Raw genomic sequence first — 72,089 nt, 5'->3', positions numbered from 1 at the left:
AGTTGACAATGTGTTATGCATGTAAAATAAAAAATTTTGTTGTTAAATATGTAAATACATATGAATTTATTTTGATTCTGATCCGAGTCGAGTACAAATCAAAATAAATTTGACTCGTAGCTTGGCTCAAATGGTTCCATCTTAGCTAAAATTCAATCCGTTTTTTTAGTGATTTATGACCTTTGAGTCAATTTCACAATCCTGGCGATATATGATTATTGGTCATCTCCAGCAACTTGACCAGTTTCTTCGGCCGTTGTAAACACAAAGTGTTCTAGAAAGGTCATTCTTTCAGTCCATGGGCATTGGGCAAAGGGTGGCATGAGCCACTGTAGGCTCCATATCCCATGCATCCAACATCTTCTTCTTGAAGAGGGCGATGAATGAGTGAAGACTTTTATTCTGCACTTGCATGATATGTTGGAGAGCATGTCAATGCATTTGCGGTTCCTGGGGGCCAACAAACTGTGTCACAAATATTCACTTAAAGTAAATGAATGATGTAATCACTATTAGTGATAATGCGTTGAAGCAACTGAGGGCCGACTCCTTCAGCGTTGTGAAGAAGATATGATATTTCATCGTGCTAGTAATCCTCAACGAACAAACCATCAACTCAAACGAGACTATGCTGTCAGCCGAATTGGTCATATTCTTTTAGGACTTCAATGTCGGGATCTTGAAACATTATGAAGGCTTGGTGTTTTCATTTTTTTTTTCTCTCTTTTATTTTTGAATGAGTCGCTATCTTATTGATCGTCGTATGTTGTCTTTTTCCCGAATAAGTATTTCTTTCGAGTTATATGAATGGACCAAAGAATAGTGGAACCGAAAAATACGGACATACGACAAAATGACAAACAAAAGAAAAAGAAAAAACGTAGAGAGCCTGCGTGTGGTAAACCTCACAATGATAGGTCAAGTATGTCGGCTCAAGCAAAATCAGACGGATACAACTTAGACTAATATCTGCGAAAGAATATCTATGTAGACTACTCATAGCTAGAGTTTCAGGTATAGGTGTTTATTCTGAGATTATGAATGCTCCGAAGGGACATATCCCACCTGATTAATTACATCGTGGGGGTTGCCCAATAATATTCTTGATCCAAAGGGGTTTTACTTGCCTGAGAGTGACAACTGGCGCGGGGTTATTCAAAGGAGGGGAGTAATCCCTATAACGTGAAGGCAATTATGTCAAGGTACCACGTACCTGTTATTCTTAGCCACTAAGACCCTACGTCTATCTAGTGTGAAATTAGTCGACCCAATACATCATAAGATCCCTGTCAGCAATCCGTGAAAGTCGTTGTCCACGGGGGACCTCGATAGCCCTAAAGTCAAAAGAAATATATTTTATCATACGACTATCGACTGGAGCTCCAAAACGTGGGACTTATATCTGTCTAAGTGGCAATGATGTCTCTATAAAAGAATGAGGATGGAGGTTTAGAGCTGGAAACACTCCGAACAAGAGATCTTAGACCCCGTTTGGGTCGGGGAGTTGGGCTATTAAAAAAACTCGTCGTTCGAGAACGGTTCGTGCTCAATTCGTTCGATAAGCAAATGAGCGAATATAAACAGTTCTTTTCTTTCGGGTTGTTAAACGAACCGAACACAAACTGTGTTGTATTTGTTCGTGTTTGAATCGCTATTGTTTATAATATAAAATAATTTAAAATAATAATATATAAAAAAATTATGATATTTTTAAAAATATATATATACTATAAAAATTTATCATTTTAAAAAAATAAATTATATAAATTATAATACATCATAAATTATTAATAACAATACATTATTTTTTGCACCACAAAAATATTTTAATATCATAATAACACTATTTCAATGCCACAATAACATCGCACATCAAACGATAGCAAATTCCAACAATAACACAAAATACCACTGCAATACTTCGCAAAAACTCCACAATAAAAAAAAAAAACTATCGCAATAACACTGTCGTCCCGTCGCCGCAATAACACCACAATTTCACGATAAAACCCTCACCAATAATACCACAATACACCAGCAATAACACCGCCTTCAAGACCGCACGCGATAACACCCGCTATAGCGCAAATCGCGCGTAATAACACCAATTTTTTTAATTTTGCACACCAATAATGCCGATTGTTTTACCCAATAAAGCCAATAACAACACAATACCATCATAATAACACCGTCATTAACATAAGTTATTGTGAAACCGCGGTAACACCGCAATAAAACTCGAATAACACTGTTAATAACACAGTTAAAAACACCATTTGTCGTGGAACCGTTGTAACACTGCAATACAACCCAATGAACACTGCCAATAACACCACTTGTCGCGGAACTGCGGTAACCCTTCAATACAACCTAAATAATGGATGAACGAATTATATGAAATCATTTCGAACAAATCAAACCAAACACAAACAACAACTTTATTTCAAACACAAACTTATTTCAAACACACTTAATTTCAAACAAACCAAACACGAACACGAGTTCTGCTCGTTCGTGTTAGATTCGTTTACACCCTCATCAGAGAGCCTCCTGACACTATAAGCACATTAGACAACCATCTATATAGAAATCTATGCTGGGTCAATCGGGTTGGAGAAGCATGGTGGCTTCTCCTTCGGAACATGCAATATGAATCCAATTATCTATAGTGATTTTTAAATATTGTGAATGCCCTATTTAGCATGACTTGGGTTATGCTTATGCAATGCAACCCATTTTAAAACCAGCTCGAATGCCATGCAGGAAAGTAAAATACTGATTTTAAAGTCCTGAACATTTTAATCATAAATTTTAATTATGTTGAATGTTTTATTTATGATTTTTTAGTATAAATTTTATAATTACAGGGGTATTTCATGAACATAGATTATAGTTTTTGTGGAATCCCAAATGCACATAAATAAACATTGAAAAGCAATCCAGGCATACAATACACACAAAAAGTAAAACACGCCAAAATAATAAAATAGGTCAAATGTCGCTGGCCGCTAGGTGGGTAACATATCCCAGTAAAGCAGAAAAAACAACAAGACTCTGCATATACATGTCTGATCCCAAGTCTATACAAAAATATATAATTTAGACTTACAATACGGGACACGATTTATCGCTCATGGTCTCCGTCACGTGATTTGATCGTCATTCTCTTAGAAACTCGTGCTTGTACCTTATTTTTGATATAGACTCTGTCTAATGACTCTATCAAATACATATGAAAGAATAAATAAATTACGCAACTCACTAAAAACAGGAGTTAGCAGGCAAAGCCATGCAACCAGAAATAGATCGTTCCTTATAATTGGGGGAGTTAATGACATATGCAAGCAAATAGTTAGAAATCATTACAGACTCTCCCTTTTATTGTACTTATATTTGTGCATATATATAAGCACGATGCCCAACAGAAGAACGTCCTATTATACCTCTCGTGCACTCCATATTACCAATGTTTTTGTTATGAGTTTATTCTCTATGTGCTCCTCTTTTTATTATTTTTTGTATGATCCACACTCGTCGCGTCTTTTAGAATGTTGAACCATGATTTGTTTGTAAATCAAACCCCAAGAAATAGAGTGCAAGAAGAGAGAGAGACGATTGAATAACAATAAACAATAATATGTCATATCTTATTAATAAAATGATATCTCAATTTATAATGGAGATAGTGCAATTGGGTGATGTTACATGGTGTTATGGATATTTTTAATGTATGAGTCAATCTCTTGGCCGCTCTCTGACTCAATCGAGAAGCTAGTATGAGTTCAATTTTGTAAGGTCAGTTTGGTTGGCTAGGCTAAATCACTGTTACTGTTCGACTTAGCTTCATTGGCTTAGGGTCGATAAAACTGATTCACTCTGCTAGAATTTGCTGATTGATTGATCTGGTTTGGTTGTCAACCATCGAACCCGATGAAGAGGTCCTATCAGTAGAGCGACGCTAGACTGACATGCAAAAGGTGAATCACCATGATGCTATAAGTAGCTCACTCCTTAATGAAGAGAGCCTAAGGGATTTCTATAAGACTCTTTGATGCATGGAATTCCTCAACCCTGTCGAGGAGCCTCGAGGGCATCCTTAGGATTGTTGGTGACATTGTAGAACTGATACTTTCCTCGAGTTGGATCTACAAAAAGGAAAGTTGCTGCTTTTCATTGGCTTCATGTAGTGGTCGGCTTAAATACCTCTTTGTCTCATTTATGAGAGAATGACTCAAATTCAGTCGTCTTCATAACTCAACCAGCTTTGGCCTTACTTGCTCTGGCTTTGGATGATTGCGTTTGATACGATAAGGGAGCATATTGGTATTCTGTCAATATGAGTCTCTCATCTTCTGCCTTATTTCTTTATGTTAGATTTTTTTAGGATCAACACTTGCATATTTTCAATGTACACTCATATATTTTGATTTTCCCATAAATCTATTAAAAAGTCATTTAAAAACATATTTATTTTAATAAATGAGACCGACTTAGCCTGAAAAATAACTAATAAATTAAAATTTTAACATATACGTATTAAAAACGTTAGAAATAAGCGAAATAAACCCCAACCAATATTCAAAAAGCAAATTCTGTGCGGACATGACCATTTTGATAACTTCTCTATATATATCTTTTAATTTAACAAGCAACTTAATATTCCTCACCAAGATAATAAAAGTCCAATAAAAAAATTGATCGCATTATGCTTAATAAGACTATCCAGTGATTTAATTATATTATTTAATAATTTAATAATACAAAAATAATAAATAACATAGAAAAAATTTTTAATAGCATTACAATTATTTATAAAATATATAAAAAATATTGAAATTATTTTCTTACACTCCTCTGCTTCAGTTCACCCTTTGACTAATCGCCCAGGCAAGGAATATTATCACTTCAGATTAAAAAATATATTTCGTCGCATTTATTCATCAAGGGAAGGCGACAGTCCGGGTCCCATCAGCCTCGACGTCCGGGATAATTAAATTTTATTTACTAAAATTAAATTTTATGTTCGGCTAATGCCACGCCAGCCCTAGCAATCTCCGCATCCACAGCACGAGCGCCACCCGTGCTAACGCAGACCTCCCACGTGCGAATCTTCCTCTGCCCCGCTCGCACGCGGGCGCTATTGCCGACGTGGACGCAGATCCGGTTGACCAGGACACCGCCCGAGAAAGGGGGTCCCTAATGTCAATATATTTACCGTTTTACCCTCAGATTTGCATCAGAAAAGATTGAACGGCCGTGATTTATAGTCGGAAAAAAGGCGGGCGGGAAAAAGAGAAATACAATGGAAAAGTAATATTATGCTTTTAAAATTCATTTAATGCGAGAAATAAAAAATAAAAATGGCGGACGTGAGAAGGGATTGTAATCGGTTTATTTCGATGGGGAAGGGTTCTGAAGTCCAGGCTGGAATCTCATCTTTATCGGCTCAGTTTTTCCTCCGGCTCTCTCGCTTCGGTTCTTCTTCTCTTTTAGATTAGGTCGTCGGAGCGCGGTGGCGGCAGGCGGTGCAGCGCTTTTTCTTTTTGTCGTTTTGAAGGAGGTTTGATATAGATTTGTTTGGTTTGGATAAAGATTTACTTCCGTGTCGTGTTCTAGTCACCTTTGATATGGGAGTTGCCGGGTGGGCTGGTTAAAGGGATTGAGATGGTGGAGCTTGGTGCATGAGGTTTTGATGCTTCTGTTTGTTGGGAAGTAGGGCGGCGGTGTTGGCGGTTTGAATTGGGTTTGGGGACTTGTAGTTATAGCGGGGTTTTTGGGATTACGGTGGCGGCTTTTGGTTTTTTCTTTGGATTGAAGGGGCGTTCGATGCAACCCGGTGGTTGCCATATCTTATGCCTTCGCCACATACCTGGGATCGGAAAGAGCCCTTTGTCAAGGACAGGAAGCAGGAACGGGGTGCGGGGTGTGATGCCGTAGGTGGAGGTGGAGGGGGCGGTGTCGGTGGGGGCTCCTGCTCTACTTCACGATGGCGGGAGCCCTACCATGGGCAGCGGGAGTTCCCCCGTGCATCCCCAAGGCGGCCGTCCTCAGGTATGTTACGATATCATCTTGAGATCTTGGAGATATTTGAAGTGTTTTGTTGGAGTTGAAGTTTTTGATTTTGAATATTTATTGTCTGCAAATTTCTTCAAGGTCACTATAGGCACGACGGCGGGTACCAGCAGTTATATTCTGAAGAATCAAGCGGGCATGGTTGCACGCCTTCCCGGTCTGGGGACAGATTTTGGCAGGAGGAAGACATCTTCAGGCTGTCTTCGGGAAGATGCGGGGGTAAAGAAAGTCGGGGGTCTTCTCGGCGATCGCCTTCTCTTGACTCTGGTGGCGACAGTGCTCGGCCGCACCTCGCTCCTCCTTTAGCTGCTCAGAGGTCTGTTGCCGTTCCGATAACAAACGCATCGTCCTCTTCCTTGTCTCCGATCCCTTGGAAAAATGTTCTTGACAAGAGTGATGGCGTGGAAACAGGCCAAAAATATGATCGGGACCATTCTCTTGGTCCGATCGCCTGGAAGCCTCTTAAGTGGAGTAGGCCGTCGAGTGTGCAGACGCCAAAGACTGGCCGATGTGAGGCTGAAGATGCCAATCTTGAGATTTCGGCGCCCCACGTGAAGGATTCTCCAGCGAGATCTCCTTTTACATCTCTCTTGCAGTCAGATGATAGAGCTCCGAATAAGAAGCCCCGTCTTGGCTGGGGCCAGGGTTTAGCGAAGTATGAGAAGCAGAAGATTGAAGGATCTGTGGATGTTTCTGCACATAATGGATCGGCTCAGTCAACCAGCAGTGCTAAGATTGTCGTCGGTGATTCAAGTCCAAAGTTTTCTGTTCTTCCTGGATCCATGTCTCCCGCCACCCCTACGTCGGTCGCATGCAGTTCATCTCCAGGTGAATTAATCTTTACCTCTCTTCTTTTTTCCTATTCCGGAAGTATTTACTTCTTCTGATGCGGGTTGATCGAAATAACACTTTGCTCTTATTATTATTATTTTAAATCTTCTTCCTCATCTTTCTTCTAGTTTTATTTGGACTTCCATAGATTAGTTTGGAGAATTGGTTTTGGGAAGAAATCTCTAATGAGTTTTTTTTATCTTGTCATGGCATCAACAACTGCTCAGTTTAGTCATTGTGGCAGACTTTATTCTCCCTTGCTCGTTTTAATACCGGTATAAATCAATTGGTTATTGTGTGGAAGAGAATATTGTGAAGTGTTTAAGTTATTCCAAATAAATTTTTTTTTCCTTTTATCCTTTTTGATGTTGAGTGCTAAAGCACAATTATTACTGTACACAGCTGGAAATGCTGTATTTGTTCCAGAATTTTTTGTGTTTGAATTTGTAATTTGGATTATGGAACATGTAGATTTTTGCCATTCTGGTTGTTTTGAATGTTAAAGGTCTTTAGCTGTTAAATGATTTTGGGCTGAGGTTCATCATGATAAATGCTATCTTTTCGATGCATTGCTTAATGTGTGCTTCTAACACTGAAATTTCACATCAAATCTTATTTCACAAATGCTATGATTGTAATTTTATAACCTGAAAAAGAAAAAAAATGGTTTATGTTTATTATTTTGAAGATCAGGCTGGTACTATTATTATTTGTGTCTAATTTCTTGTTTCTCTCGTTAAGCAGAATGGGTGATAGATGCTGATTTGCTTCTTTTTGTTGTTTTTTAATTTTATTGAAAATAGTCTTAAAGAAATTATTGGCTTTTTCTCTTTAAAGTATCCAATATTTATACATAAAAAAAGTATATTTCAGCATCCATTCCAGCACATTTTTGGTGATTTGAATGATGACTGAGTTTTTGTTTTCTTTGTCTTTTACCATATTGGAATGTTTCAGCTGCTACAGATGAAAAGCTCCCTATAAAAGGATTAAATTCTGAAACCGATCGAGCTCAGTGCAGTGATTCATCAGGCCTTGGGATTCATAATTCACCAAAGGATATTTCTATTAAATTTGATCAATTGGATGCCAATTCCATAAGTTCCCTGGCTTTACTTCTCAGTGATTTGTTGCAGCCCGAAGATGCTTGCTCAGGAGATTCGTCGTTCACTAGAAATTCCACTATAAACAAGCTGTTACTATTGAAGAAAAACATATCCAAAGAACTGGAAAAAACTGAATGTGAAATTGACTTATTTGAAAACAGGCTCAAGTCTATTGATGGTGATGGGCAGATAAATAGTTTTCAGGAATGCTCTGAGTCATTGGCAGAATTATCTTCTTCTGATAACTGTATCGCGGCTTCTTCTGTGTCTTTAGAGGGACAAATGGCCGTGCCCAGAAATTTTTCAGAAGAGCAGGCAACTACTGTGAAGGGCACATTTCATCCTTCCTCTGATGGTATTATATGTGTTAGCTCTCAATTTCCGTCTTTGGAGACAGAGAATCCTAATTCTAGTTTAGATTACAGAACTGAAAAAGAAGATAATAGTTTGCTAGATTTTATAATGACTTCGAACAGGGATGCTGCCAAAAAAGCTTTAGAAGAGTTTGATGGGGCCATACCTCCTTGGTTGGCACAGTATAATTTCTCGGAATTAGATTTCTCACAGTGCAAGAAAAATTACATAAGCATTAGAGAGAGATTAGTGATTAAAAAGCGTGTTTTGAAATTCAAAGAGCATATTCTCGCTTTAAAGTATAAAGCTTTGCACCATTTGTGGAGAGAGGATCTTAAAGTACTCACTATGAGAAAGCATCAGCCAAAATCAAGCAAGCGTTATGAAGTGAATAGCCGTTCATCACATAATGCTATACAAAAGCATCGATCTTCTATTCGTTCTCGATTTGCATTGCCTGGTTGGTATCATGTTTTGATCCAAAATTTTATCTACTTTGATGCTTTTCTTTATAAAGTTCATAGACCAGTTGCTCTTGTTTTATGATAACTTCTTCTAAAGTTTTGTCTCTACTGGTTTAAATTGGGCACCAGCAGTTTTAGAAATGATATTCTGTTATCTGTTAAAGATTCCGTATAAACCCTTCTAGTATTTGTTTTTTCTTAATCAAGGTTGTGCATTTGTGTTTTCCATATTAGTGTTTTTGATTAATAGGTTTGATTGTTTTTACTAAAGTGTCCCATAATTCTATTTTGGTGTGCACTAGTTACCAAAAATTGCGTGGATAATGTCAGGGGCTAGTTTTTATTTTATTATATTTTTGTGGCACTCTTCCACAAGAAATTATATCTGAATCAGTGCTATGACTTTTTTTTGTGATTCTCTCTCTCTCTCTCTATATATATATATATATATATATATATATATATATGTGTGTGTATGTGTAATATATATATATATATATATATGTATGTATGTATGTATGTATGTATGTATATATGTATGTATGTATGTATATGTTTAGTTGCATGTTACTTTTAATTTATTTTTGTTTTCAATATTCATATGAAGACAGACATAATGGAGAATGCCACATCTTAATTTGATTTATGATGCAACGTAGGCAAAGTTTAGCTACTTCTCTTGCTAGTCACAATTCACAATTGTAACTTGATTGAGGTTAAAAATTAGCAGAAGGTGTATATATATGTATATATTGATTTGGTTTGAAATGTAAGAAATTTGAATGATGACATGAGTAGAAGAATATAGTTGAAGATTAAATTATGAAGGTTAATAGGATTATTGATATGGTGATAGTTATTAAGGTAATTTTCAATAAAAATATTATTGAAAAAAAAACTTAATTGTCTCAAGTTTGATGTAGTTTGCGGAAGTAGTTTTCAAAGGAGATGTATGAAATGTTACAATACATATGTGAGGAAAGTGATGGTTATTGGGGTTATTGAATGGAAATAGAGGTTTTTGTGGAATGGATTTAAGAGGATTCTTGGTCCTTGGTATAGAAGGTAGAAATGTGATATGGAATCTATGCTTGACATTATATAAGCCTATGATCTTTTGCAATAAAGAAAATGTACTTTAAGAAATTATATTTCACTTGATTGCTTTGAAAAGAGGAACCACCAAATCGCAACTAAATTTCCCTTTTTTTACTTTGAAGGAACACAATATTTCTGCAAAAAGTTTGCCGGGTGTGATTTTGTGATAGTTTGACCATGCTACATGTACTAATGGCTAAGAATATATATTTAAAGCGTAGAAAGAAAACAAACAAATGAAAAACTAGCTAGATGATAAAGTAGTAAAATTTTAAAAACAAGAAATTATTAATTTTTCAAGAGAGCAATATGTTATGTTAAAAATTCTGCTTTTAGTTATCTTTATAATAGATTAGATATTAAATTTGATGAAATATATATGTATAAACTAGCCAAACAAATAAAAAAGAAAATCAAAGATTTAATTTAAGCAAAATGTATTAGAGATGAAAAAAAAGCTTTTCTTAGAAAAAAAATATTCAACATAAGTGGATGAGTTATTTTGATAAATTTTTCAATGAAGTTTATGAAAATACGATCGACATTATTGATTTTAATGTCATTAACAATATAAAATATTTATTTTTTTTACAGTTGCATTAGTAATGAAGAAGTTGGAGGCAGCTTTAAAAAAAACTTATGGTGGAAATTTTGTAAGACTTGATGATATCCCAATTGAAATCTGGAAATATTTATTAGATTTTGGAGTTTTTTGGCTTACTAAACTCTTAAATGTTATTTTAAAAACTAAAAAGATGTCTGAGGAGTGGAGGAAGAGTATTTTGGTCTCTATTTTTAAGAATAATGGGGATGCACAAGAGTGTTGGGGATGCACAAGAGTGTGAAGAGTGTGCAAATTAGAGAATGTGCAAATCTTTGTAATACATTTTAAACAATATCCTCATGCATACAAATCCAATCTCATATTTTGTCCTTTTGTTGATTCCCGTTGGCACTCTTCTTGGAAAATTTTCATATCAGTACATAATGAAATATAATGCAAATAGATTAAGAAATGAGGAAAAGCAATGAAAAGAAATCTTATTATCCAAAAAAGCTCCCAACAATGAAAATTCAATGTATATGAGAAGTTTCTAATTTTATTTGATCTAGACATAAAAAATAATCTTAATTTGATGAGACCTGCAATGCTCTATTGTGAAGAATGTTGGTCTTTAAGTGAAAAGCATATAACTAAGTTAAGTGTTGCAAATATGAGTGCTTAGGTGGATTAGTGACTTTGCACTTATAGACAAATTGCGAAATGAATATATACACGATAGGGCTGGTGTGGATCCAGTGGCGGACAAAATTAGAGAGAGTCATCTTAGATGTTTGGTCAATTTAAACATCGACCATTAGATGATCCGGTTAGGAGGTAGATGTTTTAGATTCAACTTATGTTAAAAAAGACTGAGGTAGTCCTAGAAAAACTTGGGCATATATTATTTAAAATAATCTTAATTTATTGGAATTAAATGAAAATATGACACTCAATAGGATGAAATGGAGAAAAAGGGTTTATGTAGCCGATCCCACTTATTGAAATAAAGGATTGTTGCTGTTTTTGCTCTATATTTCAAAGAGAGGCAAATTGGAACTTTTGAAACAACCCCAATTTGATATGTGATTGATGGAAATTTTCGTCAAAAAAATTTTCATAAAGTTCTGAGGAGAGTCTTTTAACAACTTGTATATATTAGTAAGGTGATTTGGTCCTGGGAGCTTGGTGATGGTTCTTTTGTTGTGTCTGGCTTGAACTTAATGGATGTTCTTTTTATTCAGTTCATTCTCTTATGTCTGAGCGCCGTTATTGTGCCTTTTTTATTTTTCTCTCGTATGTGTGGTTTGTTCTTTTGCTTTTTGTGTGTTGTCTCTATCGGTGGTGGATCCATATGTTTTTATTTGTGTGCGTTGTATTTTAGGTGTAGTTGGTACTTCTAGTCAAACGTTATATTCTTGTTTTGATATTAATAAAATTTCCTTTGGGGTAAGAAAGAGCATTTTGTTTAGTAAGGTTTTAGGGTACCTTTTTTTTTAAAAGGTGTGTTTTTTAATGAATATAAAAATTAAATAATAATTTGTTGATAACGAATATCGGAGCTAGAATCCTTGTAAATACGTTATCAATCAAAATAAAAATTAGTCCAATTTTGATTTATATAATAGGTTTGATAATAAGGATAAAGGAATTAAAATAAAGATGATGAAAACAGATACTATATCTAGAAACTCTAATCCGTTACAGTCAAAATTTATAGAATCTTAAAATTTAAGGCATCAAGTAAAAGTTGGAAAAAGCTGCTTTATGAAATCATTAATTATGTGAAGGAAGAAGTATTTTGGAAGAGCATGTTGGAAAAAAACTAATTGGGCATATCATCTACAATAAAACAATGTAGAATTGAATTAGCATTGAAGGTCATGCATACAGGTAAAGTTTTGGGCTAAAAAGAGACGCTATATATAGTGGAGGGCAAAGGGGTTACTGCAATGATTTGGTTAACAAATATTTTGAATTAAAATTTGAAGATTAAGCAGATGCCAAATGATTGGAGAAGTGTATTAATGACAATTTTAGGACTTAAAAATATATAGAATTAATATTAACCAGATAAGGGCTTCATGCATTCATGCATTTTTCTTTTGGTCTTTAAAAAAATGGTAAAAAATGCATGATGCGAACGTTATGATGCATTTATGTATAATTCCTTTGATCTTAAGAAAGGGTAAAAAATGTATTGGAAATAATTTAGGAACAGATTCATGGTTGTTTGTTATGGATTATTTTACAAAAAAATATGTGTATATACTTGCACCATATTGCGAGCTAGCTAAATTTATACCCTGAAAAGTATAAATTCAATTTGGAATCTACCACATTAGTTCTTTTCCTTCAGTTTATCATGTTATATCTTATTTTTTAGATTTAAATGACAATTATGATTGAATTATTGCCATTGTTTCGTAATATTTACTTTAGACTACATTAATGATGCATAACTAACCCAAGGTTTTGCAACTTTAGGAAAGAAAAATCAAAAACTTTAAGGGTCTAACAATGTTATAATTGATTTAATTAACATGATTGTGTTTGAACTCACCATGAAGTTCAACTCTCAATGGCCCTTAGGTAGTTTAAACTATTTATGTTAAGTTGCCATACATGCAAACATGCATAAGCAATAGCCCTAATGCATCAACCATCAAACTATTCTTTTGTCTACTGAGAGGTTTATGAAGATCGTGCAATTTGAAAATTGGTAAAAAGCTTATAGATAATTGGAAGAGAAGGAATATCACCATACCACTATAATTGAAACAAAAAGTCCTTTTAAACATATTATTCACTAATCACTACAAATCATAGTTCTCCAACCATTGGTATCCATGAGCAACATAGCCAAGTTATCTAACCATTACGGTGTAGAATAAATATGAAGAGGAATGATGATATGTTGTTTTAAATAAGTTTATTGTAGATAAAATAAATAGCGTGTGCGGCTTTGTGCTTTATGTATGCCTATATTTTACTTCATTCTTACCACTTCTCTGCATGATAGCTTTTTTACATCTCTTCTTTGCATCATGCAACTATCATGTAGCCAAACTTGGAACCCACACTAATGGTTTAAAAATTATTGAATGGTTGAAGTTGGAGGCAAACCTATAAGTGAGTGGAAAGATGTTTTATTTTTGTATGTTTGTTGCTTCTACATTTAGGTAATAATGATGGTATGGCAGCACCTATAAGCTTTGATTGATTTTGCTTCATCAATGAGTTTCTACCACCCATTCTATCTCAACATGTCTTTAAAGTAATTGAATGCCACGGGCAGCATAACTAATATTATACATCCAAGTATATTTGTCTTCTGACGACTTAAAATTTGAAATATAGTACAGCATAAATTGAAAAACTTGCTGAGGGGCTATATCCTCGAAAACAAATTAGCTTTCATTAAGTAACAAGCCAATATGTATTTATTTTAAAGTTGATGGGGCTTCAAGTCACGTAGAAGTTTTAGACATCAATGTTTAAAATGTACTCATCACACTTTTATTTTCAATTCGGAGCAAGTTTTAGTCTAGTGTAGATCAACTTGCTGGACAATTTGATCCAAATTCAGCATTAAACTTGATGTAATTCAAGATAGCAGTGTGTCTGAATAATTTCAAATGCCAAATTGTTCGTGGCAAATTTAGCTAACAGTTTACCTTTCTATTGTCTATTTTTTTTAGCATGTTCGGCATATCATTTTGGGCAGGGTTGTAGGGTGGATAAACCAATACCACACAATGAGGTTGCAGTGTCATTGACAGCACTACATTCCAAATTCACTTGACTTGGGCAAATTTTGAATTTGTCAAAAAAAATACATTGTGCGGGGTTTAGAACTCTACATTTCTTCACACTTTATACCCCAAATACATGAAAACAAGCTACCTCTAAGAAGACCACCCTAGTTACCAACATATCCCAGAGAACATCCTTCTTTTATATAACTTTTTTGAGATAAAATAAGACTCTAAAATACTTGTTGCAAGTTGTAGTTAATTAAAGAATTATATAAAGAAAGCCTTCTAAAAGCACTCTAAATTTTAAAGTCAAATCGATGGTGTGATTATGCCCCTTATTTCTAAATCGAAAATCCCTTGTTATAAAAAATAAGCAACCTTTAAACAATGCCAAAGGTTTATTCAATAGTTGAACAGTGAAAAGTTACATAAAATCCATGGAAATTGTGCATTTGATAGACCATGACTTGGAAATGAGATGAATTATGCTACATGTCTAGAACAGGTAGATGAAGGCTGAAAAGATAATACTTTGTATGTTTGAATTATAAAAAATGATGCTATAATATGTCTTATAGCGCAGCTGATTCACTTATTCAGCAACAACTGTATATGGAATTTTTTGGTTTACGTATTATGCGCCATTATGCAGATAGAAAATTAATTTAGTTTACACGAATAAGTTTGGTTTTATGTTTGGCAGATTGATCATTGAATCAATTTTGCATCAAGATACTAAGATACAATTATATGATTTTTATTGTTCTTGGGAAAGCATTTGAGCAAATATTATGAAAATTGATTTGTTGAGCACTAGGGACAATGTATTTTGAATGTATATTGAAGTTATTGATGATTTATAATAAAGAGTATTGACAACCATTAAATTTGATTGTATAGTGAATAAATAACCCCTGAATATAACAACTTTCCATCAAAATCTTTGCATTTTTTAAAGGGATGACGTCTCTTTTGAAACAAGTTCAAAGTTATGATAACGGAGAAAGTATCTAAGAAGGCAAATGACTTAAGAGTTACTTGAAGAGGGATAAAATATATGACATGCAATATTAGTTTGTGACTAATAATTATTGGACATTTTGTTTAGTTAAGTTAAAACTTAAGTGTGATATTAGTTTTGGATTTAGTATAGAGCAGTCGGGATGTAAAGTAGAGTGTAATTTTTTAGTAGGTATATATCACATCAATTGAGACCATTTAATTTTATTATTGAATATATATCACATCAATTGGGACACATTTAATTTTATTATTGAATAGTAATTACATATATAGGGAACAATTTTGAATAGCAATTAATATATATATAATATATATATATATATATATATATAAAACTAAATTGAGCTTAAAAGTTGATTAGAAATCGGTTACTTGTATCTCAACTTTTTTCTAATTGTAATCAATTTAATTGATTTGGTGTTTAGACTGGGCTTAGTTGAACTTGCCTTGATATTCCTCTCTTAACTCTAGTGTTAAGGTTGAGTGGTTGTATTATTGAATAAGAGAATTTCATCAGTTTTTAAGGTAGCATTTGTAAAATGTTTTTTGAATCGGCTATATTGAACGCATTCAAGTGTTGCGCAGTGAAAGCCATTGACACATACATGGAGGGCGGCAGCAATGAGAATTTTAATATGGAAATATGACACAATTAACAAGGACAGATTAATGAATGATTACATTGGCACAACAATTAGAATTACATTGATTCAAGTTAAAGTACACAAGTTTATGTTCTGGTAATTTGAACATATTCAATAAAGTGTAGGAAAAAAAATTTATCCATTGTAATTTTATGTGAAATTTCCATCCAATAAACCTAAGGTAAATGGATAAAAGTTATCCTACAAATTTGCAACAATTTTTTTTTGACATTTTAGCAATACTTAGAAGGAATCTGGATTGAATTGAAATTGAGGATTTATATATCTGAAACCAAGCAGTTTGAGATAATACTAATGATGGCACAACTCATTTTATGCAACAATCAGTAATTTTTCGTGGAATACAAGTAGATACACACAAATAATAATTAATCATTTTTTTTTATTCGAAGGAAATATAGGTTATGTTGAAAAAAATGTGATAATTCGTACAAGTATAACGTCTTTATTGATTGCTCATATGAAGAGAGTTGCAATAATTTTTAGTGTCTATCTTCATATATTTAATTTAATGCACAACGCTATCTTGAACACCTTTTTGAGATACTTTGGGTTGATAGGCTAATCTATTGGTGAGGAGTGACGATGTTGAAATTTTGAGCATGGTACAAATTTTTGTTTCTTTGTTAATTGTAATTTAGAAGTGCCTGCAAATTTTCCCTATCAAAGCTCTTTTCAGTAAATCGACTCGTCTGCTTTTGTATATGGCACATCCTTGTCAGTTAAATTTATGTCCTTTATTTTCAAAAAAATTGCATAAACTAATATTTTTGAGGTTTTTATATAATTTCTCATGCGGAGCAATGTATAATATATTTTTATGGTAGACTAGTTTATCAATTCTTTTTTTTTTCTCCCCGTAGTCTTATCTTACGATATACTTTCTCTATTGCAGCAGAAAATCTAACCCTGGTTCCTTCAACAGATGTAATAAACTTCACCAGTAAGCTACTTTTGGATTCCCAGGTGAGGCTTTACAGGGATAACCTCAAGATGCCAGCACAAATTATTGATGAAAATGATAGGAGGTACTCTAAATTTAACTCCAACAATGGTTTAATAGAGGACCCGGTTGCTCTCGAGAAGGAAAGAGTAACTGTGAATCCTTGGATGCAGGAAGAAAAGGAAATTTTCTTAGAAAAGCTCGCTAGGTGTGGTAAAGACTTCGAAAAGATTTCTTCCTTCCTGACCCACAAAACAACAGCAGACTGCATCGAGTTTTATTACAAGAACCACAAATCTGAGAGCTTTACTGAAGTTAAGAAGCATCTTAAATGGAGAAAACAATTACAGAACAGACAAAGCAACACGTACCTAATAACTTCTGGAGCTCGGTTTAATCGTGAAACCAACACTACTTCCCTTGAATTATTGGGCGCGGCATCTTTGATGGCTTCCGAGGGCAATTGTAACAGAAGAAGCAGTAGTCTAAAGCAGAGCGGCAAGTCGGGTTGTTATGATGCAAGAGTTTCTCGTCGGAGCAATGGTTCTTTAGAAAAGACGAATAGTGAAATTTCGGGAAGCGAGCGAGAAGCCGCCGCTGCCGACGTTCTCGCTGGTATATGTGGTGCTCTTTCGTCGGATGCAATGAGTTCTTGTATTACAAGCTCTGTTGATCTGCCGGAGAAGTTCCGCTTTGCGTCAATTGACTGTTCTCTTACCCCGGAAGGGGCCCATACGATCGACGAAGAAGACATGTGTTCTGATGACAGTTCAGACGAATTGGAGTCAGCTGATTGGACCGACAAAGAGAAATTGATGTTGATTCAAGCATTAAACATTTACGGCAAAGACTTTGTTAAGGTTGCACAATTCGTCGGAACGAGGTCACGAGATCAATGTAAGATTTTCTATAGCAAGGCAAGAAAATGTCTTTGTCTTGACGTGATCCAACCTGGGTCGGCCAATGAGGTGACGCCATTGAGCGATGTTAATGGTGGGAGAAGTGATAGTGATGATGCTTGCGCTGCTGAGATTGATTCGGCGATCTGTAGTACACAGTCATGCTCGAAGATCGATGCAGATTTCACGCAGTCAATCTTAGAAACCTGTAGCGAAGGGCACACCCAACAAGCAGATGCAGATGGGCCATGCGAGCAATGTGAGATTGTTGGATCCATTCCAGGTGAAGCTGAGGCCAATCTCAATAATAAGGCTTCGGTTCTTAATGAAAATAAGCTTCTAATTGTGGGGGGCAATCTGGAATTTGTTAAAGATCACGGGGAAATTTGCAGTTTTAGTTCGAGAAGCAATGAGCCTGAATCAAGTAACAAGAGTACTAATGAAATGTTACTTACTGAAAAGTCAAAGTCACAGACTGTGGCATCTGCTTCTGCTTCGGATGAACTAAGTAAAGAACAAAACTTGAATCAGTTAGTTGAGGTATTCGACTCTGTAGGTGAGAAGACAGCAAGTGTTAAGATCGAGGAAATTGTTAATGTTGGCGAATCTCTTATGTTTTGCCCAATTTCTTATTCTAAAGGCAGTTCTTGTGACGATGGAGAAAACAAGAATGTTGAATATCCTCCTAGTCTTCTCTCTTCCAATTTCCCACTCCATGCTCCCTTGGAAGTGCCGTCTTCTTTGCAGAATAGACCTCAGATTAAAATAGTGCAACCTGATTCGGCTGTTTCGATTTCTTTTAATGGTAAGGACTCTTCCATTTCCCTTTTCAATTTGCAGGATGGAGAGAAGTCCCTACAAGAATCTGTTTGTAGGGATCTTTCTCCAATTCCCCTTCATCACCCATTTTCGAATCAGATTGATCCTCTGCTTGCTGCCCGGGGCTGTTCCATGCAGTCCTTGATTGAGAATCACAAGGAGTTGAAGATTAACAGAAAGATGATTGTTGAAAGTTCAGTGATGGCTAATACATTCTCCCAATCAAATTCTTCTTCTGTTCCAGGATCGCACAACGACAAGTGTGTTGGTGAAGGGTTTTTAAATTCCAGGTCTGAGATCTCAATGGTCCCCAGACCGGATCATAAGTCAGAGCAAAACCTCACTGCCGGTTCTGGTGATCAGTCTCATCGAGGTGGTGATTTGAAGTTGTTTGGTCAGATTCTCACCCATCAATTTTCACAAAAATCGCATGAAAGTGGCAAAGTGTCCCTCTCACCCAGACAAAATTCAAATGCAACCAATAATTCATCATCTACTCGTTGGAAGGATGCAGCTATATTTGCTCCAAGGCCCGGAAGGAACGGCCTCGTTCACCATCTGGGCGAGCTGCCTCAACGATCCTATGGTTTCTGGGATGGTAACCAAATTCAAACTGGATTACCATCTCTTCCGGAACCAACCATCATGCTTGCAAATTATCCACCTTTCAGTATCTCCAAAGAAATAATCGCGACCGGAAACAAAGATGATTATAAACAAGCGCAAAATTGCTCTCTTTCGACGGAGAAGTTTCTTGAGACTTACCCTGAGTCGCAGAAACGAAATGGTTTTGACTCACTTTCCGGTTTCCCGCATGAAGGCCGGATGATGCACCACCTCGGCGGCGTGGTGGTCGGAGGCAGCGGGGTGTCGGATCCTGTGGCGGCCATCCAGATGCATTATTCAGGGAGGAGAACGAAGATCTTCTCCGGCGACTTGGAGTCGTTGACGGGGGACACCAGAGGAAGGTAGCTTTGTGGAAGGTTAGTAAAATCTGTTGTGGTAGAGGCATTAAGTACAGATGCCAGCAGCAGCTGTATCATATTCTGTAGTAGTCTCATAAGCTGAATGAAAACGATGGGGTGGGAGTAGGTTGGCTTTGCTGTTCATACCTGTTCTGTAGTAGTTTTTTTTCTTTTAGTCTCTTAATGCTTTGAATTCCTTTTATCCATTATTTTCTGTGTCAGCACAGGTAGAGAGTTTAGGGGGAGGTATGATTCCTTTTAATTTTTGTTTTAATGTCATCATTATTTTGTTTTGGTGGTTTCTCCATACAACACTGTCGACCAGACTCCCACTGGTTCTATCGTGTATTTTTCGGATGCTTGTAGTTTTCAATTCTAGTGGCAAAGAGGCCTTTGTTTGCGCATACAGTCCTTATTTTTTAAAATTGCATTTGTTTTTTTTTTCCTTTTTTTTTTCTTTTTTTGGGCATTTACATACATACCACCCAATTTCTATGGATTTACTATAATCCTAAAATAAAAAATCTAGTTTTTTTTTATTTTTATTTGTCGAACAAATCATTTATTTCACATAAAAAAAAATCACTATTTTAAGTTTTGAAAATTGAATTGCATCTCCCTTTTTTTTATGCATGGGTAAGGGTGGCATGTATGTAAAAAGTGAAGTTCTGGTGTTAGATATGTAAATACATGGGAGTTGGATGATGTGTTTGAAACTCTTTGTCGTGTTCTTAGTAGGTATGCTGTGATACTCTTCTCATTCTGTTTGGCAGTTTATTACAGATTTGTTGTCCACTGAATCAGGATTTATATTTGGGAAATTGACATGCATACACCGCACTTGTATTTTTATACTTAACAGCTACAGTTTGATATTTGCATTTATAGCATTTCACTCTTAAAAAGTGTAATTTTTTATGTGATGTTAAAATTTGAGTGTTCAATACCTAAACATGAAACTTTTGAATGTAAATGCATAGGAGTTGAATGATACGGTGTGGAAATCTTTGTGTGTTTTTATTAGGTATTCTGTGATGCTTCTCTCATATTGTTCTGACAATTTATTGCAGATTTGCTATTTTGCTGAATCAGGATTTATATTTGGGCAATTTATGTGCAATACAACACACTATTTTTTCATATTCAACAGATGCACTTTGATGTTTACATTTATTGCATTTCACTTCTAAATACTTTGTAATAGTGCACTTTTTGATGTGATGTTAAAATTTGAGTGTTAGATATGCAAATATATAGGGATTGGGTGGTCATGTTCGTAAACCCCCTTTTGTATTTTTCTCTGTTTTAGGGGCATTTATATGCATACCACTTAATTCTCAACTATTCACAACTCCAAATAAATCTGATGTTTACATATCTAACACCCAAACTTCAATATTTACAAACATTGACTCAAATCTTTGACCAAAAGTTCTGCTGCTACTCTCTTCTCTTAAAAATGAAATGTACCTTTTCCTTTATAGGCTTATTGCAGAGGGTTTGTAATTTTATTTTGATTTTTATTTCAATGTAGTCCAGACATTTGATGTGTTCCTATGTGTGTTAGATCAAACGCATAAGAGTTGGGTTGTATATATGTAAATCTTCACCGTTGGATTTTATTTCTGCTGAAACTAAACTGAATTATATAAAGTTTGGAGCAATCAGTGGCTGAGATTGATTTCAAGATGGTCAAAATTTATGGTGTCAAGTTTTTAAGTATATAGTATAAGAAAATATAGCGAAGGCATTATTGGGGCATTTACATACATACAACCCAAATCTTATTTATTCACACATCCAACACTTAAATTGTCTTTTCCCCCCATTTATAATGTTCATTAAAAATAACTATTATTAATTTCTAAACAGTGAAACCAACCTGTTTAAGCTTAGTTTTTTTTCTCTCTTTTTAATCATGGTTGAAAGTGAACCCCACATTAGATGAAGATTGGTGTCTTAAGAATTTGTAGGTTGGAAATGTAAAAGATTAAGAAGGTTGTTAATTATAGGCATGAGCTTGAATTTAAAATATCAGGAAGGGGCCCATGGCCCACATAGGCATGTTTAGTATTTAAGATCACCACAATTATTTTATTTTAAAATTATTCTTATTTCTTTTAAATTTTTTTGGTGAGAAATTATTTTCTTAATTTAACATATTTAAAAAACGACCGCTATAAAAAAACTGTTTTTTATTTCTATTGTTTGAAAAACATATATATATATATATATATCTCTTTCACCATAATTTTATAAGCAGCTTGTAAAAAAACTAGAATCATCCCAAAAAAAAAAGCCCTCTATTTCATTTTTCAACGCAAAAATTTAATAGAAGATAAATAAATATTTAATCTATATTTTAAAATGAAATATATCTTTTGTTTCATGTGATTGGGATAGCAAACAAATTATAATTATATAATAATAATAATAATAATAATAATAACAATAAATTCTGATATAAAAATAGAAAAAGACTGTTCTTAAAAAGTATTAAATCTTTTTATAACGAAATTCGTAAACCACATAGCTGGCATTGGAAATCGACGTTCTCATTTAATGCGAATGGATTAAAATATACATCTGAAATAGCCACCGCATAAAATATCCTAACACTGTACCGTCCTGTGCATGCAATTCATTAATTCGTACAATATGTCTTGCGTTTGGAAATAAGCCCAAAATATTTGAATAAAAAAAATCCAAAGCTATATGTTGATTTTATTTCATAAAAAAATGTATTAAATGAAGCTTTGATGAGATGCAGGACATATTATCTAAATCCAATCAACCAAAAATAGAGAGATTGTAGCTATTATTTAAGAGGCATTCAATAGCATTAATTTTATATTGCCTGTACAATTTGATTGCTATTTATATTTTTCTGAGTTTGAAAACTATAGTATTGACAGCACTCTACTGATTTTCCATTTTCACGCTCTTCAATCCATCTATCCATTACATGCTTAGTTCGGATGCATCCGAACTTTATGATTCTGCATGTGTTGTATAGTGTGTTGCATAATGTGTACAACATTGTTATACATGAAGTCCGGATGCATCAAAACTCCACATGTAATATTTTCTCATCTAACTATCTTATGCCTCCTACTTTTCACTTCTATAAAATTATTGTGCATTTTTTAAACGTTGATCATCTCCTCTGGCTTTCGTTCCGAATAACCGAATTAGGGTTTCGACGCGACTGGCCCCACAGCATGCGCTCAACCATGGACTTACATGGTGCATAATCAACACCTTGTAGCTATCATGGGACCATCACAATTCCAAAGATTCCAAATTTATGATCATAACAACATTCTCGAAGGACCACTCATTCCATTCTAATCTTCTCTATCACATAAACTTCTTTATAATCTAAATCTCCAACCGGTGCACTCTCCTAAATCCAAAGATGGCCGCCATTAGCACCTGCTCCCGCTTCAACCTTGAAGAAGCCATGGATAAGGTTTGGTTCCACAATAATATTCTCTTCTTTCAGCCTCACAACTTCAGCATCTTATCCATGCTGCAGAAGGAAGAAAATATATTAAAATCAACCACTTCCTCTGAAGATGGCAGCTTTTGTGAGGTAAATTTGTAATAAAAGAATTTAAATTTGCAATATTTCTTCTTTTTTTAACTTCAGAATGCCCTATGAAAGTAAAAATATTACGCCTGTATAATGCACGTCTGAACCGCCAACCATCAGTTGTCATGTCGTCGCACATCTCATTGATGGGTGATATGGTGGCACGGTGGTTGGTCACTAGGATATCTATTTCTTCCTCTATTAAACCTCCATTTCTTATCACCTCACGATTCTGCACATGAGAATTGGTGGTATTTGCAAAACATTATATCACTAATACTATCAAAATACTACCAAATTCGCATCTATAAGTACCTATCTTATCCGCACGTTATAATTTTTCCTATTTCAGTCACTTCAGCAAGCTGCGGGTGAAAGCAAGAAGAAGAAGAAAACAGTTCAAAAGATGAAGAAGCTTGGAAGACTGAATATAACAGAAAACAAAATGGATTCAGAAGACAAAATAACACAGCAAGCACAGCTGAGAATTCCGAAGATATGTGGGAGCCATTGGAGCATATGTGAGCTCGAGAACTATGAGATTGGAGAGTTTAATGGTCTCAGTTTTGTGTACGGGAAGGGGAAGTTTGGATCAGAATGTATGGATGAAGAAGAACTGAGGAACATTGATGGAACTGACATGAAAATATATCTGAGATTATGGGCCCAAAGGGTGGCTTTTTTAGTTGGCCATGAGTTTAATTTGTGAGGTTTGGCTCTGATGTTAACTGAAAATATGGATTAGAGGTGGATTAAGATAATTAACGTTTGGTTGTGTGATATATTTTGTTAAATCTATATATAAATATGCAATTATTGGGATGAATCAAGATATTTTTTGCTTTGGCCTAATGGCCTTATGGCTTTTTTCTCATTAATTACTTAATAATTATCTTTAAACAAGGAACAAAACTCTGTTCATGCAATAATAATATAGCATTAAAAATACATAATCCATACAACCAAATAGCCCCACCTGTTCAAAAATGAAGATAAATAAAGCAATGGATAATTTAAATGAGAAATTTATGAACATGCCACACAATTCTCATGTATTTACAAATCTACCAACTAAGGTTTGATATTTAGGCTTGCAATACTTTCGTGTCGTAATCACATGAACGCCTAAGCATAACAAGATATATTTCATTTTAAAATAGTCGGTAATAATGATATTTTTGATGCGATGTTAAATATTTGAGTGATATGCACGTAAATATCAAACTCACCATTAAATATTCTCTATGTTTAAGAACATACATTTCTAAAATGTTCATATGAATGAGTCATGATGTTCATAATTCAAAGAAACACAAAATCATCAGCCTTTTATCTTTCAGTAGAACTTATCAAGACGCTCCTCCTTCTGGTTTCCTAGAACCAATTTTCCAGTCTGAGTGTGTTCCATGCTATGAGGTGAGTAACTCACTAAGTGGAATTGTAGATAGGGTAAATAGAATGTCAAATTGTTTTAATGAAGCGGTCGATTCACAACAACACGCGAGTAACTTTTGTTGACTCGGTGAGTGGATCTCTTAAAGTACAGTAAGTGATCATGGGTGACTAATGTTCTTCATGGTGAGTGTGTCATGATCTAACCTGAGACTTGGAATTAACTAATGATGTTATAGATGATCGAATAGTAGAAAATTGAATTTTTATATATTTATTTTCTATAACTAATATTTTAATGATGAAAGAGACACTATATAAGAGTTAAATTTACCTTATTTTTAGTTGTCTATATCTTCTATAAACATTGTCCGCTCAATTGTTCATCCTTTAGTCAATAAATTTAAGCCTGAAATCTTAGTTTAAAACCGCAGAGATCTAATCAAAACCAATGAATACTGATCACATTCATGACTACAAAAACACAATGAAAAAAAAAATAATATGCATGTGAGTTAAGTTATTATTAAATCAATATAAAATATTTGATAGTTTACGAATATAATCGCTCCGACATTTAATAATAGTTAAAGTGTTTTATAATATGAATAATATATTTATATCATTTTATATATGTACAATCGTTACATGAGCACCGTCTCAAAATTATACTGGTTAAAATACTTTAATATCAATATATTTTTTCCATTTATGTGCTCGGGCGATAGATATCTTAGTGTTCACACGCCAGTCAATTCCTATGCATTTACATATCTATCATCTATACTATATTTTTCTTCTACATTTTTACCATCAAAATGTTCATATCGCAACAATAATACCAACATTTTAATTTTGAAAAAGTGATGCAATTTTTCAAAGCTGGCGTGTATGTATGTAAAAATTGAAGTTCAGGAGTTTAGATTTGTAAATACATAGAGAAAATGAATGGTATGTTTGTAAATCCTCCAAAACAAAATTGTCCTAAACAATCATTTTAGGGCTCATTTAATTGTCTGTACAGAAGAAAATAAAGTATAAACAATATTATTTAGACCCATTGTCTTATTGAATAATAAAACGATACTTATAAATATACATAATAATTTTGTTCAGTCATTTTCTCCATATATTATATAATCAGCATTTCAATATTAACAAATTTGACTATTCTAGATATCATAAAAATCATCTTAATTGTAATTAAAAAATAATTAATCATGACAAGATAATTAGTTAGGGATAAATATCAAATTTCTCAATAATTGAATTTTGTCCGGATCCCTTTATCAAACAATAATTTAAGATATTTCTCAATGCGGTGGCGTTTTGAAAGCGCAACCGAGCTGTTTGGGTAAATTGCGTTTTGACAACTTATGTGTTTTCAAAATGCTGAAAATAGTATTTTCACACCGCACCTGTCTAGGTGTGGTGGTAGCTTTCTGGCTGTGGTCTGGCTTTTTCATAAAAAAAAAAATTTGTAATAGACGCACCTAGCTTATCAACAGATTATTTTTAATCAACTTATCAGCAGATTATTAAATAAGCTGCAGCTGCCCCAACAGACGCTAATGGAAATACGAATTGATGTATTTATAATATGATTCAGCTATATTTATAAAAGAAAATGAATGAATGAGAATATTCTAATTAAAATCTGATAAAAAATGTATTTATGAAAATAATGTAAGATGAACAGAATATAAGATTTGCTTTATTTAATCATGCATTACAGATCTAAAAAATATATATATAAGTTTTAGTGTTAATTTTGACCTCAACAGTCAAATGTTATAACACTGCTTTCAGTGTTTTCAAAACTCATAAGCTGTCAAAACGCAGTTTACCCAAACAGTTCAGGTGCGTTTTTAAAACCACACCACACCAAATAAACTGCCCCAAAGGCGGATTTGAGCGGGATTTACGTATTACTTAACATAAATCTAGCCGAACAAAAAACACGAGACAAATTAAATCCGTACTTTGCTAAATCCAATTTTTGTCCTTTTAGCTATTTTTTTAACATATATCCAAATTTATTGAATTTGATTATTACGTGAATTTAACGGATTTAGCTTTGTGAAAAAGCCCTAGGAGTGTATTTATGTCAAATGCCATTAATGATTTTAAAAGATTTAACCCTTAATCGAACCAAACATTATTCTTTTATCATATTTATTAAATCTTATTTAACCTAAATCTTATAGGAGCCGAAACACCCTTTTATGACATGTTTGGTTTGCTAGAAACAAAAATGCAGTACAAAATGAATGCATGACAAAAGTTGTTCGGTTCAGTGTAAAATAAATGTAGGACTTTATATTTTTATTAGAGATTTGAAGAAAAATGAAATTATTAGCATCAAACAAAATGGCGACAATGCATAGTTCGCCGAACATTATATTTATAATTTGCCAATATCTATCGATTTCCAGATACATTGACAATAAATTAAGAACTCGTTAAAAACTAAAATAATGAAATTAGAGATCATGATAAAAACATAGATTTTTAAAAGCATCAACTTGCATGAATTGAGAAAAAATTCAATAACCATTAAATAATAGCTGCATTTACATACATACCACCCAATTCATATGTATTTACATATCTAACACCCAAACTTTGTCCACATACCACCAAAATATTTCAAAATACATGAAGCATACCACCATTGAAACTTTTAAAAATTGAAATAAACCTTCTCATGCAAAGGTATGCTAAAAAAATTAAGTTTAGGTGTTAGAAATGTAAATTTATAGCACTTGATTACTATGTATTTAAATCTTCCTAAATAAAAATAATAATAATTTGAGAAATCATCAACATATCTTGCAAAAAATTAAATGTCTTCAGAAATTGATTTGTACTCCACATGACATTACATAACTTTCAATAAAATTGAAATATGCAATTAATTACTTCTAAACAGTATAGAAAGAAAGGAATAATAAAAAAGTTTCATTTAAATTAAAAAAAAAAAAATTAATTGCAAGTAAATATAGATAATTAAGAAGCCATAAAATCACAATAATTTTCCAATCCGTAACTTATTTTTGCCAAAATATCTGCAGCAAAGATGAAAAAAAGAAATTGCTGCTTTTATTTTAGATGCTTGTTCCCTTGGTGGAATCTGCTTTAGACTGCACGGAATTTGAAGCAATTGGGTTAGTCACCGATGAGTTCTGCTTTCTCTCTGCCTGTAGCGACCGGCATAAAGACTCCAGTTTTTCCTTCTGATTTTTTGCTTTCTCCACCTGCTTCTTCATGTATTCACGCTGTAACGATCAAATAAATCAAATTTTAGAAGTTCTGGAGGCAAATTATAGGCAAGATAATTAATTATGTCTTGCATAACAGAAGATCAGGAAAGATGGAAGAGGCTTATTATTATTTATTTATTTAGGGGGTATTTATAGATAAGTAAAATGACATGAAAATATATATGTGAAATGGTGCATTTTAAGTCAAGATAAATTAATATAAGTGATGCTAAATATAAAGATTGACTTAGAAAAAGCACAGAGATGGCAGAAAATGGACCAAAAATACAAGTAAAACGAATTTGAAATTGGCTGAAGTAGCAGAGATTCTCATGGAAATCTCTTAGGTATTCAATTGTGAACAACTCAGTTATATTTATATGAGAATATATATCAACTATTAAAATTGTAGTTTTTTTCTTATTTTTCCTTGCAAAAAAGTCTTAAGATCAACTTTAGAATTAGCTCCAAACAGCTATATTACGCCTATTAATTATCAAAATTAGCATTTGCAATGACATGCTATACTTTGCTATGACCTGCTGGGTAGTTTGTGATGACCAGCAAAGCACAATAGAGGTCCATTTGGCATGTCTGAATTTCGTCTGTCAGAAAAGCTCGTTGTTCGCGAACAGCTCGTGTTCCACTCGTTCGTTAAGTAAACGAGCCAAATACGAACAAATTTTTTAAGCTCGAATTAAAAAACGAGCTGAACACAAAACTCTTTGTTCGTTGGTGTTCAGTCCGTTTTAGCTCGTAATAAAGAAATTATATCTAATATTTATATAATAATATATTATATATATTATTTATATAATAATATATTATCTATATTTATATCTAACTTTAAATTATAAGAGTTTGTGTGGTCATGTGGTTTATGCACATTCTATTGTAAGAGTTTGTGCAGAACCGAATCCAATACAGTACATCTATTATTTTTAACTAATTTTAACGAGTCAATTTCGAGCTGAACACAAATAATAATATTTAAATCGAGCTAAACACAAACACACTGTTCACGAGCCAAAACCTGAGCTCACTCAAGCTCGGCTTGTTTACAACCCTACTCTTAAGCCCAAACTCTTTGCATCTTTACAAAGAGACACCATTATTTTTGGCGGCTGACTACTTACCAGATATCTATAATCACAATCAAATTTCATAATTTTAATTTTTTTATAAAATATGAAAGGCCTAATTTGAAAATCTGATTTAGTTTGTTCGTAGCAAGATATTATAGATATTTAAAAAGCACTTTTGCTGTTTTAATAACTTACTTTTTGGATGTTCAATTTTAGGTGTAGATATTTTTCACTTGCTTTATATAAATCTTCAATACCTTGATTTGTGAAACTCTTGGCATATTAGAGAGCGTGGAATATTGAGGAAAGATAATGAACAAAATGTTTGATCGATTGAAATTGTGAACCAATGTGGGTGATAATAAATACGAAAAATACTGAATTGGTCGATAAAATAGAAAAAATCTTACCTCTTCCACAAGTTTTACAAGTGCAATGTCCGACTTCTCGCATTTGCTCTTCAAAAATTCATTTTCCTTCTTAAGCTCCTTAATTAACTTGGCCATCTGATGAAGAAATATCAGGAAATAATTCTTAGATATACTTCAGCAAGCAATTAAAAAAAGAGGAAGTCCTGTAAAATAAAAGCCTCCATAGAAATAACAGACTTAAAAATGGCGAAAACATTTTTTTTAATGAATTAACAATAAATACCTGGTAAGAATAGGCATACCTTTTCCATTTCCTGCTTGAATGTTTCAAAGACCTCGTTGCTTTTCATCAATGCATCCTGAACAAAATTTAACTAATTTTAGACACTTCAACACAAACTTCTTTAGTAACGTTTAAACGAAGAGAATTCTCCTCAAAATGATCAGCATCATCGTCACAAGGCTTAACCCAAATAATTAGTGTTAGAATTCTTGACTAATTATGTTGGCTGTTACATAAGTACTAACTCAGTTTATGCGACTTTTTATGAGCTTCTAACAATTTAGATTTACAAATAGTCTTTCTATTATTTCAAATTGATTATATCTCCAAATTGAGTAAAAGTACCACAAAGCCATTTAACATTACTGTTTAATCGCAATGAATTATGTTGTTGATGATTTCAATATTTTTTCGATTCTCAAATGTAAACAACAAAGATAATTATTTTTTTATAAAATTTAGCTCAAACCTTGAAGATACTCTCATAATAAATAATCATTGAGCACTGTTCTATTTTATCCGCTCAACTTTTAATCTGGTAATTATATTCTTGTGATGCACACAATATTTTAGTAATATTAAACTCTTTAAAATATCCTCAATTTATTCCGAAAACTCACATCAAAAGGGGCTTAACCTATCAAAACTACATCACTATATAAATATTGGTAAGAATTAAAGAGAAATAGTTGATTTTTTTTATCATTTGTGTTAAAAACTCATGTCATGACATTAGTCCTTTTGAACATTGTATAAATGCTAGGGCGTCTCCTAGAAGCGGTGCATTTTATGGCCCAGATACGGTGAAAAGTCTGCAAAAGCCGCTACAACGGCGCCTGCGTGTAGCATGAAACAAGCAAGGGTTCCGACATTACGAACGGATGCGAATAAATAAGTTAGTTCATGAAACAAATATTGGAATAGAACTTTTGAATATAAGTACTCTCACAAATAAAATAATAGAATTAATTAATATTATGATTCATACAAAGATAAATATCTTATGTAATCAAGAAATTAAATTGGTCATTAAATATTAAACTTTGGTATTCAGATAAGAGTAGCATTAGAAATGATGTAGGTAAAATTATAGATAAGAATTTTGCTTTAACGTATAATTTTATTATTGCTAATATTTTATTTAAGAAAAGAGATGAGCATATTACTACTTATAATAATAGATCTAATAAAACATAAATTGATTATTTTCTTATGAGAAGAAGAGATAGTCGAAAACGTAAAGATTGTAAGGTCGTTAGAACTGAGAATTTAAGTTCTTAACATCAATTATTAGTTCTAAATTTTACGATGAAGAGTCGTATAATAAAGAATACTAAGAATCATTATCGTGGAATTAGATGAGAGCACCTAAAAGTCACAAATACAATTATTTTTATGAGTAAAATTCAAAATTTTGGATGTTCATGAAGAAGTAAATGCTATGTGAGATAAATTAACAAACACTAATAAACCAGTGACAAAAGATGTACTTGGAGAATCAAAAGAAAAAAAGTTTCTATAAATAAAAATAGTTCGTGGTGCAATATAATGTGCAAACAAATATAAAATATAAAAAATTATGTTAAAAAAATTAATTTAAATGTAGAAGCTTAGAGAACTGAGAAAAATATAAAATGACCCGTAGGGAGTATAAGAAAACAATCTACGACACTAAAAATTTTACTTTTAGTGATATTTATAACATATTAGATAATAAAGAGGGTGAAAATATATATGTATAAATTAGCCAAACAAAGAGAAAAGAAAACTAAAGATTTAACCCAAGTAAAGTGTATTAAAAATGAAAAAAAAAATTATTTTCCTTAGAAAGATATATTTAATATAGGTGGGTGAGTTATTGAGAAAATCATTTTAATGAAATTTTTGAAAATAAGATCGACCTTAGTGGTCTTAATATCGTTAATAATAATAAAATATTTCATTTTTATCATCACATTAGTAAAAAAAGAGATGAGGAGACTTTAAGGAAAATAAAGGGTGGAAAGTCTGTAGGACCTGATGATATCACAATTGAAGTGTGGAAATATATATAAGATTTGGGAGTTCCTTGGTTTACTAAACTCTTTAATATTACTTTAAAAATTAAAAATATGCTTGAGGATTGAAGAAAGAGTATTTTGGTCCCCATTTTTAAGAAGAAAGGGATGCATAAGAGTGTGCAAATTATAGAGGAATTAAGTAGATATGTCATAATTTAAAATTATGGGAGAGGAAAATTGAACATAGGATAAGATTTCTCATTATCAATTTGGATTTATGTCGGGCAGGTCTACCAGGGAAGCTATATATTTACTGAGAGGTTTGATAGAGAAGTTCAAATAGAATAAAGAGGATCTACATATGATTATTATTGATTTAGAAAAAGCTTACGAAAAGAGATATCCTTTGGAGAGTTTTTGAGAAGAAAAGTGTTGATATGACTTATATTCAAGTCATTAAAGATATGTATAATAGAGCTATTATTTGTGTTCGAACAGAAGGACGATTGACCAAATATTTTCCTATTTCAGTTGGATTACATCATGGATTGACTTTAAGGCCATATTTTTTTGCATTACTTATGGATGCTTTTACTAGACATTTATAGGAGAAAGTAATTTGGTGTATGCTTTTCGTTGATAATATACTTCTTGTGGATAAGACCTGAGAGAAAGCTCAGGAAAAACTTGAATTATAGAAGTCTACATTGGAGTCTAAGGCATTCGTTTGAGTAGAACTAAAACTAAATACATGGAATGTAATTTTAGTAGTAGTAGCTATAGTGACAGAGTTGTAACTATGGGTAATCAAATTATTAAAATGTGTGAACTTAAAAGTAATCAAATTATTAAAATGTGTGAACGCTTTAGATATCTCAGATCTACTGTTCAAAATGATGGTGATATAGATGAGAATGCTATTAATAGAATTGAAGTTGGTTGGTTGAAGTGAAGGAATGCTTCAGTCCTATTCTGTGATAGAAAAGTACCGTTTAGACTGATAGGAAAATTTTATGAGATGGTGGTGAAAACTGTAATGCTCTATGGTACTGAATGTTGGCCTTTAAAAGATAAGCATAAAACTAAGTTAAGTGTTGTAGAGATGAGAATGATTAGGTCGCAGAGTGGCTTTACACTTTGAGATAAAATGTGAAATTAATATATCCGTGACAGGATTCTTGTAGCTCCAGTGGCAGACAAAATTAGAGAGAGTCGGCTTAGATGGTTTGGTCACATTAAACATCAACCATCTGATGATGCGATTAAGAGAGTAGATGCTTTAGATTCAACATATGTTAAAAAAGGCAGAGGAAGACCCAGAAAGACTTGGGCATATTGTATAAAAAATGATCCCAATTTATTAGAATTAAATGAAAACATGACACTCAATGGGACTCAATGGAGAAAAATGATTCATGTAGCCGACCCCACTTAGTGGGCTAAATGTTTGTTGTTGTTGTGTTGAATTTATATAAATTTAGAAGAACCTATAGTTCAAATCCTAGTAACCACAAAATCATATATTTTATAAATCCAAAATATCTTCAACAAATGGTTTTATTTTTAATGTTAACCAATGTTAATTCTAACTGCGCCTTATCACAATCCTTTTAAAGTTCAATAAAAATCATAAGGAGATGGCAGGTTGCAAGTGAAAGCCCCGTGCATGGAAGGGTACTCCTGAAAATGATCTATTTCACGGGGAAGTTCTTAAATCACTCTACAAATAGTTCAAATCCTAGTAACCACAACATCATATATTTTATAACTCCAATATATCTTCAACAAATGATTTTATTTTTGATGTTAACCATATTAATTCTAATTGTACCTCATCACAATCCTTTAAAGTTCAATAAAAATCATAAGGAGATGGCGGGCTGCAGTCGGAAGCCCCGAGCATGGAAGGGTAATCCTCAAAATGATATATTTCACGTGGAAGCTCTTCAATCACTACAAATATTCAAATCCTACTAACACAATCATATATTTTATAACTCCAATATATTCTCAACAAATGCTTTTATTTTTAATGTTGACCATGTTAATTCTAATTGTACCTTATCACAATCCTTTTAAAGTTCAATAAAAATCATAAGGAGATAAATTCATTGTCTTTATGTATTAAGTTAATGTCATTATCACATGTATGGTACAATTACGCTAATATCTCTTAATTATAATAAAAGTAAAAAACTCATAAACACTAAGAAGTTTTTGGTGAAATAGTTGGGATTTCTTCAAAACGTGTACTATTTGCATAGATGAGAGTTTGGATAGTGACAAATGATATTCAAGCAATAGGCCACAAAGAAGATGAGAATTTCAATCCATGAGGGCAGTGTGTTATGTCAAGATATCCACCTATTAGATTTATTTATAATAAAGAGCCATACAATGAGAACCGTCTCATAAAATTATATATGGGACACTTTTACATTATTATCTTACTAGCAGAGTGATTATGGAAACCAACTAATAAGATGTCGACTCCTTAGAAAACTTGTTTGGCTACATATAAGAAGTAGAAAGTGGGAATTGGTGTGATAGGTGAATAGTGAAGGCAGTGAACCACATAAGTTATTTAATTGGCAATGGAACCTTTTTAACTAGAGGCTTATACATCCTAAAGTCACTTTTGAAGTCATTAAATAAGATAAATTGTTTTTTTCTTGGAAATAAAGTATCATTTTCACTCATACAAACATTCAAACTTACATTTGAATAATATAACTTATAACATAATACATTATAATACATATTAAACTTAATAAAATAAAAAAAAAGAAACAATCAAACTTTTCTCAAGCAATGATTGACAGTCTTAAACTTTATTGGTCAACCCATGAAAATGATATCACGTATAGATTTTTCAGGGAAGTGTAGCATTAATCATAAATTATTGTAGTGTAAAAATTATTTTAAATTATTTTAAAATATCAGCATACACCACAAGTATTTTACGAGGATCGAGTTCAATCAAAATTTGTTATCATTCAACATTTTATTTAGCGTGCCAAAATTTTAAGAATGATGGGATGATATTCATAATCACTTCTAAGAGCTAGCTTTAACGATCTATTTCAAATCAAAATCATCCAATACATGCAAGATGCCATTGACAATCCAAGCATTTAATTCCAAGCCATTGAAACAAGTTATACTTAGAAGTCTAAACTATTGAAAAAAAAATTATCCACCTGATGGATGACAAAACAATACTAAAATTTAATTATTGAATGTCATTAGTTATGACGATGCTAAAGAATATTCATGGTTTTGATCTTGCGTTTGAACTTCATAACATCAAATTTTGATTAGGTGCCAAGTGCATCATAAATAAAATATTAAATTTGCATTGCTAGTTACATGCATCATATTTATAAGTGGTATTTAAGGAAAAAAAAAATATACCATATCAATATGTAGTTATGATATAATTTAAATATGCCATTTTGCAAGATTCATTAAATACACGAAGCAAAACTCTTCATTGAAGTGCCTTTTGTTGTAGAAGTTGATTTTTTTTCAAAAAATTTAAGTTAAGCATGCTTAGCCAACCCAACCTAGTTGGTTAAAGGCTTGTTGCTGTTGTTGTTGGTGTCTTCAAGTTAAGCATGCTAATAGAAGTGATGTCATCTGATAGGTGACATTCCTGAGAAATTGCATCGAGTGTACAAAAATTGTGAGCTTTATTAAGCAAACAAATAATATCCCCATAGATAAGAATTCAGGGTGGTAATTACACTCTTAAACAACAAAGCACATTTTGGTGTAACGGTTAGAGTTTCTCCAAAAAATCAAGCTATAAGTATCCAAGTTGGAACACTCCAAAATGTGTAATCATTTCAGGAATGTACATCACGAGGACAAAATTTTGAACCCTATTAGTCCCAAACAAACAATATCTCAAAATATGAGAATTCAGATGGCAAAAATTGTCCCCCATAACTTTATTATATGGTTGCTATTGCTATGCTTGATTCTTATAAAATACTGTAATTCTGAAAATCTCTTTTATTTTTAAATAATGGTATTGAAATATTTCTGTTGGTTCAACATCTTCGTAGTCATCAGAATTCTAGCAAAAAGCTTCGTTAATATATTACTCATGAATCTCATAACTCTCTATATCTGAATAAATATCTAATGTGGTGACAAAACACTATTTCAAACCTTTTTTTTTTCAGAGCCAAATCATCTTTCAAAACTTTGGATAAATTTATAAAAACTTGATAATCATATTCATTTAGCTCCTCCATATATATTTTTTTCCTCACAACTCTTTTCAACGACCTATTGGAAAAACATTTCAATCTGTTTTTTGCTATATGCAGCATTAAGATTTGATTTCCTTGAACTCTTCTAAGAAAATATAAAATTGATTTACGAGCACAAATCTACACAAATGAGGCAAATTAGAAGTTAATGCATGGGATGCAAGATATTATATTTTCTTTTGAGAATGGAGCACTCTCAAAATGAAGACATAAAAGTAAATTTATAATGATGAACCTGAATGATTTCTATGACACATGCAACCCGTGGAGGAGCAAGGTCATACTCATCATGGTTTGGGACATAAGGCCTCTTATGATAATCAATGGACAAGGAAAATCCAAGAGGTCAGCGTCCAAGGTAACTTTGTGATGCTGAATGTTTAAAACTCTAGAATTTCACAAATGAAAATCTAACATTGATATGCAATAACGTAAAAATTAAATTGTTAGTTCAACAAATCTTAGTATGACAAAAGACTCCATCCTCTTGATGCAATCTACAAAAATTATAAAGCTTTATACAAATGATATTTAAAGAGCATCTAAAACTAAAATTATGTAAGAGCTTGAGCTAGAAATAAAAACATATGATGGCCAAGACTCAACACTGCAATAAGAAATAGCAAAACTGACCAAATTCCAATCACAAAGTATTTGGATGAAAATAACAAAGAAAAAAATCACCAAAGAAGATACAGGCCACATATCGGCACAAGAAGAACGCTTCCTTTGACTGTTATCATCAACATTTACAATACCATAAAAATTCAAATCCAATAGCACACAATTTTGAAAGGATTGAAGTTTTAAATGCCTCCAAGGTCATATTTGTAATAAAGCAAAAACCCAAAATTGATAGTTTTCTCAAAAATAGTAGATTCTAACTTAAAACTGCAAGTTTTCAACCTCAAAATCACATTAGCAACAAATAACTGCAAGCCAAGGTGCACCTAGTTCTAAAAATAGCCAATTCCAAACCTTGATAAAGCGCCCAAATTAGAAGCACGAGATCCTGTACCTTTGTCACACCAAAAAGCTAACTCAGGTTTACTAAACAGGAATACTATGACTAAATTGTAAGTTGACCAAGTATTTCTAGGAATTAAACAATTAAATACTTCAATTTCACAAATTAAAAAATCACAAGTTCTGCATGCTATCAATCATGATATAGTTATGAAGTTGATATAGCTTTAGATTATCTATGGAATTGCACATTTTAATAATCTTCCCGCTACGATACTGTTCTATGGTTCATAGAAGGTGTTTCAGAAATGGATATAGTGGGGAGGTAGTTGTGGAATGCAAGGAAGTGGAAATATGGGGTATCGACAACGTTGGAATGAGGAATGAGATGAAATATGTTGTTGGACAACAAATTCAGCGCATTCGGGGGCTATATGGACTGATAACAATGATCGAATGTGAAATGATGAAGTACACGCAGCAAAGAGGATTGACCAAGCTACAAACACAACTTGTAACAGGAAGAGGATACAATACTCCCGAGAATAGAAAATCAAAGAAAAAACTCTCAAAATACATAAGACCAAGCCAATGTTTCAAAACAACCAAAATACCACATATATAAAAGTTTCCTAATAGAAATTAATCTAATTAGAAATAGGGAAATAGGAAAAAAATAGAAAAGGCAAGAAATTTTGGTAAAATTAAAATGTGGCGAGTAATGTGCGAGTATATCGGGCGAAAATGCATCCCACCATCACGGGATCTTTTGCAACCATGAGGAACCACAGAAACACGAGAGTTCACATCTGCAGGAAGGATTTTATCCCACATCACTCTCTCCGGTGGGAGGAGCTTTGTCTTCAGCCTAGGAAGCTTTTTGAATTGATTTACCAAAATCATAACAAAGAGAGTCTTGTTGTGTTTGAGGAAACTCCACCATAAAAACTATGCACAAGTCATCCAAACAACTCTAAAACACATACGCCATTCAAAAGTATGTCCTGATAGAATAAATAACCATATTTTTTTTGTCACAATCAGAGCTGGAATTCAAAAGTATGTCCTGATAGAACAAATAACCATATTTTTTTTGTCACAATCAGAGCTGGAATTGCATATAGATGGGAATTCTCACAAACCAAATATAGAGCCATTAAATATGAAACTTGCTTCTCCCACTTCTTGTACTCGGCTAAGCAATAAACAAGCCTATCTAAAGAAACTGACCCTAGAATGAAACATATGACATACTTAATATTGGATTACTCTCAGTGACAATCATCTAGGAGGTAAACTATCAATCAGGATATACAACAACTCCCTCAATAAGTTTTGATATTGACTCCTCAGAGTCACAAATTTTTAGGGAAACCAATGTTAGTCCAGCTAGAGTCTTTCAAAAGGGCTCCTCTTAAAAGACCCATTGAATCGCTAGCATTTCTCTCTCGTCAGCTGAAAACTGACACTCCCTCTGATGTAATCATTATATCATATGTTAATGTACATTTCTTTAATTGCTCCTGGCTCACTGAATGAGATAACCCTCTTGTTTGGGCAATCAAAAGCAATGCGACCAAAACTGTAGCACTTAAAGCATTTCCTAATAGTGAATGATATAGAAGTGCTAGCGGTCCCCATCTTTTATCCACTCTAAAATGGTTTCTTTCCATGTGGGGTCGGCTTTGATACTCCACTGGGTGTACTCTTGTAGCCCGATCTGATATTTGGAACCTATTTAAATAGGCATATTTGATAATGTTCTATTTAAATAGGGTTCAAATATCTGATATTTGGACCCTATTTAGATATGCATATCTGATAATGTTGTGTTGTCTCTCAAACTTCATGTTACATCATGTAACGTCCAATAGGATTAATTGTATTATGTTTCAATTGAACGATCTCAATCCTTTCATATAACGAGGTATTGCGTTCTCCTCGAGCTCCATAGCTCATGCTTCAACATAAGCTTCTCAAACTCAACGGTGTACTCTACTTAGAGATCTTGTTGTTGTAAGTGTTTAAATCTCAAGAATAAGTCATGTTTGTAACGTGTTGATAGGTACTTGCGTCGCATCTCCCTTTTCATCTTGGACCATGGAGTGATTTTGTTTCTTCTCTTATAAATGTGTAAATGTTTTAAATTATTTTACTATAGAGTCACACTCTTCTTTAACTTCATAACGGTTAATGTTACCCTTTTGTCAGGTGGAATATCCTTATATTCAAATGATCCATTCCACTGTATGTAATCACTCAATGAACTCATTCGGATCCATAATGCCATTAAAATCCAACAATCCACATTCACTCTAAAATCACTCTCTCCTCATCTACTCAATGATGAATCGACACGAGATCAACTCTTCATCGCTCAATGCTTCCTAGTAGAAAAGGTTTTGTCATCTTCTTCATTTGGAAGGTCATTGTTAATCCTTAATACTGTGGGTGACTTCCCCATACTGCCTTCTTTCAAAATCAACAAGCCTCCGTAGCAATTGGAGGATTCTTCGTTGCATGTCCTCCATAATGATATCATGAGTACCTCGTTGAGGGTTTCTCTTTGGCAGCATGACCTCTCGTTCTTCCAACTGAAATTTTGGCTAAAAGAAACGGGTGATTTACACTTAAGGATGGGTGGATGATGTGGGAATTTTTTTTCTTATTAGGTTAGGTTGTGTGAAAATTTGGTTTGGAGGCAAAGGAAAATTTTAAAAATTCTCATACTCATATACCAAAATATATTGTTCTAGGGCTCCTAGAAAATATTTAGGAAGCGGATGTAACAAAGAGGTGGCTGTGAAATAACAAGACAGTGGAAATATAGGGTATCAACGATGTTGGAAGGAGTATGAGGCAAAATTTATTGCTTGACAACAGATTCAACACATTTAGCAGCTGTCTAGTCTAAAAACAGTGGTTGAATGGTGAATCAGCGAAGTACAAGCGGCCAGGAGGATTTGCCACTTATTCCTGAGCAAGCTACAGACACACCATTTGGAATAGGAAGACGATACATCACTACAGAGAGCAGAAAATCAGATAATAAACTCTCCAAATAAATAAAACCAAGCTAATATTTCAAAATAACAAAAATACACCTATATATAACAGCTTCCTAATAGAAATTAATCTAACTAGAAATAGAGAAAAAGAAAAAGAAACCTAAAAGGTAAGGAATTTTGCTGAAATTAAAATCTGGGGTGTATCCCAGGCGGAAAGGATCACGGGATGTCCCACAATTAAGCGGAACTGCAAACACGGGAGTTCACATCCATGGGCAGGACCGCGTCCCACATCACACTAACTTCTTATTTTGAGTTAACTTGTTATTTTGATATCATCGATTGCAAAATCAAAGAGAATATACCTTGTATTAAATGCAAAGTTGTTTGTAAAACTATAGCTATAATAACCTAAATAGAGCCAGCTAATTGAAACTGCTATTGAGATGGCAACAAATTCACTGATGCCACAACGGAACGTCATTCATTGATGCCACAATGGAACGTCATTCGACATGATTATCACTTCAAAATATGCATAATGCACGCTGACAGTTGTAATAAACAGCATTTTGAATTGAACACAGTAATCCAGTTATGATTTATTGACAATGTAAGAGTTTAAGAAAAAGAGGCACCTGAAATTGCTGAAATTTTTCTCCATCAGCAGCTAGCTGTAATCTTAAATTCTTTTCAGTTTCCAATAATTGGGTTACCTGTTCAACATACGAATGCATCTGGGATTGTTCCTGAGCCGATCGCTCTTGCTGTTGTTGCATCTTTAGGTCAACAATCTGAAGTTCAAGTGATTTCTGTTTCAGCTAAATGTTTCCACAAAAAGAAGAGAAGTCAGCCTAAAGGTACTTAAATCAAAGAATCCAAAGGATCTGCAAAGCTTCATTCTGAAATAAAACCATGAAGACCTTTTGTGCGAACTGTTCCTCAGAAAGAGAATATTGGTCTGCAAGATGTGCGAGTTTGTTCCTTAGCCTGCACAAAGACTGTATTATTAAATTAAAAATATATGAAAAAGATTTCCCACAAAATGAAAAAACTCTGCATGTTTAAATGCATGACAAAAATGTACGTGTCCCAAGTGCAAGTAATTTGAAGTTTACAATAAATAAAAGTCCCAATACATAGAAAGAGAGTAAAATTTTTATGCCTCATAAAATATGTAATCGCTCAAATATCCTCGTTTGTTTTTATTGAGAAGTATGTCCAAAAATTCATTCCTATATAAAAATATGGGTCACAACCGTGAGTCAGGACTTACACGAACCTCCAAACAAGTGAATTGTTCAAACTTTCCTATTTCTGACAATCTCTGAGCTCATGCAAGGCAATCTCTACTTTCTAATGATTATTTGTTCAAGAATAGCAAAGTTATATCTTCTGCTGCCTAACCTAAGGACAATTTTATCTTTTATGCATATAAGGGCATTTGATTATTTTATTATTTATTACTGTTTGTTATAAATAGACCCTTGAAGGCTTAGGATTGAGAGTATGCATAAGATTATTATTATGAGTATTAAGTTTAGGGTTTGGGAGATATTTCCAACCTCTCGAATTGTAGGTGCTTATTTATTGTGTATTTGTGTAAGTGAATAGTGTTGTGGAATTTTAATTTGACGTTATTGGAAAAAAAAATATTGGTTTGCCCTAAAAAATCATGTTGATTTCTGCGTCGGATCCTATCACTAACATCTTGGTTGCTTTCCCACATCACTCCCTACTGTTTACTTTTTGTCCGACACCGGGTAAACAGGTGTCTTGTTTTCTGCTTGCAAACCGCCTTTTTCACCCCAACGCCATCTTCCAAACCCTCGCCGACCACCACCACTATCCTTGAGATACACTATAATTGTAATTGTTTGTGTTGTTTTTCTATTTCTCATTTCAAGTGTGTTGATGGTAAGTTACTATTTGCTTTCTTTAAGCATATTTGTCTTTTCTATCGTGGTTTGGGTTAACTTCGGTATCATATGGTATCATAATTAACCTAACTTTAATGATGTTGTAGAGTTTCTAGCATATGTCATACCCAAACCTATCTCACCCCCCTCTTCCGGAAAAACATTTCACCTTTTCCACTCAAATCATTCATATATATCATCTTCCACATACCCAAATCCCAAACCCTAACAATGCAGCTGCCGAGACAAGGGTCAGATGCCAATCAATGTTGTGGTATATATATAAAATAAAATGATCGACGACGAAGCGAAAAATAGATTTAGAAATTTGTAAAACCAAAAAACACAGCGGAACACAGATTTATGTGGTTCGGCAAATTGCCTACGTCCACAGAGTTGCAGAGAACTTTATTACTTGAGGAATTTACACCGTCGATGGCCTCGACGATTAAGAGAGAAAGTCTCTCACTTCCCCTTCTCTCTCTATACCCGAGAGCCACCACCAAAAAGAGGAGAAACAAGGAGCAGCCTTGTGATCCTCCTATCGCCTACCTGTATAAACCTCACGCCAAAGAAGCCAGAACAAGGAGCAGAGAGCTTTGCGTTTTCAATTCCAGCCACAGCCTTGCAATTCCGCGAAACTCACAATGCCTCGCTCTCCTGTCGCGAGAGAAGGAGATGCAATTGAAGCGAGAAGCCTAATTCGCGAAACCACACCGAGTGGGATCTTTGCGGAATGAGGAAGGCGGGAGTGGTTATTTGTCTCTTTTTTTATTTTTCAGGACCTGTCTCCGCTTAATAAATCTCTCACTTGGAGACTGATACGCTAGCAACATCGTTATCTTCCTCAAACTGTTATCCTTTATTGATGACGTCGTCTTTTCTTCAAACGTGATATCCTCCTTCCCTGTAACTCAAAGTCCCCTGACTTCAAGCTAGAAAATCAACTAAAATTGCGCACAACTTCAGTTTCTCAAGAGTAACACCCTTAGTCAACATATCAACAATGTTCTTTCTTCCACAAATTTTCTCAAGCAATAATTGTCTGTCATCCAACAATGTCCAAATGAAGTGATACCTGATCTGAATGTGCTTGGTCATGGACTGAAATGTTAGATTCCTAGCAAGAAATATGATGTTTTGACTATCGCTGTAAAGAATGCCCTTCTGATTCTTCTTGTCAAATTCCTCCAAGAAACCCTGTATTCATATCATCTCTTTTGCATCCTCTGACATTGATATATACTCAGCTTCTGTAGTATACAATGAAATTGTCTTCTACAGATTAGAGCTCCATGAAACTGCAGTGCCATCAAGAGTGTAAATATAGCATGTAGTACTTCTTATGGTATCAATGTCTCCAGCTAGATCAGTATTAACATAATATTGTACCTCTGAACTCTTTCCTGAGAAATACAAACAAGTTCTTGAAGAGCCTCTTAGATACCTCAAGATCCACTTTACTACTTCCCAATTTTCATTTCCTAGATTACTCATGTGTCAGCTAACAACTCTCACTGTATGAACAATATCCGGTCTAGTGCAAGCCATAACATACATATATGAACTAATTGCTGAAACATAAGAAACCTTACTCATGTGGGGTATCGTTCCTCCTCTGACTTGGATGACTGATTCTTGCTGAGTTTGAAGTGACTGCCCAAGGGTGTGCCAACTGATTTGGTGTTATCCATATTGAACATGTTATGTACCTTTTTCACATACTCAGCCCGAGAGTCTCAACATGCCTCTGACTCTATTTATGATAATTATCATATCAAAGAATTGTTTTTTAGTTCCCAAATCCTTCATTGCAAAGTGTTATGATATATGCTCCTTCAAATTATTGATCTCATCAATATTACCTCCTACAATAAGCATATCATTCACATACAATAGTAGGATGATATAAGAATTATCAAATGCCTGATATAACAACAATGATCTGTCTGATATCTGTTGTACCTTGCACTGTGCATGAAATTATCAAATTTCTTGTATCACTGTCTAGGAGCTTGCTTTAGGTCAAACAAGCTCTTCTTAAGTTTGTAAATTGAATCTTCATTTCCCTGTACCGCAACCCTTCAGGTTGGTGCATGTAGATGTTTTCTTCAATGTTTCCATGAAGAGAAACTGTCTTCACATCTCACTGCTCAAGAAAGAGATTTTCAGTAGCCACCACAGATAATACCACTCTTATGGTTGTGAGCTTCACCACATGAGAGAAAGTCTCGGAATAATCAATACCATGCTTCTACTAAAAGTATTTTACAACAAGTCTAGCATTGTACCTCTTATTGTCATCATGCTCAATTTTCACCTGGTACAGCCACTTGTTGTGTAATGTCTTCTTCTCTAGTGAAAGTTCTGTCAACTCACAAGTCTGATTTTCTAACAAAGAATCCATCTCCTCCTTCATGACAAGCTCCCACTTGCTCGAATTTTCATCTTGCAAAATTTCTTCATAACTCTAAGATTCTCCACCATCTGTCAGCAGAATGTAGTTTAAAGTTGAAGAATAATCTTGTGGAAAAAGTCTAGTCTTTTCTGACCTGGGAACTGTAGTTGTAGGGGTAACTGATTTTGAACTGACTGTGGAATAATAGGGGTGTCGTGGACCCCCACACCTCGCCACCTGCATCTCTGCCCTGCATTGTGACCTCGGTAAATCATCAAACCTTATCAATTCAGATTCTTGCATTGTTGTTTCAGAAACCGTACTGGCCTTGAATTTGTACATAACTTTCTTATTGAAAAACACGTTCATGTTTCTTATGATCTTATGATCCTAATTATCCCAAAAACGATACCTAAATGTCTCGTCTCCATAACCAATTAAGTAACATTTCTTTGATTTAACCTCAAGCTTACAACGAGCATCAAGACATATGAGAACATAAAAAAGACATCCAAAAGTTTTAAGGTGAAAAAATTTGACTTTTTTCCCACTCCAGACTTTCTCTGGAAATTCACAGTTTAATGAAAAAAATGACTCTTTATTGATCAAGTAAATTGCAGTGCTAACTGTTTATACCTAGAAAGTAGGCGTGCAATCTCTTGTTTCTAGCCCGCTCATTAATGGTCCTGTTCATGCACTTTGCAGCATAATTTTGTTGTGGAATGGTCTTCTCTATTCTGATGCCCTAAGTTGCACAATACTCATTGAACCCATCATCAATGTACTCACCACCATTATCAGACTTTCGAAATTTCAGCTTTAACCATTTCTCTGTCTTAATCATGGCTTCCCAAGTCTTAAACACATTAAATACATCAGATTTATACTTCAAGAAATAAACACATATCTTTCTGCTATAATCATGAATGAATGTGACGTAGTAACAAGAGCCTCTAAGAGATGTCACTGAAGAAGGTTCGCACACATCTGTGTGTACGAGATCCAGTTTTCCCGCCTTTAGCATCCTGTCACTTTTCAAGAAACCAACCTTTCTTTGTTTCCCCTTAATACAACTCTCACACATGCTAAGATCAACTGACTTCAGTTATGGTAGCTTGTCTCTGGACTAAAGTTCTTTCACACATCTCTGACTCATGTGACCAAGCATGTAATGCCACAACTCTGTTGTGCTCTGTGAAACAGTAGTATCAACACTGTTAATTAAACCAGTATATAGCGTACTTGTTTTCTTACCCCGAGCCAGTACTAGTGCTCCTTTAGTAACCTTCCAGGTGCCATCTGAGAACTCATGTACTATCTGAGAATATTACTGAATGCTTACACTCATCGAGCTGCCCAACATAAATGAGGTTCTTCTTCAGTTCATGAATATGTCTGATCTTTTGCATAGTCCAGTTGCTCTTGTTTGGAAGTGCAATGTCAATGTCGCTAATTCCTACCACGTTCAAAGCTTCTCCATCTATCAGATATACTTTTTCAAAGTCACTTGCAACATAATTACACATCAATTTTCGATGGAAAGTTGTATGAAAGGATGTCTCTAAATCCAGTATATAGTCATCAACAGAACTATGAACTGTCAGTAGTAGTGCATCACGTGCTTCTTTAATTACCACATTTGTGTTATCATTCCGTCTTCTTGGGATTTCTGTAGTTCATCTTTATGTGATCAGTTTTGCCACAATTCCAGCAAATTATTTGTTTATCAGACCTTGACTTGCTCCTGCCTCTGTGTTTTGATTTTGATCTTTCTCTATTTGAGTTCATATCCTGTGATCTCCCTCTAGAATCAATATTTAATGTTGAACTCAAAACCTGAGGTCTCGCCAGAATTTTTCATGCATCTCTCTTCAACCAAAATCAAATCATGAATATCATTATATTTCAATTTAAATTTACATGCAAATTACTGACAGTCATCCTCATAGTTTCTCAACTATTTGACAATGAAGTAAACAATATCAGTGCACATATCTCATCATCAAATTCAATTTCCACCGATGATAATTGATTTGTGATAGTATTGAAATCATTTAGGTGTTGTACAACAGACGTACCTTCCGTCATCTTCAGATTGATAAACTTATTCATCAGATATATCTTGTTATTCGCCGATGGCTTCTCATACATATCTGACAGAGCAGTCATGAGATCTGCAGTAGTCATTTCCTTGACGACGTGTGCAACGGACCTCAACAGAGTCAACTGAATATCCCAAAAAACTAGTCGATCCAACAGATTCCATTTAATCTCATCCATCATTTTCGGTCTTTTCCCTAATAACAAAAGATGAAATTTCTTCTCATAAAGGTAGTCCTCTATATGCATCATCCAGTAACCAAAATCTGTGCCATTAAATTTCTCGACCCCTGAAATCATCATTTTTCTTCAGATCCGAAAGCACGAGACTTTGATATCAGTTGTTGTGGTATATATATAAAATAGAACGATCAACGACGAAGCGAAAAATATAACGAGAAATTTGCAAAATAAGAAAATACAGCGAAACACACATATTTACGTGATTCAGCAAATTGTCTACGTCCACGGTGTTGCAGAAGATTTTATTACTTGAGGAATTTATACCGTCAATCGCCTCGACGATTTCAAGAGAAAGTCTCACTTCTTCACTCTCTCTTCTCCTTCTCTCTCTACCAGAGAGCCACCACCGAAAAGAAGAGAAACTAGGAGCAGCCTTTTGATCCTTCTGTCGACTAAATGTATAAACCTCACGCCGAATAAGTCAGAACAAGGAGCAGAGAACTTTGCATTTTAAATTCCAGCCGCAGCCTTGCAATCCAGCAAAACTCACAATGCCCCTTTTCTATCGCAAGAGAAGGAGATGCAATTGAAGGGAGAAGCCTAATTCACGAAAGCACACTCGCGGGATCCTTATTTGTGAATCGCAGAAAAAAATGGCAAAGCGATGCTTCGCTTCATGGGATGAGGAAGGAAGGCGAGAGTGGTTGTTTGCCTCCTTTTTATTTTTCAGGATCAGTCTCCACTTAACAATCAGGAGTTCACCATGGAAGATATACATCGAAAACTCCATCAAGTGCTACAATGGCTCGATAAAATTGAGAAAAGAAAACCATTCAGTGGGGTCACCTGAACACAATTCAATTACAGAGATGAAGTGTTTGTTATACAATATAGAGCTGCAATAGTTGTTAGAGATTTAAGAGGTGAAGAGCCTCTACCCCGAAGAATTGACCTGAAATATTTGAGAAGCTGTGATTTTAAGGTAACAATAAATTTGCCATATTAGGACGGTCACTTAGATCCGAACGAGTTCATCAGTGACTTCAGATTTTGGATCTTCTCTTTGAGTACCAGGATATACCAAATGACGAAATGGTGAAACTAGCCGCCAACAAATCAAATAAAAGTGCATTGTTTTGGTGGAAAAACTTGAAGCACCTATGTCAATGTGAGAGATAAGATAATATCACTACTTGAACCCAGATGAAACAGGAGATGCAGCGGAAGCACCTACTAGCTCGCTATAGAGCTGATGTTTAGAACGCGGCTTCAAAAACCTAGTCATATTCTAGAGGTTCTTTGAGAGACCACATTATTGGAAGACCACCACATCTCATAGGCAGGGTTCAACCACATGATCTTACAACCAGAGTACACCCAAACGAACATCTCAGCTGACCCTGCCTGAGAAGAAATTGATTCAAAGAAGAGAAAAGATGGAACCAATCCACATTCCCAAATCCATTCCACTGGAAGTGTTTCAAGTGTCACAGATTTGAGCATATTAAATCAGATTACACAACCAGGAGAATAAATTATATCATTGATCAAAGAGCAGTTGAAGAAATAGAGAGTAACACCGGAAAGGATGAAGATGTCAAAGATGAACCTCAATTTAAAGACAAAAAAAAAGTCACTATGTTGCCTCGAACGACCATTTTGTAGAGGATGTTCAAAAAGATAGTAAAAGGTAATAGAATTTCCTGTAGAGTATGAGATGATGTTGCCTCGAATGACCATTTTGTAGGGGTTAAGAGCAAAATCAACAAAACTAGCATTGAATGTCCAAAAGAGTGATATGAGATTCAAGAGCTGATTCTAGACATAGAGCTTCAGATAAAAGGATGTTCGAATTTTCAGATACATAACCTATCTCATGGGTTGCCCCTACTGAGGAAGGCCTTAAATATCAAAGATGAGAATATTTTGAGCTACTTCTGGAAGACAATAGAGAGTAATTTGGGTATTAAACTCAGTTCAGCAGTGTCCCCAACAGAAGTTGATCAGACAGAATGGATGAACCACAAAGTTGAAAATTGCCTCGGGATTTTTGAAGGATAGAACAAACTACAGTGAGATTCAAGTCTTTTTTTATGAAAAAGAGTTATTTCCTGAGTGGTTACGCTTTAGTGTGACCCAACATGCCCTAGATATCGTTCTAAAGTTGATTCCTCTTGACAAACATGGTTATAAACTACATTCCACTGAGTATGAGAAGCAGAAGAAGACAGTTTCAGATTTAAATGTTCAAAATTTATATTGTGAAAATCTACATCTATATACAACTCCAACTCAGATTGTGCCAAAAGAAAATGCATATTTATTCTATCAGTACGTGTTATGAAATATTGGTTCCTACATAATCTACTTGTCATGATATTATGTCATTTCTGCTACCTTCAACGATGCTGACCTGACCATTATGAGGAGACAGAAGCTTCGATGAATGACGTCGGAGCTCTCCTAACCATGGAAGACAGATGTGGAATTGTCTAACGACGCAGGATGCATGATAGCTCAAATGCGAGAGAGGTAGGCCAATGCGGGAGCGGGAGATGGATGCGGGAGTGAGCAATTGAAGCGGGAATGCGCATCTGATGCCCGTCAGCAGCCCGAACCGGTTCGATACAACATCTGTGAGAGCCAGTCGGCTCTGCCTATGAGAGTACCACCTAATTTAAGTAAGGGGCCCCCATCTACTTATCCTATTATTATATATTTTTGTTTTGGACAGTCTATGGTTAGTTATTGCTTGTATATCTGTCAGGACAGTCGTCGGCTTCCGTTGCCCCCTCTAGGATTGTATCCGAAGCGAGAAGGTGTATCGGCTAAAACTCATCTGAGATGGTGACGGTCTCCCAAGGATTGAATGGTGCTCTGATTGTAATTCGATCCCACAAATATATTTATCCTGGATTTCCCATCCTACACAACTCTCCCTTCGACGTTGCCACCGCCGCCTTTCCTCACCACCAAAACCACTAGACATCACTCATTTTGTCTTCCTGCAACCCCAACCGCCGGCCACCACCTCCTACCATCATTTCCAGCCACGTCCCACCTTGCTGCAACTCATTCCAACCTCCGGTCTTCATGATCCAACCAACCCCCCTCACTACCACAGCTTCAGGACAACCCACCAATTTGTTGTCCCACAGTCCCACGCATTCCCCACCGCTGATGTCGTTATTCCCGCTCACTACCGCCACCCAAACAAATGTTCCCGGCTGTTTTCCATTGTTCCGTCCGACCAGCTTTTTCCCTCATTCCAGCTTGCTTCCATTGCCGCAACTCCCCTTCACTGCAGCTGTCCTCCTGTGCTGCCGCAACACAATACCGCCCTTTCTAGCTGTCACGTGGCTGTCCAGCCCCTCATCTTTGCTAACGCATCCATTTCAGCCATCCATCCGAGCTGCCATCACCCCAGACGGCCCTCCCACATCACTCATTGATGTTTGTTTTTTGGATGGCACTAGGAAAACAGCCGCCTTGCTGTTTTTTGTTTGCCAACCGCCCTTTCCACCTCTGCACCACATTCTAAACCCTCGCCAACCATCACCACCATCCTTGGGATTCACTCTAGTTGTGTTTGTTTGTGTCTGTTGTTGTATTTCCCCTTTCAAGTGTGTTGGTAATAACCTCCTATTTTCTTTCAACAATAATATTTACATTTTCTATTGTGATTTAGGTTAACTCCAGTATCACAACAACAAAACAATCTATCCCAATGCTCACTAAGAAATTTGAATAAACTTCACAAATATTTCTGACTAAAATTGGATGTTCTGTAGGGCTATTTATATTCTAAGAACTCTGTAGAATAGTAACACGTTATTTTTTACATTACTCAAATAGAAATTTCTTTTCAAATTTCATATTTGCAGAACCTCACCGAATACTGCCTCAAGCAGTAAAGCTCATATTTTTAAAATCATTACTGTAAAGTAAATAGCGAAAATAAATCTTGTATCATCAAATCTTTTAATCAAGCCTTCAATCAAATGCATCCGTGTAAGGAAATCATTTACAGACAGTCGAGAGGTCCCAAAAGAAAAACCTTTACATATTTACCTGAAGTAGAGAATGGGTTCATGATCTTATTAAAAAATGATGCAGTCAAAGACAGTACAATTGAGAAGACACTTACATCTCATTCTCTTTCAATTGCGAAAGGCAGTCATGTTTCTGCTCTTCAAGTTTACCGTTCACATCCTAATCATGATTAAACACGAATCTGATATGTTATTAATTGCTAGAGGTAGAGAAGTAAAATCAAAGAAAGATTAAACCATAAATGAACAAAACTAAAACAGCATTCTTAGCAAAAAAATATGCAGAGTAGGAAAAAAGTTGGGTTGAAAGCTGGTTGTCAATCATAACATTATGATGATACAAAATGCCCAATAGCATCTTGCCTCTATTTTACCAATAGCATGTTTAAAAAATGACTATATGTTGATATTCTGCATAAGTTGACTAATTTTAAATTATAACAATATATCTATTTTGGAAAAGCATAATAAACAAAATCCTCTTGCATACCTTAATTGCATCATTAAATTTCTTAGACAAATCCAATCTCATATTTTGTCCTTCTGCTGATACCCGTTGGCACTCTTCCTGGTAAATTTTCATATCAGTACCCAATAAAATATAATGTAAATAGATTAAGAAATGGGAAAAAAGCAGTGAAAAAATTCTTAACCTCCAAAAAAGCTCCCAACAGTGAAAAATACAATGTATATGAGAAGTTTCTAATTTTATTTGATCTAGACATTAAAAAATAATCTTAATTTGGTGAGATCTGCAATGCTCTATGGCGCAGAATGTTGGCCATTAAAAGAGTAGCATAAAACAAAGTTAAGTGTTGCCGAGGTGAGAATGCTTAGGTGAATGAGTGACTTGACACTTAAAAGACAAAATGTGAAATGAATATATTTGTGATAGAGTTAGTGCAACTTCAATGGTGGATATAATTAGAGAGAGTCATCTTAGATGGTTTGGTCACATTCAACGTCGATCATCTAATGATCCGGTTAGGCAATTAGATGTTTCATATTCGACTTATGTTAAGAAAGGCAGAGGTAGACCTAGAAAGACTTGGGCATATGTGTCGGTCAACTTTTCAATTTGATTTTGAAAAATAGTTTTTTAAATTTAATTTAAATATAAGAGGTATATATTTTTGGTTTTAAAAGTAGTGTGTTTTAATTTTTGAAAAAATAAGACCAAATGGATCTCATTCGTCCAATAGTTTACATAATCGTGTCCAATACCGCGAATATTACACCCTCCCGAAAGATAAGTGTATACCTCGACGATAGGCCCAATCTTATAAAATAAGAGATTTGTGACATCTGTTTGGTCTGAGAACCTTTTATATATTACCGACAAGTTCTCCTATCTAATAAAAAATTAAATAGAGTTTATTTTATTTGGGTTCCAAGTTCTCTCTAGAGACAAGCCCCTATAGTTAATTGCATCCAAAATAATTGGGGTCACTTGAGAAAACTCTCGATGATGTCATAGATACTAGTCTTCAAAAATTCAAAGTTTAGGTTTTCATGGTAGGATGTGGAAAAACAAGTGAGAGTGACTCAAATAGGAAAAATTATTTTCAGATGTTCAAAAGAAGGAAAAGAGTAGGGGATGTCACAGATCCTGAGGAGAACTCTCGGTGACTTCCCAAACTATCCTACTGTGTGACTGTATTTTTGAGATGATATTATTCTAGTGTTTAATCCTACCAATTTTATTATTTGAGACTGAACCTTGCATAATAACTGATTATGCAAATAGCTCGCAGAGATAAGAGGGTTTACGTTGTGTCACACGATAATCTTGAAATCTAAGACGAGTTAGGACTTACGCTGCACAATATGATTGTACATGAGCCTAAAGAAAGTGAGGTTTTACGTCGCGTTGGGCGAGCTACCTCTAAATCCTATGTGTTGTTATTTAGACTAAAGAGAAAGATTGTTGAAGAATATCCTCTTGTTACTCGATCCAAGCTCTTTGTCGTGCTACCCACAAAGCTCGCTCCAAGCTCCTCGTCGAAGTAGCAGTCTTAAAACTTAAAGTTCAAAAGGTTTTACCAGGTGTGTTTCAAGGTTTTGATTTTGTTGTCATTCAAGCATTATGGGGGGGTTAAAGTTGATTAGAGCGACACCGGTTAAAATCTCACGATTCCCTAGTTCTGGTACCACTATTTTCTTTTGAATTTACTTTGTCTAAATGAGTTGTGGGGCTCATTTAAACTGAGAAGATCTCGTTAGCAACCGTAGGTTACCTCATCCGAGGGACTACCGTAAATTCAAAAATACGTGTTCTATTTTTTTCGTTTTATTATAAAAATGTTGTTTAATTTTTTAAATTTTATTTTGTTTTGAAAATAAAATCATAATCAGTGTTTGCATGATATGTTAGAACAAGAGTAAATTGCATTGATAAAATTAAAAAAAAATGTACTTGCGTACCTAGCGTATCTGCTGCTGCATGTTTAGCTCACAAAACATGATATAATTTGCAGCGAATTTAATGAATTGCAAAAAAGAGAATAAAATAGTAAGCAGCAGAACAAGTCGTAACAGCAACTAGGAATTCCAAACAGGTGATCCTAAGGCTCCCTACAACTCCGGACAACAACTAGCAAGCTTGTACGGTGATCCTACAACCTCCTACAGCTCCGGGCAGCAACTAGGAAGCGTGTACGGTGATCCTACGACTTCGGACAAAATCTAGGAACTGCGGACAGCAATCCTAAACGACACCCTACAACTCTCCTACAACTCTCCCAACACATAAACGACAATGGACAACACCTCCACAGTGATTAACAGCTTCCAAACAGCCACTTTTAGTAATGGACAGCTTCCAAACAGCCATTTACAGCAAAGGACAGCTTCTAAACAGTTCTCACAGCAATTCTAAACCTCGAACAACACTTCTACAGTGATTAGTAGTTTCCAAACAGACAATTAAAGCAAAGACCAACTTCCAATCAACACTTCTACAGTTCCCAATGACTCCAAACAATAATTCCGAAGTTCCAAACAGCACCGTACAGCTCTCCCACAGCTTTCACATTCAAGTATTTTTCAGCACTTTCCAGCCCTCTTAAAGACACCAAACAACAAAGAAACATTTTCAAAAAAGTCCCGAAACGACAACTTAAAAGTCCCAAATCCCTCTCTAAAACAGTAATTTACAGTACTCCAAACAGTGGCAATATTGAACAAGCGCAGCCCTAAGAAATAAGTAATCAGCTTTGAACAGTAAGCATATGTGACCAAAAGCAACTCTTAAACATTCCCTAAATTGGCAAATATAGGGAGCAAAAACAGCAATTACAAACACCAATCCACCTTAACATCCCATTAGAAATACCACCCTCAATTTCCTCCAAGAAAGCGTTCACATGCATATATACCACCAGGTTTTCATACCACAGGAAATAACTCCATTTCATGCATATGAATTGTGTAAGAATTGAAGTTTAGGTGTTGGATAAGTAAATACATATGAATTGTGTAGCATCTATGTAAATTTCCCAATATTTTAAGGAGAAATCATCACAGCAAATTATGATCCAGATTTAAGCACCTTCTGCAAAATCAACTTAATCCTCTAGTTTCTCCAAGTGAACATCTGATCACTTTTATATGCATGTCAATAATTACAAAGTAAATGAAGGTTATGAGCTGATCACAAGCATCTTAGAATAATTACCATGAATAATAAAATCGATTAACAGTGTTGCAGGGAACAAAAGAAGCAAAAGAAACCATTGAAACCTGTTTTGAGGTGGCTGGAAATGGAAATCAGCTTTGAATTGTTTTGTTTAAGATGGAGAAGGGGCCTTCTGAATATTGCGGCTTGGATAGCAGAAAGAGGAGAAGCTCTGCTCATGGCTCAAAAGATCAGAAAAAAAGAACACAAATTGGGGTCTTCACTTGTGTGAGGAAGCCGAACGCTGGTGCTTAAGTTGAGAGTTGTTAGGGTTTGCGAGTGGGAGAATCGAGAGAGAGAGAGGCTCTAGAGCTTCAGGTGTGGAGTGGAGAGAGGAGTGTCGCGCCTTGGTACGGGAGTCGAGCGAGGAGGTAGGCAAGGGCTTCGGCGCAGAGGGGAGGCGAGGGTTGTAGTTCACAAAGAGGAGTCGAAGGAGAAGGTGAGAGCATCGAGCGGTGTCGAGCAAAGGAAGAGAAGAGGCGGAGGTGAGGATTTCGGTTCACAGAAGAGGAGCGGGGGCCTTCGGTCGAGCGCGAGAGGGAGGAGCAGGCGAGTGGGGGTCTTCGGTCGAGTGAGAGGAGGAAGGCGAAGCCCTCGGTCATGCACGAGAAAGAAATAGGCGAGCAGGAGAAGAAGCTCAGATTGCAGAGAGGAGTCGGGATCGAGCAGAGGAAGCGGGAGAGCCGAATGGGACGAAGGCGAAGCCCGAGCGGGATTTGTATCCCTCGAATTCCAAATAGTCGTTAAGCTTGTGTTGGGCGGGGATAGTTTTCATAGGCAGAAGAGTTTTATTTGACTGGTAATAAATTCCAAATGAATTTAATTAGTGTGAAATTAAATGACTCATTTGAAATTTGAAATTTTAAAATTCAAAATTGTTTAACACTTGTTCGGCCCGAGTCTAGCCCGAATCGAATCTGAGTTAAACATGGGTTAAGCCCGGGCCCGAGCCCCGCTAATTAAAAAAATGTGCATCGATTTTCATGTTAAATGATTGCACGTGGAGCATTGCGTTGGGCGAGAATTGAATAGTTTCCATAGGCAGAAGAGTTTTATTTGGCTGGTAATAAATTCCAAATGAATTTAATTAGTGTGAAATTAAATGACTCATTTGCAATTCAAAAATTTAAAATTCAAAATTGTTCAACTCTTGTTCGGTCCGAGTCTAGCCCGAATCGAATCCGAGTTAAACCTGAGTTTAGCCGGGTCTGGGCCCAGCTAATTAAAAAAAATGTGCATCGATTTCCGTGTTAAATGCTGGCACGCGGAACCATAGCAATTTAAGTATCATTTCTAGCTAAAGTCGACGTCCCGGATGCATCAGTGTGGTCTGTTTTGTCATTCGAGATCGTTCAGACAAGTTCGCCAACTATCGGGTCAATTCAACTCAACATCACGCGTGGTGTAGTGAATGCATAAATTGCAGCGTTCGCGAGTGTTTGAGTCATGAAGGGTTCACCTATGAGTGTTTGATCCTATAGGAACTCATTTTAGGGCCCTCTACATGTTAGTCCTCAGCCTTTGCAACTAAGAGTTGAGTGCTTGGGACTACTCATGCGAAGTCTGCACAAAAATGAGTCAAGAAGTAGCTCGAAGTTCTATGGGAGGTGGGCTCCATTACTAGTTTGCAATGATGGTCAATAAGAAACTCTTAAAGCTAGATCCTGGGTTCTAATAGCAGAAGACTAAGACCTCACTGAAAATGAGATCAACAATATGTATAAAAAATGATCTTGATTTATTAGGATTAAATGAAAACAATACCCTCAATAGGACGAAATGGAGAAACAGGATTCATGTAGCCGAACCCACTTAGTGGGATAAAGGCTTGTGGCAGTTGTTCAAGAAATTACCTCCATCAGGAAATAATTGAAAGCATAACCATCAATTTGAATTATAAAAAAAAAAATAAAAAATCAATGTGCAAAGTGCAAACTTCAAAATTTAATGTCAACTTTAAATTCATCAACAGAAAAAAGGGCAAAAGTTTAGGGCCCATTTGGAATAATTTCAATCTTTTATTTTTAAATTTTTTTTTAATTTTTTTTTATATCTTTAAATAAAGCAAAAAAAAATTCAGTATTTTTTATATTGTTTTTTTTTAATATAAATTATTTTTATTTTTACGGAGCATTGAAAAAGTTAATGGCAGTAGAATTGGATGGCAGAATTAGGTTGGTGGCTATAGAGCCAGTTGTTTCAAAAATACTCAGAACGCTAAAAATGTGTTTTTGATATTTTTTTTAAAAACAAAATAAAAATAACTATCAAACACTATAAAAAAGAATGTTAGAAAATAAAAATAAAACAATATTGATACCATGCAGAGCAGCCCCCTTGCTATTCTGTGCCATTTAAATAACACGAACAACACAAAATTCTCATAAATGGTTCATGCCAAGCAAATGAGGATAATAATTAGCATGTTCTCTGGCTTTAATATAGGAAAATTATGGGAGACAACACATCCTGCGTTCAATGATTTGGTAGAACACAAAAAAATTAAGGATATTCCAGCAGTTAAACCACCTACTTGACTGAAAAGATAAAAAGGTCCAATTTTCTTATGGCTACTAAACTGGTGGGTTTCTCAAAATTATCGATAACAAAGCAACTTGGGCATGCTAAAATTAAAGCACGCGCAACTTCATCTAAAAAGGCTAGCTAAAATATATAAGGAAGATTTACATGCATACCACTCCATTCTTATGTATTTGCATATCTAACACCTAACCTTCAATTTTTACATGTATTCCACTTCACTTTGTTCACATTTTAAAAGTTAAAATAGTGGCATTTTTTTATGTGCTTGAAATTTTTTTTGTGGTATAAGCATAAAAAGTAAAATTTAGGTGTTATATGTAAGTACATAAGAATTGGTAAAAAGAAAATACATAACCAAAACAACTAATTAAATTGACAGAATTTTACCATTAACATTTTATTCTGACGTTGTAGCTCTCTACAAAGTGACTCTAGTCTATCCCGCACCGCAACAGCTTCAAAATGCAAGCAAACAAAAAAAAATTAGGAATTGTAATTTTTTGAAAAGATTATATAATAAATATCTTATTTTAAAGCAACTATTAAAAGGAAAAAATGGCTTGCAAGAAAACCTGCGAGGGAATACTTAAGCGCACACCATTAAGCAACAATACTAGGCAAAATTTAGATCCTAATGAGAAAAAACACAGAGGGCAACTTAAGATAACTCAAAGATTTATTCCTCTCCTTCAGTAGAGCCTAAATGTTGCAGGATGCTTGAAAAAACGAGATTCATTCAAGCAATAACCATAGACAAAATATCTTCCTCCAATGAATCATTTGATTTTAGGAAGATTTACATACATCCCACTCAATTCTTATAATATTTACATATCTAACATCTTACATATCTAACATCTCAACTTCATTTTTTACATACATATCCCCATACCTAAGCATGAAAAGGTGTATTTCAGTAATAAAAGTTAAAATGATGGTATTTTAAAATGTGATATAAAAAATTTGAGAGGTATAAATGTACAAAAGCAAAATTTAGTAGCACCTAAGTGAGAACAACCAAAAGAACCACAAAATCCTGCAGCAGCTCAATAACAATGCGCAAGCTGATAATAGAATAACGAAATACCTTAAGTTCTATTGCACAGAACAAAAACAGACATGAAGCGGGGGCAAAAGATTCATTCAAAAGATAATGAAATGAAATAAATTTGAGCAACATATAAAAGCAACAGAATCATCAGCATAATTTACAGCTTATCAGCAAGATAAATTGGCAAAACAAACCCGAATGCATAGCTCCCTCAATATACAATAATAGGCAGATATATTCTTAATGCAACCTCAATTAAAAACTTTATAAAATGAAAAATATTAGAATTATTAGCCTAATTACTACCGAACTTATTAATAGCTTTTATTTGCATCCTTTATGTTCCGTTTCTATATTTATGTATTTTCTAGTCAATCTATTTCTGAATAAATGTTTTTCCTTTTATTTGAGACTTGTAATATGTATTTATACCTCTTTTCCTATCAATGAAAGCACCTAGCTCTATTCAATCTGACATGGTATCAGAGCTCTACAGCTAGTTGCCGACCACCTGCAGGATTCCTCCCTGCAAGATTTCTGCCGCCAATCCTTACAGGTTCTCCCTGTTTATGTTCTTCCTGCTGCCAGATCTTAGCGCCAGCCTCCCTGCCCTCACCACCAACCTCCCTACGGGCCACCAACCGCCAGATCTTAGAGTTGTTGCCTGGCTTGCAGGCAGCTGCTTCAAGCCATCTGAAATCCCCATCGTCCACGGATTTTCCTCCACTTCCTAGGGACCCTTGTAGCCACCAGTTCTTCCCTTCTCCAGCTTCCATAATTTGTCTGTCTCGGAAACCCAACATCACTTTTAGCTCAGTTGGAATCATGGCAAACTCTACCACCCCGAGCCTTCTCCCGATGGTATACTTGCATCCACCGGAGAGTCAACATCGATGTCAATCCCTCCACAAAACAGAGAATCAGAAAACCATATAAACTTCCTAATCACCACCCGTAAACTGAACGGATCAAATTTTCTCCAATGGTCTCAAGTTGTGTCTTTTTTCGTCAAGAGAACGCGGGGATGATTAGTGAACCTCCTAAAACTGACTGGAATATGAAACGTGGGAAGTGAAAATTTTCATGGCCATGTCGTGGCAGATAAACTACACAGAGACTGCGATTGAAAGTTCATATATGTTTCTCCTTTTTGTCAGTGCCCTCTGGACTGCAGTTTGGGATACCTACACATATGTAGGGAACTCCAGCCAACTTTATGAGGTTTCCAAGAAAATCCACAAGACAAAACAGGAATCGAGAACAGTGACCCATTACTACAATGATTTGGTGGCCTTATTGATGAAATGCGATCTATACTATGATTACACGTGGAAATTTCTGACAGATATTTCCCTCTTTCAGAAAATTGTAGAAAAAGATCGAATGTTTCAATTTTTGGTCGGACTTAACAAAGAACTTAATCTAAGAGTGTATCCTTAGTCGGGATCCCCTTCCTTCTACTCATGCTGCTTTCACAGAAATTCAACACAAAGAAAGCCGAAGAATGGTCATGCTCAACACTTCCACTTCAGTCGAATCATTTGTCTTGGTTACTAATAGTGTTCAACACTTGTAAAATCCTCCTTGAGCCACCGAGTCCACTTCTGATTATTATCACACACTTAACCATACTCAAGAAAAACGTTAGAAACTACATGGGAACCGGCATACAAATTTCAGTCAAATCCTCCTCTATCAAGGGTCTCACTATGACATCTGAATCTACTACTGTACAACTAGCTCCCACTCGGAACACTCTAGAATCACCCAACTCTCTTACGAGTCAGATGAAGCAATTAATCAAACTGCTCGAATCCAATCAGTTCACTTCCGGCCCGCCAACCACCCACGTCCGTGAAGGTATCAGTCTTGTGGTTTCACTTTTTTTTCTAGTACATGGATCATTGATTCAGGTGTCACAGACCACATGACCGGATGCTCTCAAGCTTTATCAACATATTATCCATACTCTGGGAAAGATAAAGTTAAAATTGTTTATGGCTTCTATAACTCTATTGTTGGTAAAAGATCGGTTGTGTTAACAACCGGTCTAACTCCGGAATCTTTGTTACATGTCCCTCTGTTGAAGTGTAACTCGTTATCTGTTAGTAAGCTAGCACATCACATAGATTGCGTTGCTAAATTTTCTCCTGAAGTTTTTACATTTCAGGATCTTTATTTGAGGATGATTGAAACTGCTAAAAGAGTAGTTGGGCTCTACTAACTCTATTCTTGGTAAAAGCTCGATTGTGTTAACAACCGGTCTAACTCTGGAATCTTTGTTACACATCCCTCTGTTGAAGAGTAACCCGTTATCTGTTAGTAGGCCGACACCCGACATAGATTGCGTTGCAAAATTTTCACCTTAAATTTGTGCCTTTCAGGATCTTTGTTCGGGAAAGATTGAAACTGCTAAAACAGTAGTTGGACTCTACTTCTTCCAAGAGAAAGACACAGAGAATGAGGACACTTCTACCAATGGTTGCAGTTTTTCTAGATCCACTGAATTTCCTATTATACAATTTCATTATCATTTGGGTCATCCAAGTTTTTAATATTTAAAACAATTACATCTGTCGATGTTTACTAATAAAAATCTTGTTAATTTCAAAGTTAAAATAACTGACCAAATATTTAAGCTAAGATTTAATCGCCTAAAAGTTAAAGTAAATTATATTCTCCGCAACAGTTTGTCTAGGGTGACAAACTTTTTATTGACTTCAGCTAATAAAGAGTGAATGTCATATCAAATACATCAATATATTCACAATCAAAGCAATTGTATGTCAGTAAAAACGTAGCCTACATCCTCTGTCTGTGTGGCTTAGTCGTAAAATTGACACCACGAAGTAGCAGTTACGACCAATGCCCTATGACTGGATGATTGCCGTCAAATGACACCATTATACTACGATCACGACCACAACCCGTATGTTCCCCAATGGCTTCTACCCTTTGAGTTGTGAATCATAAGGGTGCAATTGATTAGCATAAGACCTTTTGTTAGCTAAGGTCGATTTAAATTTGTCCCCTTAGAAAAATATTCAACGTAGATCTACAATAATCTCTTGGACGACGCAACCCAGGATACTTCTATCAGGTTTGGCCGACCACCTCCTCTGACTAAGTAGATCAGTTACCACGACGACTCAAGATGATGGAGCCATGAGATCTTGATCGAGTTTCGCCTTCATTCACCCACCATCTACTTTAAGCTGCAAGTGATGAATTTTATAATTTAAAATCCTAAGTGTTGTTATTGTATGTCTAATACTCAACTCTTAATGACTAGTCTTAATCGAAAGTGTTCTCTCGTTATAAGGAGGGTAATTAACTATAGGGGTATGCACCCTATGAGAAACCTCGAACCCGAATCAAAAAGTCCTCACAAAAATGAGGACGAAATCTCTGGGTAATGTCTTACCTACAATCTAATCTGTCTTCTGAATATTTGATTCTCCAAAGCTCTATCTCTCAGAACAAAAATTAAAATAAATGCAAAAAGTTTCCCGGGAAGCGATCGTGAATTTTCAAAGCCCACAAGCAGCTCTAAAGTTTTGAATTATGGCTCTAGTACCAAGTTAACTTTTATAAATAGAGATTTATACTTTCATTGATAAGAAAAAGGTACATAAATACACGTTACAAAAACCCACATAAAGTAAAAATTTAAATTCAAAAATAAATAAACATGGAAACAACTGAAAATAAAAAAAGCAAATAAAGCACAATAATAATTGCAACCTTAGTTAAGCTAATAATTCTAATATATTGTATTTCTCCTCACTTTATTTTTGTACCAATTCCGCTATCATTTCTACAATAACTCATGCAATATATTGATGGAGAATGCCATACAAGAAAACTATTAGAAATTTTATTTTCAATCAAAAATCTTTTATGTTATTTACCATTACGAGAGTACATATAATCCACAGTAGAGATGCAAGGCTCTGAAGGACCTATATGCATTCAATCTGATACTTTTAAATATTCGACCACCTGTAATTAGCTCAACTTAAAAAATAATAAAAACAATCATATTACCTCTTTTGTCAAAGAAACATCTCCCTACCAAATCACTAGTTATGGCATGACACCTCAGCATACGTAATACACAATAGAGAATAATTCAAGGGATAATTAGTATACTTGCCTGCATCTCTTTCGGCGATAACTTTTTGATATTTCAAAGTTAACTCAAGGAGCTCCTTTTCCAACTTAGAGCGTTTGCCAGTCTTGTGTTTTACATCGGTGGTTTCCTACAAAACAAAAAACATTTAAAATTGCAGTACTATGTATATTACAATGAATAAAAATAGATAACTCAGGTTTCAATATTAACCATGAGGTCCATGACTATAAACTCAGCTGTAAAAGGTAAACTTGAGCTATGAAAATAAATTAATTGTGTAAATCTAAGTTCTTTTACTTTTGTAAAAAAAAACAAAGTAATGCAAATAATGATTTTTGATGGGGCACGAGTCAAAAATATTATGAAATTTTAGTACGTTTGATCAACCTATTAACAACTACCTTTTTATTAGCACTAATAGAATGCATAAAAGTTCAAAAACACTTTACTACATGAGCAGACTCTCTAGTCCCACGGCGCCTTTATGTCCAACAAAATCACTATTGACTATATTGTGGTTACTCATGAACTTTATCCTTAAATAAAACAACAGCTATTTATATTTATAATTGAATATGAAAAGACTTTTGTTGTTGTGTTTTAAATTTCCTATTTTCAATTCGTGCCCGCAATTTTTTTATTCTTTTGAGATTTATTTTTTGGATTAACGATGTTATTGTGCATGCCAATTCTTCTCTTTTCAATAGTGAATCCCTATCATTTCTTCTCAACATTCTGCCTAACTTTTTAGATAAAATGCTCAGCGTTGATGGTCTCAATAAATAAATTGATGAGTGTTGCTTGAACAAGAACTTAATGTTCATTAATAGTATTCAGTTTGTTAATGACACTCTTATATTGTGTATAGCTGCTGATGTGCAACCTATTTACTTAAAACACATTGTTCATTTTTTGGGTAAAGCTTCTGGTATTAAGATTAACTTCAAAAATCTTTCCTTATCTAGAACGGAAAAATCGTTGGTCAAGTTGTGTGTGGAATCCCTTCCTTTCAAGTATTCCAATATTACTCCTGGCTCCCTCCACAACCATACAAAATTCTTTTGAAATCCAGTCATTGAAACCATGCAAAACAAACTTTCTAACTGGAAAAGTAGATTCCTTTCTAAGGGTGGAAAGTCGACTCTAATCAACTTTATTATCGTTGCTCTCCATCTATACAATCATTATTATTTTAGGTTCCTTATCAGAAAATATGACTATCAAAAGGTGAATCTTTGGAAGATGTTGATGTGAATAGGAATTCAAATTATCAAAAGGAGTAAAATTTACAAGATTAAGAATTTTGAGGGACTTGCCGTGCTCGTCTTAAGGTCAAATAGAGCGATTCTTTATTTACTTGCAGAACTATCAAGGAGAAACACTTCAAGACCAAGATCCCCACAAATTTATGATCGAAAAATACTTTGAATTGTTCAAGCTTCATCAAAGAAACTATACAACCGCTTATCTCAATACCTCTTAGGAAGTCAATGGTGGCAACTCTTACTAGATTTTGCAAAGAAAAATAGCATCTAAAATTTTAATCTATCCAAGTATTTTTCAAAGATCATTTCCAGATTGCTTGAAATCCAAATATAGAAGTACCATCTCAATTTGCTCCTACCCATGGCTTGAGAGTTTAATAGCAGTTTTCCTACTAATTTATAAGATGTCATTGATCAATTATACTCTCCTTGATCCTATTACTGTTAGTTCTTCCAGAAATTTGGTCCGATCTGCAATTACACAGTTATTTAATTTCCTGACAAAAATTTTGACCCTTTTTTTTTTTAGCGGCTAGTGTGCAAAATAGATATGCTATAGATATTAGAATTTGATTTATAGTTTCCACACTATGGGTTCTACGCAAATAAACGTATCGTTCAAGTAATATAAAGCTTTAATGGAGTCTCAATTATTGATCCCACAAGGAAGCAAACTAAGAAATCCCTTAAACTAAGTTCTAGTCTACTGCTATCAGGTCTTAATTTGGAATGTCGATTAAGGGTGTTTTTCTAAGTACTCCTCCTGAATACAAACCTAAATCTAAAGTTAAACCTAACTAGATAAATTGGTTTGGTGAATTTTGAAGTGTAAAAACAATCTTTCTATTGTGGTCACCAAGATAAAGTGTAGGGATGAGATGTTAGAATCTTATGTGTCTAGTGACAATAGGAACAAAAATCTAAGTTACCCTCTTCTGAATGTATAACGTAGCTCAGTTAACATAGGGTTGATTTCTTAAAATAATTAAATTATCACGGCAAAACTTCTAGCTTGTCACCCTAGAGCCTCCTTCTCCTAATAGCCCTCTAATTGGCTTAATCTTAAATTTAAGGTACGAAACCCTAGGTCAATTTTTTTAGGAATCTAGCCTATCACCCTAAAAACATCAATTTGCACCCATCAATGAATATCTCCATGACATTGCATTGAATCTTAGGACTACTTTTCCTTCACCCATAATTTCAATGCGGTTCCTCCTAGTTGTTAAAGTCATGGCCCTCCTGGAACTTATGGGTTTACAACAAACTTTAACATACCAATTTGCCAGATTGATTTGCAAATGAAGCATGAAGTAAGAATCATCACTATGATATGAAAAACCTATTCTAACATGTATCATAACATCCTAAACATTCATCCAATTCATTGCAAAAGAAAAGTACAAGAATTCTACTTCACAAAGCAGATGTCACACACAACAAAAAGGCACAACAAAGCAGATGTCACACACAACAAAAAGGTTCATTAAATCAAAGCAAATTCACTAGATAAGTGTTTACAATAAGTACAAGATAATGAATAACACAATACTTAATTTTTTTCTTCTGAAAAAAAGATGAAAATCCCTCCAACAAAGTCTTTTACTGATCCATACAATGCTAATACAATTTCTTACAGATATCTCTCAAAATCCCCTCATCAATCTCTCCCAAAAAGGTAAAAATCTAGATTCCTACTCCTATTTATGACCTCTCGATCTTCCTAGAAAATTTTAGGACTTAGAAATGTCAAAAAGTGTTTTTCTAAACGTCTAGATCCGTCAAATAACTCTTTGGGGAGTGCAGAAACCGCCTCTGGACAGTTCAGACGCCTAAGCGCCAGTCTGAGGCACCTAGGTGCCGTCTTCTCTGTTTTCTAGGCAGAATTTAGGAGCCACCCTATTGGCAACACCCCCATTTGCTCATGTTTGCCTCTGTTTCGCCCCGTTTCAGCTCCAATCTACACCAAGTTTTATAACTGCAAAATAAACATGAAAATAACTTTTCTTTAAAGTACAATTTCATTCAAAAACATGTGATAAATGTGAAAGAAATTAAGTATAAAAAGGACATCAAGACCCCCCATAGTTATATATGGATTTAAAAATCTATCTCCCCTGTTAAGCTATCTACTATGGCTTGACTATTTTGATCGAGAAACTTTCGAGCACATCATTCTTATTTAAGTGGAATTTAATTCCCTTAAATGCTAGTTGCACTTGTAATCTTCACCTTAAAAATGTTTCTCATCTCTTTCTCAACTGTGATTTTATTCAGAATATTTGGACTATACCAAACTTTATACATCAATTCAACTACAGTAATAGATTGCATCACTTTCATGTTTACTTCTAAGAGAAAGAACAATCTTTCAGCAATCATTAGACAGACTTTCGATGATGCATTATTTCTACACCAATGTTTGTTTGACATGAGACCAAGGGAAAAAGAATTAAGATAAGGTTATCTAGTATAGCATTATTTATCTAGACTACTTCAAAATCTACAATTAAAGGTGAAAACGATCCCTTCGTGGAGAGGTTCTGACCTTTCCTCCAAATATGAGATATGAATAGGCGATGAGGTTCCTTTTTCTAGATGTCAAGCAAAAGAAAATTATGAAATTATAATCTGAATCACATTGATGTGGAACGTCTGTGCCTAGGACGCTTGAAACAGGCGTATGCACCTGAAGCACCTGTACTGAAGGCTTGGAATTATCACCCAATTCGAGTGGGGCCCACTCTTAGTTATCCTAGGACTATATATTTGTTTTTGTGGTGTTTAGGGTTTAATTTTTGTTGTGATTTATTTTGGGACAGCCATCAGCGTCTCTTTTCCCTTTATGCCTAGGGTTCCAAGTGATGCTCCGGTTGCTTTTAGGCTCCAGGTAATGTTTGTCCTTCCTATGCCCTTCCCAATCCTTTCCTGCATCGACCCCTTTCAACCTCACCGCTCCCCCATTGTTTCCACCGCCCAAAAAATAGCAGACCTGCTATTTTTCCCATCCAATCTTGTTGTTGCCACTCAAGACATCACCCCCACTGCAGTCCTTGCTCAACCCATCGCCCAGGTTGCCACCACCTTCACCCTTGTTGTCGCCACCTTCCAGCGTGCTAGCAAATCCTCTTGCCATCTCCCTTGAGGTCTAGATCTCTAGCCGACATTACCTCCACCTTAGATCCAACCCAAGTTCTAGTGTTGTGTGTTGTGTGTTGTTGTGTTGCAATTTTAATTTTTCACATTGTTTGTTGTAATTCCATATTTGAATTCAATAATAATATTTCTTTTGCATTGAATGTTTGTTAAATTTCAGTATCACAGATGGTTGCGTTTTTTTCTATTTATTACACACCCACACGAGCATGCTTTTACACAATAACAATTAGAAAAAAAATATATGACATTACTAACCAATGACATCGACTTGCAATGTTATCTTCTACTAATTATAGCACACTTTTTTTTTCTTTTTCTTTTTTTTTTTTTTTTTAATTGGGGAATATTAACATGCACAATCCCAGCATGGTGTTCCACAAACATATTATTTAGAATAATAGCATTTCATGACACCAAACATAACTTTTACCATTCAAAAGTAGTGGTTGTCAATATATCCCAATGCCATCCATATTGAATTTACTAGTACAATGGAATGCCTTGAAAATCCTATATGTTTATAGAATAACTCATTCTCTATTTAGCAACAACTTTTTCTCAAAGAAAAATAAGGAGACTGCATAACGGGATCAACATCAAACTATAGTCACAACCTAAGTGGTTATAAAAATGGCATGACAGTTATAAATTGCAATTAGTCTAGAGAATCACTATTTTGATTATATATATTTTTTTTATCGGAACATTTTATATTTTATTTTTTGGGAGGGATGGATTTGTAAATGATGGTTTTATAATCCTTATTGAAGTTGGCCTACTTAATCCCCATTCACTAAAATAGTTCTCACTTTCAGCTTATTTGTTAAGTTCCATGTAAAATTTTTTCTAGGTTTTGAGGGGATTCCTCATTTTATAGAGAGATGGAGAGAGGGTGAAGTCCAGGGCTTTGCCATCTTTAATGTAAAGCTCATACAACCCTCTCCAACATTACCAACACTAGCAAGCAGCAGCTTCAGCGGTTGGGCTGAGACATAGATTTTCAAGAGGCCCTTAGAGTTCTGATTAATAGTTCAGAAGGAGCACCGGCGCTACTGAGAAGCCATGGGTTCTTAAACATGCTAAGAGGAAAAAAATTTACCAGTTTTCTTCCTTGCAAATGTTTTGAACTTATGGGAGTTAAAAAGGTCGCGTTAAGGTAAATCTTCATCTAGTTGACCGAGAATCCAAGAAATTTCTCCGGAAGTTGACAAGGAGAAGAAATTTAGGGGCGCCAGAATCTCATATCAAATTCTCTAATATCATTTTGTTATATTATCGTTTATTCTTCTATTATATCGGTGATCTACTAATATATTCATTGGTTTCTTGTAAGGATCGATGGCTAGTGTGGATCTTTCAACAGCTGAATTTAAATCTGAAGGAGCTGAGCGACAACAACAGTAACTGGAAACCCTTATGTGTTGGCAGCCTGATGGCTGACCTATTTAAACTTCCTTTTTCTTAAATGGTGCTTAGCTGTTTGGTTGAGTTTTGTTTCATTCTTAGACTTAATACGGGTAGTATTCCCGTTTTTTGGAGTGGTGAAGAGAGAGCGTTATTTGTAGTTGATTTCAGAAATATTCCACCATCAACACCAATCTCCTACAGCCCCCACCAGGAATTAATGATATTGGCAAGCAATAGCACGGACTGTTGGGCTAAGCCATTGGTTTTCAATAAACCCTAGGGCCTTTTGGATAGCATTATAGAAAGGCACCATGATGGTTTTAGGTGGTCCTAGGATTTTCCAGTAACATCGACGAGAGTCATTGGGGCAATTGTTGACCTCAATTTTGAGGTCTTCCTTTCTCTTTCTTTAGATACCCTAGGATCTAGCCTCAGAATTTTTCTATTTTGACTCTCCTAGAGATCTAGACCGGGACCTCCAGTATTTAGAAATTAAAGTCATTTCTTCGCTCCTTGAAGTTTCATATGGACGGTTTATAATTCTTGATGTCCAGTGGACTCGATTAAAGTCGACATATTGAAGCTCTTGTTGAGCTCTCATAGAAATTTGAAAGACATAGATAGACCACATGTGTGTGTGACGTTTGACTTTTTGTTGTGTTTGACTTTGGTTGTCACTTATGTGAGGACCGGTCAGAGATATACTCGTTAAACGGCTCCGATTGGACCAAAAAAATTTCTTTTACCGCAACACGCGTGAATTGAAGTTAAATTGGTACGATATTCAACAAACTTGTCTGGGTGACCTCGGATGACGAAACTGACAGCGCCGGACGATTTTAGCCGGGAAGAACATATATATTGATAGGGTTTCGAATCGAGATAAGTCGTGCATGAATTGATAAAATTTTGAATAAATATTTTTTTTCTATTATTAAGTAAATTTAATTAAAAGGGATGGGAGAAATAATCTCATGCCTTTTTCTTCTCTTTTCCCCACCGTTCTTGCCCTAGCCAAACCCTTTTCTCCCCTCTCTTCGCTTGACCGAATCTCAAAATTTCCTTCCGGTTCTTCGGTCATCTCTTTCCTCGTCAGTTTTAACCGACTTTCACCGCCGGTCGCTTTGTCGGTAACCCTACTCTAACAGTTTTTCCTGCCCAAAAGGATCTAGTAACCTTCCTACTCTTGGCTTTGGGGCTTTTTCATTCCTTTCGGGTGTTTCTCCTCACCGTTCCGATGCTCACCGTCGGTGAGCCATTCTCTCATCTTTGCCTATAAATACCCCTCTTGGGGAAGGATTTGGAGGTTAGAACTTTTTTTTTGAATGATTCGAGGATTTTTTTTTTGGCTTGAGGTTTTCTCTGCGCTCTCTGAAAGCTGTTCGGAGAGAGTTTCGGGGTTGGATTTTTTTCGTACATTAAGGAAGAAGTTCATTTGGCTGGCATTCCTTTCTGGATTAACTTATTTCATTCGTGGGATCTGGAGATTGTTTTTTGTTTATTGCTTCTAAACTTTCTTATACTTTCTGGAAACACTTGGAAGTAAGTTCTCCTTTTCATCTTCTTTGGCCTTTTCAAGGGATTTCCCTCACTTGATGTTCTGTTTTCTATTAGTCTTAAGAACATTTTCTCTCTTGGTATAAGATGCTATAAATAATTAAATCCCCATTATAATCGGGTTCACAAGAAATCCATCTTGATTACATGAATTGTTCTTTATTTGGTGTTAGTTTTTTAAAAGTATTACAGATTTCTAAATAAAAATGAAAAGAAGCAAGAATCTACTACTTCAAGTCTTCCTTTGATTATCAATTAGTGTCTTTAATACTGATGCAATTTTAATTCGATAAATCATGAAAGATCTCACAATCTTTGTAGATCTGAAGCCTTCTTTGCTCAGCAAGTTGGTTAACCGGTTAATTTGTTGATTAATATTTATAAAATTGCCCTATGTCATGTGATATTAGTCTTGATGCATTACCGAAAGTTTAAATGAAGGGGTGAATCTCCTACTGCCTCACTCAATAACACCTATTTGGCACTTTTGTTGTTAGCTTGGTGGTTTTCTTGTTTGCTCTACCTGAAACCTGCTATTGGGGGTTCTTCTATATTAATTTGGTTATATCTCCTGTTGCCTTACTCGAGAACATCTATTCGGATCATTTTTTTTAGCTTGCAGCCTCCTTGCTGCCTGAGTTTTTATGAGGAATTTCTAGGTTGTTTAGCTTTTGGGCTACGGTTTCTCTTTGCTGGAAAGATATATTAAGATCTTAAAAAATGTTTTAGCTCTTTTGATTATTGTTTTCTGGCTACATTGCTGTAACATGGAGATCTTTGAATTTATTTGATTAATGGGGGCTTCTGTTTTGAGCTTATTGGTTGTCTTCAGTTTGAAATAACAGTTTGAAATAAATGCATTTGGTTTTGTTTGATTTTGGAGGCTTTGTCTTAATCTTTTCGGTTGTCCTCTGTTCGAAATGGAGATCTGTGGATTTATTTGATTTTGGGAGTTTTGCTTTGTGCTTCCTGCTGCACCTTTATTTGAGTATAAATATTGAAAATATTTATGGTGCTTTGAGTAGTTGTTTGGTGGCTCGGTTTTGATTCCTGCTGCCCCTTTATTTGAGTATAAATATTGGAAATATTTTGGTGCTTTGAGTAGCTGTTTAGTGGCTCGGTTTTGTTTCCTGCTGCCCCTTTATTCGAGTATAAATATTGGAATATTTTGGTGCTTTGAGTAGCTGTTTGGTGGCTCGGTTTTGCTTCTCGCTGCCCCTTTATTCAAGTATAAATATTGGAAATATTTTGGTGCTTTGAGTAGCTGTTTAGTGGCTCGGTTTTGTTTCCTGCTGCCCCTTTATTCGAGTATAAATATTGGAATATTTTGGTGCTTTGAGTAGCTGTTTGGTGGCTCGGTTTTTCCTCCCCCTGCCCCTTTTGCCCCTTTGTTCGAATATACATTGAAAATATTGTTTGGTTTTTTTAACAGCTATTTGAGGCTCGGTTTTTGCTCATATTGTTGATGTTTCTATTAGAATATATATTGGAAATATAATTACAATTGAATAATTGTTGGGCTTGGTTTTATTTTTATGGCAGTTCAGCTTGGCCCGTTATGTTGTGCTCGGTTTTGTCTCTTTGGTGGTTCAGCTTAGCCCACATATTGGGTTTGTTTTTTTTGTCTTTCTAGTGGTTCGATTTTTTCGTTTGCTGGTGTTTTCTTCCTTTGTTGTCCCTAGCCGTGAGCCCTTACTTATAGGTTCTTTTTATGTTGAGTGTTGGTTAGTGATTTCTTTCTTTGTTGTCCCTAGCTGTGAGTCTTTATTTATGTCTGGTTAGTCCCTTTGTGTGTCTGTAATTGAGAATAATAAAAGAAAGAGGATATGATTTGACATGCTTTAATTGCTTGAATAGGTGATTAGTTATTGTTTTTCAGACACAATATCTAATATCATTTTGTTAGTGGCATTTTTTTAATCATTCCATGTTTAACATTCGAAGATTGGGTATTATATCAAACTTTGCGATAACTACATTATGAAGTTGCTTAAACATTATCTTTTTATACCTTGAGACGTAAAAAAAATAAAAAATGGTTAGATAAGCATATGAAATACCGAGGTGGCTTATAAGTTCGAGATGCGGGGCAACAGACAATGATGCGAAGAACCACTAATCAGCTCTTCTTATAGCTGAAAACATAAAATCAGTATTCAATTAGTGAGATGTCATTTCACTTCCTTAAGTCGTTGGCAGCTCTAACCCTCCCTCAAAGGGCTTGAGAATTGGTAGTTGGAAAGGAACAGATACTAAAAATAATACACATATACTACACCAGCAAAAAAAAAAACAGATATTATATTCACAAAACGACAGATGCCACATTTGCAAAAAAACAAACACCACACCATAGACACTACACACTGATTAGTATATATATACATTTGATATCACAAACATATACACTCCACGTATCATATAATACATTTCATACACCATACATAGATACACTACACACCTTTAATTGATAAGTTTAAATACTATACAAGAAATGCCACGATACACAATACACACTACACATCACACTCTACACGACAGATACTAAATTTGTAACATATCACATATTACATACTAGACACTACCCGATAGATCATACATAAATACTACACTTGCAAAAAGTTCATATACTACATGTCACTTATTTAAACATCACATATAGGTGCACCACACCCTGATAAGTCCAAATACTATTTAATTCACACATTCATTAAATGACAGGGTTTAAGGCTGCCCGATTATAGGGGTGATTCGTTTGTGACCTCTAGTTGCTATTGATAGGTTGACTTCGATATATCAGTGGCCTAGGGGATCAAGAAATAAAAAAAAGAGGTCTAGTCTGAGCCTAAACCCAAATTAAAA

General features: G+C 34.8%; 3 protein-coding genes across 6 annotated transcripts; 2 read left to right on the top strand and 1 right to left on the bottom strand.

The window, feature by feature from the left end:
* Positions 1–5,388: 5,388 nt before the first annotated feature.
* On the top strand, positions 5,389–19,942 carry LOC110028446. 4 transcript variants are annotated; one of them, XM_020730298.1, is made up of 4 exons: positions 5,389–6,051; positions 6,154–6,900; positions 7,861–8,823; positions 16,838–19,942. In XM_020730298.1, the coding sequence occupies exons 1-4, from the start codon at positions 5,853–5,855 to the stop codon at positions 19,543–19,545; spliced, it is 4,617 nt and encodes a 1,538-aa protein (XP_020585957.1). In that variant the 5' UTR covers positions 5,389–5,852; the 3' UTR covers positions 19,546–19,942. The 4 variants fall into 4 exon arrangements, with proteins under 4 accessions (XP_020585957.1, XP_020585956.1, XP_020585955.1 ...); XM_020730297.1 differs by having other exon boundaries at positions 16,811–19,942; XM_020730296.1 differs by having other exon boundaries at positions 16,808–19,942.
* Positions 19,943–22,783: 2,841 nt separating this feature from the next.
* Positions 22,784–23,951, top strand: LOC110028455. Its single transcript, XM_020730310.1, has 2 exons — positions 22,784–23,133; positions 23,486–23,951. The coding sequence occupies exons 1-2, from the start codon at positions 22,957–22,959 to the stop codon at positions 23,840–23,842; spliced, it is 534 nt and encodes a 177-aa protein (XP_020585969.1). The 5' UTR covers positions 22,784–22,956; the 3' UTR covers positions 23,843–23,951.
* A 3,570-nt stretch (positions 23,952–27,521) lies between these two features.
* LOC110028406 (alpha-taxilin) lies at positions 27,522–62,061 on the bottom strand. The gene is made up of 10 exons (XM_020730239.1): positions 62,050–62,061; positions 61,861–61,966; positions 57,041–57,108; positions 50,924–51,001; positions 50,529–50,593; positions 40,705–40,771; positions 40,420–40,602; positions 29,547–29,603; positions 29,284–29,379; positions 27,522–27,803 (listed from the first exon to the last, which is right to left on the bottom strand). The coding sequence occupies exons 1-10, from the start codon at positions 62,059–62,061 to the stop codon at positions 27,633–27,635; spliced, it is 903 nt and encodes a 300-aa protein (XP_020585898.1). The 3' UTR covers positions 27,522–27,632.
* Between the last annotated feature and the right edge of the window lie 10,028 nt (positions 62,062–72,089).

Source organism: Phalaenopsis equestris, unplaced genomic scaffold (assembly GCF_001263595.1).
Source record: "Phalaenopsis equestris unplaced genomic scaffold, ASM126359v1 Scaffold000511, whole genome shotgun sequence".
Taxonomy (NCBI): Eukaryota; Viridiplantae; Streptophyta; class Magnoliopsida; order Asparagales; family Orchidaceae; genus Phalaenopsis; species Phalaenopsis equestris.
This window is presented reverse-complemented; position numbering and strand designations above follow the sequence as displayed.

Bases quoted from the DNA above. Each gene is read 5' to 3' on its own strand.
- LOC110028446 (XM_020730296.1), top strand. From the start codon at position 5,853: ATGCCTTCGCCACATACCTGGGATCGGAAAGAGCCCTTTGTCAAGGAC. The intron at 6,052-6,153 runs GTATGTTACGAT...AATTTCTTCAAG, and splicing joins CCCAAGGCGGCCGTCCTCAG to GTCACTATAGGCACGACGGC. The intron at 8,824-16,807 runs GTTGGTATCATG...TCTCTATTGCAG, and splicing joins TTCTCGATTTGCATTGCCTG to CAGAAAATCTAACCCTGGTT.
- LOC110028455 (XM_020730310.1), top strand. From the start codon at position 22,957: ATGGCCGCCATTAGCACCTGCTCCCGCTTCAACCTTGAAGAAGCCATG. The intron at 23,134-23,485 runs GTAAATTTGTAA...TTCCTATTTCAG, and splicing joins AAGATGGCAGCTTTTGTGAG to TCACTTCAGCAAGCTGCGGG.
- LOC110028406 (XM_020730239.1), bottom strand. The intron at 40,772-50,528 runs GTAAGTGTCTTC...GTCTTTGTGCAG, and splicing joins CAATTGAAAGAGAATGAGAT to GCTAAGGAACAAACTCGCAC. The intron at 40,603-40,704 runs GTCTTCATGGTT...GGAAACATTTAG, and splicing joins AGGAACAGTTCGCACAAAAG to CTGAAACAGAAATCACTTGA.